At 41.0% G+C, this 72,089-nt stretch overlaps 1 protein-coding gene across 1 annotated transcript; it reads left to right on the top strand.

Moving 5' to 3' along the window:
* The first annotated feature begins 16,407 nt into the window (after positions 1-16,407).
* On the top strand, positions 16,408-54,202 carry MFAP3L (microfibril associated protein 3 like). The gene is made up of 3 exons (XM_090288914.1): positions 16,408-16,598; positions 38,100-38,528; positions 50,608-54,202. Exons 2-3 carry the CDS (start codon positions 38,231-38,233, stop codon positions 51,540-51,542), a joined length of 1,233 nt encoding a protein of 410 aa, XP_090145040.1. The 5' UTR covers positions 16,408-16,598; positions 38,100-38,230; the 3' UTR covers positions 51,543-54,202.
* Positions 54,203-72,089: the final 17,887 nt, after the last annotated feature.

Here is a 72,089-nt window from a genome sequence, read left to right as displayed (position 1 = left end):
AGAGGACGCCACGGGGAGGCCGGAGTGACGCTGCCACAAATCAAGGACCTGCCAGATTCCAGGAGAGGCCCGGGGCGGATCCTGCCAGAGCACCTTCAAAGGGAGAACAGCCCTGCTGATGACCTTGATCTTCAATTTTTAGCCTCCAGAACCATGAGACAAGTTTCCAGTTAAGCCACTTCAGTTTGTTACAACCACCTTAGGAAACTAATAATACGACTCAATCAAAATTCATTGTCTTTATCTAAATAGTTTAGATGTATAAACATAGCATGTGATATCCAAAGTAAGTATTCAAGTGTAGTCCACACATTAGAATTGCAGATTGGGTGGGGGGCGGGGGTTGTTCATGCAGAGGCTATATACATTCAACGAGTGGCTCAATCCTCTTTTATCAATTTAAAATTAAGTGTGGCTGCTGACGGAGGCCAGTGAAGCAGCCAAGAAGGGGCCCAGAGGGGTACTCCCTAGGTTTCGAATCCTCCGGAGGGCTGGTTGCACTGCTGCTCTACCGACCACCCCCTTGTCTGGAACATCAGCTCCGCTCTCAGTAGTCCCAGCTCTCCTGGAGTCACTCTCCGTGTTCTTGGTTACGCAGCGCATCAGCCGGCATACGAAGCCTCTTGTGTGGCAGAGCTGGACTATGCTCTCTGACTGCTAACCTGAGAGGTGATCCAGAATGTTCCTGACCCTGATCTCTGACTCTCCGTCTTCTGTGACGGTACTGTGCTTGTCTGAAAAAACCACCCACATTTTTTTATTTGGTGACTTATTTCAGTGACGCCCCTCTTTCCAAAAAGGACTTGAAATGTCTTAAACCAAAGACACCAATGCAACATGCAGACCGTGTATCATAGAAATGTACACTTGAAACCTATATGATCTTATTAACCAATGTCCCCAAATAAATTGAATTTAAAAACAAACGCCTGGTCAAAATTTACATTATGAACTATGTGGTCTAAAATGGACAGGGTAGTTACTCATTCTAGAAAGTCTGCTTTTTTGGAATTGAAAGATCTTCTCAGATGCCCAGTGGACATGTATACCTGCCTGTGCTACCAGGAGACATGTACTTTCAAACTCTGAGATAATAGGTTTCATCTACCCTGACTTTATCCTGTATACACAGCAGACAACCAGAGGTAAGTTGATCAATATCAATGACAGAGAAAAATAGGGAAAAAAGTCCTCATTTCTTATTGTTACTATGTGCTGACCATACTTCCCTTACAGGCTCAGTAACACAATACGACTCCCATGCGGGAAAGGTCACTTTGTGAAAATGTGGTTTTTTTTGTGTGTGTGTTTCTAATTTGTTCTTATACAAACCCTAAAGATAACAGATCTTATAAAAATATGAGGCAGAAAAAATTGAGATAATAGACATATATAACAGGAAAACAAGAAGTTAAGAACAGGAGAAATTAATTGAGTGAATAAATAATTTTTTTAGAGAAATAACATTTAAGCACTACAACTCCTTATAAGGTATTTACATAGAGAAATGTAATTCAAGAAGAGCTGTAGGGCTGGAGAATGACTTAAATTGTTTTGAACTTTTGATAAATTAAATGTTTAGAAAAATTTAAAAGAAAAAATCAGAGTCCAAGAATTTTGGTGAAAACAAAAATGCTCATAGGCCTTTTCTGTACAAGATTGTCTGTATCATCCTAGTGCCCCAAAACAAACAAACAAAAAAAAACCAAAACTAGTTCTTCAAAAGACATATATATAGTGTAGTTGCATTCTAATCACAATTGCATTTATACCATGTTCAAACTAGTCCATGGCAGCACAGTATGCTGTATTCTGAAAGCTGCCTTACATTGCATCCTTACAAAAAGGAAAACTTCTGTCCTTCCTCACAGCAGCACACTGCACTAACATGATAGTGTGCTGCCATGTGGGGGTGGGGGTGGGGACCAGAAGAGATTAGCTGAAGAACATATATGCATAGCCTATGTACACAGACAACATGTAGTGAAGGCCAGAGGGAGGGGCAGGGGCTGGGTGGAGATGGGCAAAGGGGGCGGGTAATGGAGGACATCTGTAATAGTGTCAGCAATAAAAAAGAAATGTTACTCAGTTGTCCTGATGTAAGCTGATTCCTCTGTACTGGGAAACATGAGTCAGGGCAAGGATGACACTATGTTCTAGACAAATGACCGTCTTACTCAGTTAGGACTCCTATAACAAAATACTAAGTAGGCTAGGTGGCTTAAACAGCAGACATCTGTTTCTCATAGGTTTGGAGGCTAGAAAGTCCAAGATCAAGGAGCCAGCGTGGTTAGGTTCTGGTGAGATCCCTCTTCCTGATTTGCAAAGGACTGCCTTCTCACTGGATCCTCATATGGTGGTGGGGGTGGGGGTGGAGGGAGGTCCTCTCTTAACTCTTCTTATAAGGGCACCAATCCCATGATTAGATCATGAGGGCTCCATTCTTATGACCTCAAAACTTCCCACCCAACCTCCCAATACCATCATGTTTGGGGGTAGAGCTTTAAGATACGAGTTTTTGAGGATACAACTCAGTCCATAGCACAAATACAGAATTTACCCAGCTTTGCCTGCCCCTTCAAGGTCCTCTCCCATGTAAATTACTCCTGTGTGCACGGTTGGCACACCGACCCCATGGGTTTTGAGTCTGCACCTCTGCTAAGATGGTACACACACGTCACCTCAAACATGGCGGTACGTTGTATACATTTGTGTACAGAGCTTTACAGTGAACAATCATACACCATACAGTCCACCTGTTCATACACAGGACCACGAGCACTCGAGGAAAGGACCACCGCACCATTTGTGAATGAAGAGCAACTCAAATGGTGGGAATATGCAAGTGGCCGGAGAGAAGCACCCGTGGCGGGCCAGCCAGAGGGCGCTGGCGGGATACACGGCGCGCAGGTAACACTCAGTCCTGAGTGATTCAGCAGGTGAGGTCCGCTGCTCTGCTACCAGGGAAGGCCGGGCCTGATGGATGAAGCTTCCGTATAGTCCACTCCAGGCTGTAGATATTAAATGTAATTAAATGAGAAGTGCACGAAAGTTTGTGGAGCTCGTGGAGTCCTTGTTCTTCATCCCTGAGTTTAACTCAACAACGTGGCAAGTATCAGGGGTCTTGACCTCCCCTCTCCCCCGCCCCCCAGGAAACCATTCTGCAGCTGAAGCTTTCTACAGTATCCTTAGAAGTACATCTCACTGTTACAACAAGCCAGCATGGCCGCTGATATTTAGAACCGCAACTTACGTCAGCATTCCTAGCATCTAAACCATCAAGCTGTTTCAGGATAAATCTCGGAAGGGCTTTGATCATCCAGGTTCCTTAAGCAGGTTATAAACAGTCCTTGGATAGCACTTACATTAGTAAGGATATCATTAAAAGAGAAGCTGAGAAGTGTACAGTGCGCTCACACAAAGGGAACGGAAATATTACATCTTCTGGACAAAACCATTATTAATGATGAACTTCAGACACATAATCAACTTCAGAGGGCCCACCAGATTTTCATTTTTTCTAATAACGGTGACAAGCTGCACTAACCCACTATGCCTATGCAATCTCCCTTGTGAGGATATCTTAAAACGGTTAGACAGAGTCTTCCTAAAACCAAAACGAAGTGAGATTAAATTCCAAACATTAATACTATCTTGGTTCTACTGTCCCACTGTCATGTGTTGTGGTCTGAGGGCAATGACCAACTGAGCAGGCCTTCATCAAACAAGGCAAGCTGGATCAAAACCCCTGTGTGCCAACCCCACTCCAAAATGGGTACAGCACAGAGCTCAGTAACTCTCAAAACATTTACTTGAATCAAAGAATTGCCATGGACTTCCAGTTTCCCTTCACATCATAAAAAACTCTATAAAACAGAGGCAGTGGAGTTTCTGACTTGAGCATCTTACCCTACCCTACTGTATAAGAGACACAAAATGTGACTCCTTATTAAGTTGAGCCCTCATAATAATACGTATTAAAGTTATAAAGGTTTAATATTAAGACAGAACAAAGTAAATCCTATGGGTAACAGGAACTCTTAGCTGTCTCTCCCTAGCTCAATTCACCTGAAATCTTGATTAGATACCTTCAAACAGAAGGATCTGACTGCCCAGACATTTGTATAGGCTCTCATTCATCCCTTCCTGGAAGTGGATGATATACTCGAACAGGTATATTAAATTATATGGTCAACGTAAGAAATTTTTGTGCTGAATTTTGACTACATACTAATTTTATTTTAAAAAAATTTTTTTAAAGATTTTATGTATTTTTTACAGAGAGATGAAGGGAGGGAGAAAGAGACAGAAAGAGACATCGATATGAGAAAGAAACATTGATTGGTTGCTTGTCGCATGCACCCCAACCGAGGACTGAACCTACAACCTAGGCATGTGCCCTGACCAGGAATCCAACCAGCTGGATAACACACAACCAACTGAGCCACACTGGTCAGGGCTACATACTAATTTTAGAACCTAACCATAACACGAGAAGCCACCTCCCTAAATACCAACTTGCTTTTAGCCAAATCCCATCCTTTTGTTTATTTATTGGTGGGGGGTGGGGGGGGTAAGTAACTATTCAAAATGAAGTCATTGCCTTTCTTTTATATATTTGCTTTCCTAATATAGACTAGTTTATTTGAAAACTTTATAAATCACTATGAAGTTCATGTTTTATTCAACAGACATTTAACAAGTACCTACTATGTATAGGATAATACACTGCATGCAGCGGCTGGACCTGGCCTCTGTCCTCAGGGGTGTTTAACTAGTTTGGTAGTATAGGCAATGTATGTTAGAGGTTGTTTGCATAATAAGACAATTTTAATGTACCAGTTAAAAATAAAATCAATTTGCTGTTTAGTAAAATTCTTTAGGCTGATTTACAATGTAAGTCATTATATTTTTATTGTTGCTGATACTTATTCCTACTATAATCCTGTCACTGAAAATTCATTCATCATGTTCAATATTTTTATTAATCTTCCACCATAAATAACCCATGGGACAAGAGTCAGTCTTCAGTTTGTTTTATAGCTTAAAAAAAAAGGGCATCCTAGTTCTTGTGTAAATGAACTGTCACAATAAATTATGCAATGTTACAGAAATTAACATGTGTATTCTGTTTTCAAAGGGCATAAGCCTATGATCTCATTACCTGAGTGATTGTACGTATAGGCCTCACTTAATCCTGTCTGCATCGCTGCCTCCTGAGACTCAACGGTTTGGCTGAACTAAGTGGCTGGGTTGGTGAAGTATGGGGTGGCCTGCGGGCTTCACTTTACAAAACTGGTTTCTCTTTTCTATCCTAATGGCTTGGACAGAAAGGGCCCAGAGGTCTGAGAGGAGGGAAACCTAAAATATTTCTCTCAGCCCAAACTAAGTATAATGGGCAAAAGGGTTTTGGACAGGTGAGATGTGCCTGGCACACCTTCTTCCAAAGAAGTCCTTTTTTTCCCTAATGTGGGACATTGAAAAATTAATCCCTGCCTTCTGTTATCTAGTGGTCATGAATTGAATGATGTCTTTTAACCCTTTTGCCAAATCTGTTGCCCCCAGAATACAACAAGGATGCCAGCCCATTAAACCAAGCACACCATTGTCCAGGGACAGCCAACTGACCTGGAGTCTGCACGATCCTTCCCCATGTGGGAAGGCCACCCTCCCGTCCACACCCCCACTCTTATTAGGGATTTCTGGAACCAAGGGTAGGTAGGATGACGACCATGTCCAGCCTGAAGCAGCTAGAGGAGCTCGAGACCTTTGCCCATTGTCCTTTATAAGATTATAAAGGGTCTTAAGTCTGAGAGGGAGGGACTGTTATTTTTTATTGTTAAAATAATTAATTAATCATTTATTTATTAAAAAAAAGAAGAAGAAGAATATATGAAAGGGTGAAGCGGGAGACCTTGTATGTACGACCCATGGGCATGGACTTGGGGGTATTGCTGGGGGAGGGGGGGTGCTGGGTGGAGGGGAGCAAAGGGGAAAAAATTGGAACTATTGTAACAATATAATCAATAAAATATACTTAAAAAAAAAAGGGCATCCTAGTTCTTTTGTACATGAACTGTCACAATAAATTATGCAATGTTCCTAAATTGTTATACAAATCTGGCACACTGATTTTATAATAAATTAAAATGTATGCATTAGATTTGATTTTCCCACTTATTTTCAATATTAGTTTCACTGGTTGAAAATACAGCTTCTAATCCATTCTAAAACTCATGAATTACATGTCAAATTTCTTCGATGACATTAAGAGCTAATCGTACTGGCGCTGATATAACATTGCCCAACGAACCACTGATCATAAGAGTGCTGGTGCTCTGTAGTTATCTCAATGCTCAGGATGATACAGGTTGACAGTTAATGCAGCAAATTAAAACAATTCTCACTTTAAAACTACCAATATGCATTTATAGGTATTAAAAGTATCGATTCCATTTAAAAGTTGCACTCAGTTGACAAGAGTATGAAGTGAAGATATACATATCCCCTTCTTATATTCCTGTTTCCTGTCACTCCACAGTCCCACCCCTAGACCTCTTCAGGAACCCAAAGCTCTAACTGCAACTATGGATTGACTCTGACAGGGCTCTTGGCTTTTGAGGGGCACTGAAGAGATTCCCAGGGGTGATCCAGAGGAGGCCAGGAATCTTTGACAGCACTGGGTCAGGTGTAATAGAGCCCCAGCACTAGAAAGTAGCAGGTGCTTGGTGAAGCAGAGATGATAAGAGGCCAGTGGCAGAGTCATTCCAGCCCCAATAGCAGGCTTTAACCTGGTGCCACCATGAGAGGTTGTGTGGTTGGAGGGAAGTTAAGGGCAGTGGAAAATGACCACTACATCCTTCCATCCCCCTCAAGCCTGATGACTGTAGTCAGAGTCCATGAAGCAGCTGGAGCATGAAGCAGGACAGAACACTCTTGAGCCAGGATAACCCTGGGCACAGGAAGTTCCAGCACCCTGCGCCTTTGGTCTTAAGCCTCTTGGCCCTCAGGCACTGACTGCAGAGAGGTCCACTTAGACCATGGCCTTCTCTGATTAAAGTGAGACTCTGGTGGAGCCAGGGGCAGGAGTGTCATTGGGGAAAGCTGGGGAAGTTGAGCAAGGAATTTGATAGCACATCGGCCTCTTAGAAGCTGGCAATACTGAGTTGCTAATGTGGTTTCTACAATTAAATGCATTTGTAAATAGATCTCACAAACATAAAAAAAAGGTGTATTTTCATACAGAATGCTGATGTCAAAAAGCTGACAACCCTTAAGTTATGTAACTTATATGACTTGTCTGTTACATCACATTTTTAATATTAGATTAAATGCCTACTGTTTGAAGAGAAACTATGCCTGAGTCAGACTCTTACAAGAAATGAATCAATTCAACCACTGAAACATGTGGTATTTGGGAACTGTCCCGGAAGTCAGACCAGCAGGAATGATGCCTGAGGGCTACAGCCTGGCTTCCAGCAAGTCTCTCAGGTCCTTCCAGTTAATGGCTTTGGTTCCTCATTTCCCCATTGCTCTTTTCATGGATCTTCCTATTACATTAAAAAAAGAAAGCAAGTAACAATCTCAAGAAAAATAAATAGCATGAGAGTAAATACAACTGAAAATAAGAAACAGATGGAAAACCAAGTAAGACCTTTAAAACCAAAGTGCCTAGTACTGAAAAAGTATACAGGAGTTTCAACCTGCCAATAAGCCAAGCTGAAAAACGAGGGTAAGGCAGGGTCAGGGGGTGGATTTTCCCAGGGATGACTGTTTTGATGGTTTTTTGCAACATTAATACCTTCAGAGCTGTTTTTGGTTCTCCTGCATTCCTGGCGCGGCTCCCTCAGGGGTCCAATGCTAGGTGAATGACAGGTTGATAAATGCCTGAGAGATGACAGGTAGTTCTCTTCCGAGTGAACTCATTATCTACCATGCGTCTTATGGGCAATAAGCAATAGTGTACTTTTAATGTAATTAAATGTAACAGAAGATTCCTAAAGACAGGCTGAGTATTCCTCTTTCAAGTTTAGTCCATTTTCAGTAATTGATACTACACACCAAAGCACACACAAAATTATAAATCACTGCAATCAATCTTATCAAGACATCTGCAGAGTCATTTGTGCCCCACTCTGTTCTCTCCCTGCTGTTGCCGGCCAAGGCCATCATGCTTGTCGGCAGTGCCTAGCTGCACTTCTGGGTCACCTTAGCCTATATTCCATACTTTGAGCAGAAAATTGTAATTTTCATTCACTTTAAGAAAACTGGCCCATTTAGTCCATAAATACTATTACAATATCCCTCAGATTTTAGGGATGGCTAATTTCAAGACACCTTTAAAATTCCTATTAAAGCAAAAAGAAAGGCTCGTTGCAATTGATAGCACAACGTACTCTCCCTCTCGAAAGCATGAGGTGCCACTCCCTCCCCCCTCTCCTTCCCACACAGGCAAGCATCTCCTAAACTCTAAGGGAGCCCACAAGACTTGCAACCAGGGGAGCAGTGGGCAGCAGCACTTCCTCGCTGGCTAACCTCCTGAACTTGTCTCCAAGGCCCACTTTTCTCTGACTTCCCAGTGAACTAAAGCAGCCCAGCCTCAGCTCATTTCTCTCCTACGACATTTTTAGAGAACCAAAGGAGCCCAGCCAGGGCTCTCCGGTTGCTTCTTCTATGTTAAGTCCTTCCTTGTTTCACTGTTTCCAGCTTTAATAAGCATATTGAAAGAAAGAAAGAAAACAAAAAAGAAAGAAAGAAAGAAAGGTGAGCAGAAATACTCTATTACAAGAGAGAATCCAAAAGCCATGATACTGAAAAATAGCCACAAACTATTCCTTAACCTTGTCCTTCAAAATTTTTTACACATTTGGCTGATTCATCCACATTTATTATGAGCTTTGCCTTTTTATCAGCTGACCCAAATCAGGGAAAAACATGCTGGTATCAATCTGAAACACTTCTTCAGAAAGAAAAGCAGAATTAATACCATACAGACTGAAGCCAAAGTCTGAATGGCATTTCGGACCAACCAAGTGACTGACAGTATCTGTAATTTAAAATGCCTGCCCCCAAGATAATTCAATGTGTAGTTCTAACATCAATTTCCAGCACATAATTAAACAAAATTTACTGGTATCCAAATGTGCTAAAATCTGTACTAGATTAAATTGAAAAGACCAATAAAGAGAAGCTGCAGAGTTTATAAATGCCTGCAAAGTAGGTGTGTTCCAGATGAAGGAACCAATTCCTTCAGCCGGATAAGTGCAGTTATACTATAACCACCACATGGTCTGTAAGTGAAGGGAAACTATTCATAAGCGCGCCCATCCATAATAAAGAACAAACGAAGCACAAGCGTTCCTGCAATCACAGGTACAGACAGTATCGGTGATTTGGAGGTGGAAGGCAGGATCATACTAAGGGTGAGCACATTTTGGACTGCGTCTTTTGTGAGGAGGTAAAAGAGTTTCAATTTGTTAAGTAACTTCATTCCTCACGTTGATTCAAGCCACAATCATAGAAGTATCAAAAGTAAACTTTAGTCCCACTTCAGTCCTTTCCCATGATGACAATTCGCTAGTAGATGTCCAAGGCCTTCGTGCTCTGCACTCTGTGGTCTCTCGGCGCAGGGCCTGGGCTTTGGGCAGCAGCCCCCTAACTAGCCAAACCGCACCTCCAGAGGGGAAGGCCGAGGAAGGAAGCTGGATGTCCACGTACATCAGGGCTTCTTAGCCTCTGAGTGTCTCTCAGATGGAAACGCGCTCCTTCCACCTACTGCCAGGACAGCACCTCATTCTCCGCATTCCTGTCAGTCTCCCACTCCCCTGTCACCCACCTCACCCTCTCATCTGCCTGCCTTGGCCACACACCAGGGCTTCTTCCCAGGCTCCGCCCTGGCAAGAGACAGTCTCTCCACACCAAGACTTTTGGTGTCACATGTATCAACAAGATAAAAAGAAAACATATAAAATTTTCTATCCTCTTAATTCTAGTCAACAAATATTCATAAAAGAGAGAAGCCTGAAAATCACGTGCACCGAAAATCACAATTCAACGTTCTGAGTGTACTTTGGACTCTTCTCATCAGGCAGGTTTCTCAGGTTATTCCTGCTGAGGTTGCAGCGAAGATGCAGAAGCTCACCTGGACTTGAGGGGCCCTCAGTTCTGAACAATGTTCCAGAGTGGGTGCTGTGGCCTCCCTGTCAAGGGTTGGGGCAAAGGATTGTCCTTGTGGGCCATGCTCCGGGAGATCATGGAGGCTCTTTGGGGTGTTTGTTTTTCCCACTTGTTGACCAGTGATTTGTTTCCTTGATTACTTTCATCAGCCAACTTTGACCTCCTCTATGTGTGGTGGGAAAGTGGATATTTAGCCTCCTGTCCTGTCCTTCCCAAGGAAATTATAAAGTAAAAAAATAAACAAAACTTCAAGCTATGTATATGATATAACTTTTCCAGAATCCAAGGCAAAGCATCTGTGAAGTCAAATTTACACAAAGAAGTACCCACCTGGGACTTGGTCCATTTTCCCAGTCTGTCTCTCCACACCCCTCTTACAAGGACAGCCCCTCTTCCAACCTTCCAACGCAAATATCCATCAGGAAGTCACTACACATAGGAGGTGATTTCTAGATTCATCCCTTCTACCAATAATTCACATCCTGAAATTTGTGTCACTCTCTGCAATGAGGCCTTGAGGAGAGGGACACTTGGCTGCAATGCCCATTAACGCCCCTGGCTGGGAAACTTTCCAGGAGAGCAGAGCTTTGGTGTGGTCTCAAAGGGAGATCCAGGAAGGGCCTCCTGGGTCTTCTGCCCTATGTGAGCTGCAGGCACACCATTTGTTCTGATTTCTGCAGCTGGCTAACTGGTTAGACCACGCACATGCACACATACACCTCCACAGAACCAACACCAATGCTCAATCTAAAGCCTTAATAAGGAAGGGAATATTTTCCTAATACTGACTCAGACTTTTTAAGAAGCTTTGTTGTCCTCAGCAAGTCACAAGATTATAGAGAAGTGTTTGCTTCCTTTCGTTCCTCCCCCAACCTCTTTCCTAATTGTACCCTTTCAGACTCCCAGGAACAAGGAAAACACCTAATGCAGGGTCACATGCCTGTCTGTGATTGTCCTCCTTCAGGAAGTAGGTGAGGCCAGAACCTCCACTGACCCTCTGTCAAAAGAGGCCGAATTTAGGAAAGAGACGTTGGAGAATAACACCAGGCCTATACGAATCACCAAGTAAAATCCCACTATAGTTCAACAGGTAGAAAAACAAAGTTACCTTACTATGTATGTACTCATCTATATTCTCTGGACTCTCTAATGTAAGCCAAGGCTATTTAATGAGCACAAGCATGAGTAACACTTTTAATAAATGGACTAATATTCTTCCCACCCATATATATCTTTCTGCCAATGAAAATCAATTTAGGGGCTACTTGAAGTTCTAGACTAATACATATTTTTTCCTTTTATGCATATGACTTAGAACTGTGTTTTTCATGTGTATCATGTGAAATCAACTGGAGAGGTTATAAAAATTACTGCCATTGGACCACTCTATTCGGGAGGTCTGGGATGAATTCATCCCTGGTTAACCTAAAGGAAGGAAGCAGTCGGTCTAGCCATAGTTGACTGTAGGTGCTCTCAGCAGACAAAGGGAGCTGGTAGAGCTATAAAAATTATGTTCATTCCTAAATGATTAATCTGTCCTTCCACCCCTGGCTGGTTTGGCTCAGTGGATTGAGCGTCGGCCTGCGAGCTAAGTGTCGCTGGTTCGATCTTCCAGTCAGGGCACATCAGAGAAGGAAAACTCTGATTCCAAAAAACCTCCGCTGCCTTGCGGCATATCTCTTCAGGGGAAAGGCTCAGGGAGTAAACCCCGACAGAAAATCCGGAGCCGGAGTCCCTAAGGCGGTTTGACGTTGTAGTCAACACCGGCAACTCCTGCGGCGCACCTGAAGCCAAGCTGTATTGACTCCGTCTTTCCCTTGGATCCTTCAGCTGCGAAGAGAGGGGGGTCTGCTGCATGGGCAACAGCAGACCCTCCATATCACCCTGCCCAGGCTCTGTAGCTTCAGCTTCACTGGAGAGGACACTCCAGCGTCATCGCAAGATGTCGATTCAACACGGGAGGAGACAGATACCGTGTCACTCCCGAGTCGGACTGCACAGCCATTCTCGGCGGTGCAGATAGACTCTTAAGAAGCTACACCATCGTCTCTCGAGGCTCTGTAGCTTCAGCTTCACTGGAGAGGACACTCCAGCGTCATCGTAAGATGTCGATTCAACACGGGAGGAGACAGATACCGTGTCACTCCCGAGTCGGACTGCACAGCCATTCTCGGCGGTGCAGATAGACTCTTAAGAAGCTACACCATCGTCTCTCGAGGCTCTGTAGCTTCAGCTTCACTGGAGAGGACACTCCAGCGTCATCGCAAGATGTCGATTCAACACGGGAGGAGACAGATACCGTGTCACTCCCGAGTCGGACTGCACAACCGTTCTTGGCGGTGCAGATAGACTCTTAAGAAGCTACACCATCATCTCTCGAGACGGACGGCTGCCGACGAATCTGTCCTTCCAGAATGCCATACTTTCAACAGAAAAAATAAACAAGATCTATTCTAAGAAGTAACCATATAATTAGGAGGTTATAACTACACAGTAGAAAGACAGACAATGAGAGAGAACAGTGGACTTTGTGGATTAATAAGCTTTGTGCAGTTACAGACTGATAAAACAAGCACACCAGACTGGCTCACAGAGAACTTCCTTATTCTGCAGCTGAAGAAAATAAAATCTGACATCTCACTTATTTTACTCAAAGGAACATAACCATCCAGGAGCTTGTATATAATGTAACAGTTCTGATACTTTTGTCTTTTTACTCAATTTACAATTCTCAGGAAAAACTTTAAAAATTAATAAACTATAAATATTAATGGGTATATATGTCTATTATTCATTTATCAAGTAAAATTTTATTGAGGACAAAGATACAGATTGTTGAGAGGAGCCCATGTGGTCACATTGCCCACAATGTAATGGAGGAGATAAAGGAAAATAAATCAAGGTTAGGTGTCAAAATAGAGACAAGGCATATGGTACAGGTGAAGTATTCAAGAGGAAGTCACTTTGGGGAGGTCAGAGGAGATCCAGCCTGAACTGAGTCTTGAAGATAATGTTTGCCAAGGGGTGAACAAGAGGAAAGGACAAAGAAGAACTAAAGTAACACAGATCATGACAAGAAATTCAGATTGCTAGGATATGGGACATTAAGGGACACTGGCTGAAGGCTAATCTAGATGCAGAGATGGGCCAGTTCATATTTGAAACTTAGATTTTATCCTGAAGGCACTATGAATCGATTTGAGGATTTTTAGCAGACATATTGAAATATAAATTGCTTAAAAAGAAAATCTGAGGAGGCTTGGAGGATGGATTGGCAGGAAAACAGAGAGATGATCCTTTTGGAAGGGAAGGTGGAGGTGAGGGTCTGAATTCAGAGCTGTCTAATGGAAAGGTGGACAGTGCCAGTGACTAAGCTAGATGACAGGGGAAAGGCTGATGGATGAATCTCGGAAAACATCCATATTTGTGATGTGCATAGCTGAGTCAGTGGGGGTACCAGTAAACAAGCTAGGATGTAGGCAGAAGAGCAACTACAGCTCCTGAGTTCTCTTTGAAACATATTGGGTTCAAGTTTCCTGAGGGTCAAAGCAATTAATATATTTGGTAGATTACATATAAGGGTCTTAACTCAGGTAAATGCGTAAAAGAAGTAATGTTTCGGAGCAAAGATGACATTCAAAATATTAACAACTGGTATGGACAGTCAGGCACAGACACTGACTAATCAGAACAGGTGTCTGATGGACCAGAAAGGATCCAGCAATAAACAACTAGCATGAACATATCTGCACACACCAGCCGAACACCACCTTGGTACCGACAATTACCAGAGTGAGTGAGAGCCCTCAGAGAGATGAGAAGGGAAGAGGCCACAGGGCAGAACACCTACAATGGCAGGTGGTGAAAAGGAAAAGAACCTGTAGAAGTGAGAAGGAACTGTCAGAGAGGTTTTGATTTCTAATTTCTAATTTTCACATATTTTAATCACACTGCAACACAGGGGACCAGAAAGCTTCAGATGGGGAGGAGTGGTAGTATGGGTAATTGCAGATGTCAATATCCTTAACCAGACTAGACTATTTGTGATGTAGATGTCTACTAAGACACGAGCAAGTTCAAGAACAGTACTCAGAGGCACCAGCAGCAATGAAGTCTGAAAACTCAGGGATGAGGATGACTCCAGCACAAGTTAGGAGGCTAGGGGGAAGTACTTAAATAAACTTACTCTTCCTAGAAGTGACCTTCCACTAACATGGTGTCTCGAGCCATGCTTCAGCTGGATGGGACTGCGCCAGGAGAAGTTGGCATGGAATCAGCCCTCACTGAGGGTATTTCCCACTGTCACTGGGCAGATGTCCTGCCTGCCCATCTTCCTCCTGCCCAGATAAAACAGACAACTATCTCACTCACCTGCCTGGGATCAACTCAAGGCTCTCTGGGTTCTTGAGTTTATTTCAAGCCTAAAATTTTTTCCCTGTAAGCTTTCACCATTTCAGTTTTCTCTTCTGTATCAGAGGATTAAAGCGAGTTTCCCACACCTGCCTCAAGTGTAGCAAAGATAGTCTGAGAACATTTTGCAGCTTCTCTGAGATTTTGAAAGGGAAGCAGATGGAGAGTCTGAGAGTGAATGCAGAATAGCCTGAATTTAAAAAAGCGGGGGGGTAAAGGGGGGGTATAATATTGCAGAATTAACTGAGTGAGGGCAAAGATTTAATCTTTGATAAAACAGGTGAAATATTAGTGTTCCAGTGCAACTGTAAAGAATGCTTATTAAATACTTGAAAAAATGAAAGACGACTTTAGGTTTCCTGGAAGAAAACTAGACTGAAAAGTTCTTAGAGCTAAAATGTGTTGTTATTAGAGATGCCACGAAATGTGAGGTTAAAATATGATTTCTAATTTCAATCTTTTAGGGAAAAATCATGCCAATTCACTTGTAAACCGAATCCCACGCACCCACCCACCCCGAACACGGGTCTTAGCAAGGGGACCTGTCCAGGGGTCCAGGCTATCATCTTGCCCCTCTAGAGTCCCTGCCTCCACCGGCTCCTGACCTTCCATGTCGTGATGAGTGAAGGCAGCTACAACCACCTTGGGCAACCTGATGCAGCCACGTGCGGCACCCTGGCACCGCCCAGAGCATGCTCAGTCAGATCCTGACCCACTTCTGCCGGTCCGAACTCGGGGCAGGGGGTCGGGGCCGCTATTTTGTCTTTTTTGTCAGGGGTTGAGAGAAGAAGAGAGAAACTGGGAGCTGCTTAAAGCCTCCCCTCTAGGTGACAGCAACCCCTGACCTGGTGGCGGAACAGGACCAGTCTGGCTGCAGAAGTCACAAGCGTCCGTGTGGACACTCCACCTTCCCGGGTTTTGGTAGCAGCCGTAGGAGAGGGCGGTACTGGAGCAAAAGGACCGCTGGGGGCGTGGCCAAGGGGTGGGCCTAGAAGAGCCCAGGAAAACTAGCTCGGTCCTGGGTTCTGAAATTGACGGCCCCCGCCAAGTCTGAAATGGAGTGGTTGCGGGGAGCAGGGGTCGGGGTTGGCGCTTACAAAGCGTGATGTTGCTGCCAGACTTCTGCCGGCATTTTAGTCTAACCCATATCTATTATTTAAAAAGCACCATGTTGTGCATTAGAAAGAGAACTTAATACTATAAATAAACAATTAGAAAATGTAAAATCCCTGGAACCACACCAGTGAACATCTTGCGTGTTTTCTTCCAGCCTCTTATGGGTGGGATTTAGAATTGACAGCAGATTCACCCGGGAAGGCCTGCGAAGCTTTTGATCGCAAGGTGGCTTGACAGGTGGCCTTGGAGACAGGGTAGGTTCATGGGTTGCGTGGTTGGTTCTCCCCTGTCCCTAGATGGGATTCTAAGAAAACTATTCCTGAACAGCAGTGAGACGCGACGACCAGAAAAGTTGCGGTGGAAGCCCTGGTTGTGAACTGCTTCTCAGTCATCAGTCCCGCCGCCCCACTGTTCCGTAAGTGCCCGCCTTTCCGGCAGCAACTCCGGCTTGCTGCAGCGGCACCCGGAGGCCACCAAGCCCCGCCCCAGAGGCTACTTGGACCGAATTAGGGGCTCCCTGACCTGCTCACCCCGCCGCCCTCCTTGGCCAGAGGATCCGCGGCGCCCACGTGCTCCTGCCGCACTGTCCCTCGCCCGTGGCTGCTGCGAAAACCCGGCGGAGAGACCGCGCCGGGCTCCGCGCCCCCGCACGGCCGGGCGAGCCGCACTGGGCATGCTCAGCGCCAGCCCGCTCCGGCTCCGGGAGGTGGGAAGCGCTGCGCTCCCGGCCGCCTGCCCGCCCGCGGCGCACTGGCTTCGCTGCAGGGGCTGGCGGAGGCGGCTCGTCCGCAGTCGGTGCTGCCGGGAGTCGGAGCCGAGCGCGGTGCAGCGGCAGCTCTCGGGCTGACCATGGCGAGGAACGCACGGCGGCCGCCTGAGTGGCGCGGAGGCGTCAGGTTAGCTGGGGCGCCCGGCGAGCCGGGGCTGCGGGGTGCGGATAGCAGGGAGCCCCGCACGGGGAGGGCGCTTGCGTCGGGGCTGCGGCTATCTCCTCGGAACTTTATCGGGAGCGTAGGCTGGTGGAGCCCGCGATGCAGCCTGCACGCTTGGGAGGCGGCGAGATCCCGGCAGCAGGTTCCTGGGGGTCGCGGGTTCCTGGGGGTCGCTGGATGCTTCATGATCAGTGTGGGGCGGGACGCGGTGGGAGCGGATGGACTGGGGACTGCAGCCTCTCGGGCGTATGTCATAAGCCGCCTACGGCGTGGAACGCGGAGCCTCCACCCCCACCCCTGTCTCCCGGGGGAAGGGGACGTCAAGGGTTGGCGGGGGCTTTCGCCAGACTCCAGGTCGCTTAGGTCACCGTGCCTCAGTTTCCCCGAACAAAAGGTAGGGCTTACTATCCTGTCCCGGAAGGCCCTGAGTTCGGGTTCCGGGTCCGTGTCTGGGAGAGCACCCTGTCTTGATGCTGCAGGAGTGCGGGGAGCTGTGAGTGCTTCGAGCCGCCGCCTCGCGACTGGAGCACTCAGAGTTTGTCTCATTTGACTCCACAGCAAGTTGACATCGAATTGCTTCATGGCTTGGAAAGGGAAACGTGCTTCCTTGGCTTAAAAAAAAAAACCAAAGTAATTGCAGAGCTGATTTATTTTATGCTCGCGACCACTAACGTGCCTTCCTCTGCAAAAAAACTGGAGCATGCAAGTTGCAAGATTTATAAAGCAAGCTAGCAAAAAAAAAAAAAAGAAAAGAAAAGAAAAGGAATGTTTGCAGGTCTATTATCTGCTCACACTGTAGAAAATAACCTATTGTGGTTGGGTTGCCATTGTTTTTAAGGATACTTGTTACAGAAAAGTTTGGTTACAGTAGCAATATTTATTATGTGTTATCTTGGCTTTAGTTGGAAGCCTATCATTGCAGAAGCTCAATGTTTTTTGTAAAGTTTTCTCACTTCTGTTTCTAGATGAAACACATTTTTTTCAATTGCCTCTATGCTGAACATAAAAATTGTTCAAGATGAAATGCAAGATGAAAGAAGATTTATTTTCAGAAGAGTAAGTTAGAACAATCTAGTTATACTGGCAGTTTACTCTTACTGGGGAAAAAAAAAAGGCAATTTGTAGATCCCACTGCAGTTTCTACTTTGGGTTCTTCCTAAAATACTTAGTACCATTACCATTCTTAGGACTATTGGATCTAGTAAGAACAAGGTTAACAATCCTTGTTTTAGTAGGAGCTAGTTCGATCTCTAACTAAAGCTATATTCTCAAGCCTATTTTATAAGTATCTCTGGTCAATTGTCTTATTTATTAAGCTTATTACAAAATTTCTTGTTTGCTTTCTTGATAGACCTTAATAGACTTTCAAGGTGCATTGACTTTTGATTGGGTTGTGACTAGCCTTTAATGTTCGTTCTTGCCTGCTACGGCTGCAGCTGTAATTCCAGCTACCCTGGATGGTTTCCCCAAGTGGGCTCTATGCTGTGCCTATACATAACTGAGATTTAATAAAAGGAAAGGCTCGAAATGTCCAGACAACAATAGCAATAAATGATTTCTATTTCCACAAGTTAGGCCTGTAATCCTCCATTTTAGCCAAATAATTTGGTGTTCATTGCTCCTAAACGCATTTCTAAGTACATTTATAGAAAAATTTAGACCTTTGAAAAACCCAATACAAATATAGGGAAATTTTACTTCCCCTTTCTATAAAAATGCATCAGGTTAAAATCTACCATAAAGTAATGCATGTATTTACAGCTTATCCTGTACAGCAGGTCTAGTATTCTCAGGCTGCAAAGTTAGTACCATCTCCCCTCACCCTTGGATTTTTCCTGACCTAGAGGAAGCAACTAAACCTTAGTTTTCGCTTTGTGAATGTGAGGTTTAATATGGATCAACAGGCCCTTTCTAGGTCTAAAAATCATATATATATATATATATATATATATGTATATACGGAAAGACAATGAAACAATGCAGTTTAACAAAGACATATTTAAACACCATTCTTGGCTTCAAGAACTCCACATTCTCCTAACTTAAAACTAACAAAACCAACAGGATTTAGATTGAAGTGGGGTTTTATTATTGCTAATGAAGAAAAAAATAGCAAAGTAGATTTTGTATTCAAATTAGGAAGCAAGTAATAATTTCTTTTGTACCTGTTGGGTTCTTTCATCTCAACTGCCAAGAGCATAATTTTCTATTTTATTTCAATGCCTTTAGATTTCTATACAGTATAGTGTTATTAGTGACATAAGGTATTCATAGCGAACTGTTGCCTTTAAAAATAGATCTTTCCCCATTCACGTGAACTTAATTTATTCAGCTCTTTGTTTGGCTTGCAGTTTAAACATTTGAAGCTATTTCAACTTTGCTTAATTTGAACTTTCTGTTCCACTTTTTTTAATGCAAGAACTTCCAGATATTGAAATACCAAATAAATATTGTGGCAAAGTTGCTTTTAGCCTCCAGCACAGTACAGTCAGATTATTTAGATGAGTATTTGTAAAGCATGCAGATAATAAATATCTGCACTAACTCGACATCTAACCAAACACTTGGGGTATGGCCTGCCCTTTTCTAGCCAAGCCCAGGGGGACACTTAAAACTTTGACAACATTTTGTGATCCAGGACAAATTACATTGAAGTTCAAAATGGCCTTAGACGCAAGTGGTTGGTTTTAAGTAAGCTCTAATACCTCCCTGGAATGGTTAAAGGATGAAGGGGTTTGGTTGATTATGTGATGATAACCAGGTAAGAGCTGTCAAAACTAGTTTCTAAATTGTACTCAAAACAGAAATGCTGTGAATTTATTGATCTTGCCTCTGCCTCCTGAGGTCTTTACTCATTAAAATAGCACATTTATTTTCCTTCCCCACAATCTTTTCTAGTAAGGCCCCTGAGGCTGCAAAAATGAGTAAGATATAGTGATTCACAGTCCAGTCAGAGAGACATGCTTTGAGGAGGGATAAACTATAGTGCAGAGTGAGTGCTGCAGGAGAGGTGGCTGTACATGGAACTGGGGAGGCTTAGGAAGGAGCCCCTTGGCTTGGAGGAGGAGAGGCCTCATGAAAATAGTGACGTTTCCATAGGACTAAACAATGTCTAAGGAATTGGGCAGGAGTCTTCTAAGCCAAGAAGTAGACTTCCCGGGCAGAAGGAACACCGTTATGGCAATAGAATGACAATCTCCGTCCTTCAAAATAAATTCACTTTGGGACTTGGCATATGTGACTCAGTTGAGGATCTTGAGATGGAGAGATTTTTCAGGATTATCCAGTAGGCCCAGTATAATCACAAGAGTCCTTATAAGTGAAAGAGGGAGGTAGAAGTCAGCATCAGAGTATTGCTATGTGGGAAAGACTTGACCAGCCATTGCTGGCTCTGAAGATGGGAGGGGTCCACGAACCAAGGAATGAGGGCAGCTTCTAGAAGCTGGCACAAACAAAGAAACAGATGGTCCCCTAGAGCTTCCAAAAGGATCACAGCCCTGCCAACTCCTTGATTAACTCATTATGACCCATGTTAAACTTCTAACCCACAGAACTGAAAGAAATAAATATATTTGTTAAGTCACTGAGGTTGTGATTTACATGCCATTGAAAGCTAATACAGCCACATACAAAGAAGGATTTGGTGTGATGGAATAATGGGAAGGGGCAGGAGAAAGGCAATGAAGTAGTCCTTTCATTGTGAGAAACTCATGCCATGCAAAGGAGTTTGGATTTTATCCTATTATAGGTAAACAATAGGAAACCTGCAAAGGATTTTTAACAGCAAAGTACAATGGCCAGACTGCTGCCAGATTGATCTTCCTAAAAAAGCAATGTACATATAGCTAAATCTCAAGTTTCACAGGGCAGTTTGACAAAGGGTATCTAACCAGAAGTAGTCAGTGATGGATAGAAATCTGGAACCAGCATCATATGTGATTTGGTTTTCTGAACTGCTCTGAAATGTCATTCGTGCAGGCATGTGTGAAATTAATAACTTAAGAAAACATTTGTTCACAATTCCTAATAGAAGAAGGACAAAGTAAAGCAGAAAGACCAAGTCATATTTGACTGCTTTGTTTCTGCCCATTGTCCTCTTAGCAGGCAGCTGCTCTGTGGCTACATACCATGCAGTCATGAGCCGAGAGCTGCAAAAGCTCAAATTTAACACAGTTAACTTGAGCATGTGGTGATGTCATCTGGACCAACTCTGACCAGTTGGTAAAAGCTGCTTGCAAGGCTTTGGGCTTATACAGGCTCAGCTGAGCAATTGCCACGATCAATTAGCAATGCTTGCCTTGGGTTCCATATTCGCTGGGGGATGGGTGACAGCTGTAATATTAGATGACCTAACTTCTGCATTTAAATATAAGGAATTTAGTCATTCTTCTCAAACATATTTATTCAGTCTCATGTTCAAGGGCTTAATATCTGTCCTGTAAAAACACAGTCCAGTTGAATTGACATCTCTGTCTGGAAAATGTAAACTGAAGAAATCTTCTACCTTTGTGTTACAAGAGAGGCTCTGAATTGAAGCTGAACTATATGTTAGAAAAAGTGAGTAAGAGAGAAACAAACTTTTCAGATAGCATGGTAAAGAAAGCCCTAGGCTGGCAAAATCTGATACTGGAAAGAATAGTAAAACTTGATTAAGATTTATATTAATGAGAACAAAATCATGTATCTGTATTGTGTAGCTTCCATTGCATAACTTTATAAGATTTTTACCCAAACTTTCCCTATATAATGATGCAATAATTATTGTTTTCCACTGCAAAGGAGGAGCTCAGTGTAAAGTGTTCCTCTTTTTTTTGAATCTCTTCTGCCTTGGTCTTTGGGTTATGTACCCTAGATGTTTTCTCCTTTTTTTTTTTTTTTTAATTGCTCTTTCTCTGAGTGTTTGTCTTTTCAATTTTCACTGTGTTCTGACCTTTGTCTTCTCCTCTTGTGGCCCATTGTGTTCTTTCTAGGTAATTTAATTTTTCCTCAGGACTGTGTCATCACCCCATACCAAATCTGTATCTTCAGATAAGCCTCTCTCATCTATTCATTACTTAATTCATCGATTCACTCAACAAATATTGATAACCTGAGAGCTTATAATCTAGTGGAGGGGCAGATGGGAAAAAAGACAATTACAGTGAAAATATGAAGGTATGAGTAAAGGTCAGTGAGAAAGACACAGAGGTACAGAGGTTCAGAGAGAGGGGCTACAAGGAGCTCAGGAAAGGGAACATAACGGGGGTGAAGGAGGGGATGCTCCAGGGATGTGGTTAAAGAGGTAGATGGGAGTCAGGCCATGAAGGATCATGTATGTTCTGCCAAGGACTTTAGAGTTTTATGCTACTGACAAAATGAAAACCTGCAATATGTTTTAAATCAGATCTTTTAGTCAGCTGACTTCTGCAATGATATGGTATATGGACCAGAGGCAGGCAAGACTAGAGGCAGGTCAACAAGGAAGGAGCCTATTAAGCGATGTCAGTTGGAGATGATAAGGACGTAGACCAGGGAGTGGCAGCCATGTGGTCAGGAAAGGAAAGGATGCAACTGGGTTGTCTGTGTCAAGTACTGCAGAAGTGTGAAAGGCACACCCTCTCAAGGGATTTCTGGCTTAGAGCAGTTCTCAGGGGCTCTCTTACCAAGTGCAAGACTTTGCTGTACTAAAGAACCTTCCACAGCATTTGCTTAAGCAAAGGGACCTAAAGTAAGGAAAGCTGTTTGTGAGGAAATAAGTTGAAACTTAATCACAGGGCACAGACTTCATAAGAGAGGCACTGAAGAGAGAAGGGATTAATTCCCTGATAGTTCTCCAGCTTCTAGACAGAAGCATTTGGGGTTTGCCAATCAATCTGACAGGAAATTAGTGTGGGGTGGGCTTCCCTAATTCTGAATTACAAAGCAACTATTTTAGAGTCTAGATTGAAGTTGACTCTAATCAGTGGAAAAGGGAAAACTCTCTGAGCATATTTTTAAATTTAATCCCAACTCTTTCCTTCCATTGAGGATTTGCATTGGCTCATGGTACCCGGAAGAATATAAGGAAATGCTTTGCTCTGCAAGGAAATAGATGGGTTGGGGTAAAGTGCTTCTGAATTACCCATTGCAGGGGCTCATCCAGTTCAACTAAGGCCAGAGGGTGCAGCCTGGGGCTAAATCAAATCATTCTGACCTGTTCATGAAAGCAGTACCTCTCCTAGACAAGATGGGATGCTTCTGTTCCTGGGCCGATACTTTCTGTGCCCTCCTGAAACTAGCGAAAGCTCTGTTTTTGTCGCAGTAGAGGCCATCCCAAGTTGGCCAGCAGCTGACTTTTCCTAGAGGCCAAGCTCCCATGTAAAGAGGTAGGTGGATACACAGGGACTGTGCTTTGTTAAAGATAGAAAATCCACTTTTGCTGGTCCTCAGCAGAGGAATGTATTTGAATAAAAACTGTATTAGTGTTTGGCTCCAAGATTCACCCAGACTTCTAGTAACCATGGATGTTTCTTGCTTCTCAACTGCTATTGTTCATTTCATTTTGTAAATTTCTGCTTCCCTAGTGCAGCCAGCAGTGGGCTGCTTTGCCCTGTTACTGGCTGGCCTGCACTTCTGCTCTTGCCCTCTCCCTGCCCATCCCTTTGCCATTCCCGCTGTCAATCCCGAGTAAGAGGGAAGGTCTTTCCCGTCAACGTTCGGACAACCCTAGATTACCTGGTCTCTTGAGTGAGTCTTGCTCTTATTAGACTTCCTAAAGCTTTTTCTCTGTTCTAAAACACTTTTGAGGAACTTGAAATTAATTTCAAGAAAACATTTGAGTATTAACCAACCCTTTGCTTTACTGGAGGCTGAGCATTTCTGTCAAGTACATCTGAACCCAGGACCTAGAGCAGACTTTGGATCCTCTCCTGCCTTCAAAGGGCATCTCCTCCCCTACATCTACGTCATGGCCATCTCCCCTTCTTTACTGGGAGGCAGTTCTTACATCCTAAGTAATGGATCATCTGTCCCAAAGTCCTCTTTATCATTTCTCCTAAGAAGCCCTAGAGGCCTCTTATTAATACAATTTTGGAGGGGTGTCTAATATACAATAGAATTTTTCTGGCTGGGCCTTGCTAAAACCTATTGTAACAGATTTTTATTTTTAATTGACATGCCATGTTTTTTCCACCCCTGCTTGTCAAAAGTAATCCATTACTCCTGCTGGGAAACTGCCCTGCCTTTTATTCATCTTTCAGGACTTGGCAAACCCCAGGGAACATTCTGTGACCTTTCCAGCTGGCCCTCCACTGAATTTCTGTGGTATTTACCCAGTTTGCTGCTTAATTATATATGACTTTGTAAGAAGATATCATCAAAATCCTGAGCACCTTTAGGGTAAAAACCTGGTCTTAAAGGATTTTTTGTTTGTTTTTGTTTTTTAATCCCCACAGGAATTGGTACTAAATTGGTATAGTAGCCTCATAAATACTTCAAGTTCAGTTAATTGATATGGCTGGCTCCTCTCAATTCATTGTGGAAACCATTGAACCCACATTTTCAACTTTCTTCTGGTGTTTAACCCATTTATTTTCCATTGCCACATTGAAAACCACTTAATTTCAGGGACTGATCTTAGGATATGTGCTAAAGTATTGCTTTTATATATAAAATTTAAAAAATTTAAAGTCACAATATTTCTAAATTATTATTTAAAAATAATAATTATGACAGTTTGGACTTCTGTGGCGTTGAGACCACTGCCCAGGCTGTGGTAGTCACTCACTGATCACTGTGTACAGGTCACCAGAGCCATGGTGGGAGTCAGAGAGATGTTTCCAGGAGGGCAGGGGGTGTGGGTCTGCTTCTTTCACAGTCAGTGTGGCCAGAACAACAGCAGCCTGCATGTGGCAGGGACCAGTGCAAGACCCGGATCAGACGGCTTCTGGGGTAGTGTGTCATAAACCAAAAATGTGAGGTGAACGTAAGAGACATTTTGTCATGCTCTTAATAAGAATTAAATTGAGCAAAATTTGGGTCTCTTCTAATGTGTTTTTCACTAAGATCCAGTCCTTAGTGAGAGTCTATTAAAAACGCTTGGCATGAGTGATTCACAGACGTGTTTATTATGCAATTCCACTTTGTGATAATGGACTGGTAAAGGAGGAAGGAAACTAAATATCTCAAGTTTTTTAAACTACCCTCTCTGGTTATAGAGATATTTTTTCCAATAGATGAAATTTTGTTCTGCTAAAAGAAGAAACCCTGGGTGATCCACTTCTGTACTGTGGCTCTGAATGGGCTTAATCAGACAACCAAAGAGACAAGGTGTGAAAGTTGGTCTCAACATTTTGAAATCTAAACTAAGTAGGCAGTTGCTTTTCATTTCAACAGTAGGAAGAATTTCAGGTTTGGGAAAACTTTCCCCTTTCCTTCCATGTTCTTCTGGCTGGGCAAATAATTAAAATGGCATAAGGCAGATTAACAGGAGAAAATCAGGCTTTAAAAGTCGTCGTCGGCAGCCGTCCGTCTCGAGAGACGATGGTGTAGCTTCCCAAGAGTCTATCTGCACCGCCGAGAATGGCTGTGCAGTCCGACTCGGGAGTGACACGGTATCTGTCTCCTCCCGTGTTGAATCGACATCTTGCGATGACGCTGGAGTGTCCTCTCCAGTGAAGCTGAAGCTACAGAGCCTGGGCAGGGTGATATGGAGGGTCTGCTGTTGCCCATGCAGCAGACCCCCCCTCTCTTCGCAGCTGAAGGATCCAAGGGAAAGACGGAGTCAATACAGCTTGGCTTCAGGTGCGCCGCAGGAGTTGCCGGTGTTGACTGCAACGTCAAACCGCCTTAGGGACTCCGGCTCCGAATTTTCTGTCGGGGTTTACTCCCTTAGCCTTTCCCCTGAAGAGGTATGCCGCAAGGCAGCGGAGGTTTTTTGGAGTCAGAGTTTTCCTTCTCTGATGTGCCCTGACTGGAAGATCGAACCAGCGACACTTAGCTCGCAGGCCGACGCTCGATCCACTGAGCCAAACCAGCCAGGGTGTAGGCTTTAAAAGTGCACACAAGGAATTCACATAAGCATCACAATTCCAAAGATAGTGAGGCTGGGTGAGGTATAGATGTCTTTCTGGCCTAAGGAGGGGGAAGTAGGCGTCTAGGACTTTAAAGGGAATTAAGCAATTCACAAGGAGATGAAAAGAGTAAATGTTTAGGAAACACGTGTTTGCTGGGCCCTCTTGAATGAAGGACAGGAGGAGGACCTTCAGGAATTCAGGAACTGGGCTTTGCTAGGTTCCTCCCTGTCTACCACACCTAGATCAGATTAAACAAGTTACCTCCGATGACAGTTCCCTTCCTGGGACAGGTGCTCTGTCTTAAATTCCATTGGGCAGTAAGGGAGGGTGGGCAGAGGTTTCTCCTGAGCCTTCTGGGCCTTGATTGTTTTCAGCTCAAAATAATCTGCCTGATAGCGGCAAGTCTTAGGGCTGCTCATTCTGAACCCCCACACAGGCGTAGAAATGAGTTGCTATAAACGTACCCATCTCAGACCACACCCCCAGCCCTGAGTCCTCCGGCAGCCCAGATACCCACTGCCTCCTCCCAGTCCCCTTCGCACCACAGCCCCTCAGGCCTCTTATTAGGAAAGGATGCATTTCCGAAGACTGACTTTTAATGAAATCTTAGTTGACATTTTAAAGTTAGTTTTGTGGTAAAGAAAAGACATATTTACCTAGAATTTCTAAGAAATGTGTGGAATTTGTCAGAAATGCAGGGCAAATGTAGCCGCCCCGTTAAGTCAGTAATATGTCTAAATGAAAGGGCGTAGAAGTAATATAAATTCACTCAGCAGGTATTCAGGCGCTTGGCTCTGCCTGAAGTGCGTTTCTAGACGTGGGGAAAGACAGTGAATAATGCCTACAACAGAAGCTCAGCCCTCTGGGAACTTAAAACTTAGTAGGGGCAGACACATGCGCACACATGGGGTAGTTAGTGCTATGAAGACAAGGGCAGGGTAAAGGCGGACAGCGGGTGATGGGGGAGGAGCCCACTCTTTATGTAAGATGGCGAGGGAGGGCTGGCTGGTGGGGTGACGTATGAGCAGGGGCCTGAGAGCCAGAAAGGAAAAGTGTGGGAGGGAATGTTGTAAGTAGCCGGGGGCTGCTTCCAGATGGAAGGAATAGCAAGTGCAGGGGTTCCGGTGTCTCTGGCATGTTCCAGGATGAGCAGAGCCCCGTGTAGCTGGCGGGGAGTGAGAAATGCGGGCTGCGAGGCAGCCGCGGTCCAAATATCACTGAGGCCAGAGAAGGCCTTCTCTAGCTTTCACCCTTGAACAGGGAACCCCTGCACTTGCTATTCCTTCATTATAATAATGAAGGAATATTATACATTATAATAACTTAAGAGTCTCGTATTTTATTTTTCCTTGAGGCATTCCCCATGCATAGATTGGTACTAATCATTCAAAAGCAAAGCAAGGAATACCTCGTGCCTAGCACAGTCAAAAACTATTTGAGCACCAACCACATTTTGTTACAGGGGAATTTTCGTGATAAAAATGATATCTCACATTGCAAGAGCAGACACAAGACTATTCTGTAGGCATTAACAAGCGAAATGAAGACTTCAGGGCCCCAGATGAGGGTAGAGATAATCACCAGCCCCTCAGTGGTACAGCAAAGATTTAGACAGCTAGTGGTCCTTGGTCTGAAGAGGAAAGTTTGGGTCAGTGGTGTGGCCAAAGGTGCCAGGGTGATCACCCCTATTAGTGCAGGTAGCAAGGTAAGGCTCAGTCCTTGTACTGAGTGGGGTTGAAGGGCGAGGCCTGCATCTGTAGCCATGAGAAGCATCCCCACCTGGCAGCCTCCTAGCCAGCCCATCCTGCCTGCCTTCAAGAAGCCCTACAGGAATCTGAGCTGATGCACCACTGCAGTGCGCTGAGGACAGCTGGAGGTGATGGATGGGGGTAGGGAGTCCAAAGGCTCTGGGAGCTTGAGTCTCTTTTCCAGGATGTAAGGAACAAACAGGAAGGTGCATTTTCTATGGAGAACAAGTTCCCTTGTACTGCATGGTGTACAAGCTGGCTCCTTGCCTGTCCATCAAGTCAGCAATGGCCTGGGATCACAGTACTTGGCCCCGGTTGAAATCCCTGCAGCGGGATCTTCATCTGTACATGAACAACCTCTTGCTTTTTCCCTCTTCTCTCCTCTCCACTCCATTTCTTTCCTTTGCCAGCCCCAGTCACAGCCCTAGCTGTTGTGGTCACAGAATGATAGATTTGGAAGAGACCCAAGAGATGGGTCTGTGGCTCCGAGGGATCAGCTGACTGCCAGAGGCCACCTACTAGTAAATGGCAAAACCGAGGAAAGGAGTTAGTGTGTCACTCCCAGTCTGTGGGTCTTAATCCAAAAAGGCGAAACTGGTCCTCTCTTCACGCCTCACCTCAAAATTTCTGTTCTTGCTCTTACCTCAGGCCCCAACCCATTTTAAATCCCAAGAGCCTTATTCCACCCTAATTCTGACCTCAGCTCCCCGGCCACAGGGAGACCTGTAGCAAGTTCCTTTTCACAGTGGCTGTCACTTGGCACACTGGATGTATTCCTTCTGTTACTTTCTGTCTTGCTTAGGCACTTATTGATATTATCCTTCACACTCAGTAATAAATTAAATAGCTTTATCATGGACGGTCCCAGCACAAGATAACCAACCTTTACAAGATTGTTCCTATGAAGAACTGCCCTCCCAGTTCCAGACAAGTGCACTATATCTGGGCAGCTGGGAAGCCAGTTGGGAAAAGCACTTTCACTATCAAGGCCTTAAGAGTTTACAAAGTATGCCAGAATCTGCATGAACACGTAAACTCTCAATTCCCTCAGGCCATGAATCATATTTAGGAAAGCGTGCTAAGAATACTGCTCTCTGGTTTACAGACCAGGGCGCTCTCTGGGCTGCACTGGGGAGATGTGTTTGCCTCCTCCAGCTAGGCAGCGTGCTGGCCCAACTGGGCTTGCAGGCAGCAGCTAGGAGCCAGCACCTTAATAAAACAGCTCCCTTTGGCCATCTTTCCAGGCCAGAGGAGAGTTCTGGCTCACTGAGGTGTGCAGCCTTCCAACTATCCATCAGCTCCTGCCTGGTTTCACTTTGGATGCAGATGCTTATATACTAAGTACATCAAGATCTTCTCAGGAAATGGGCTGGAGATGAAATTAAAACAAAAATTGAAAGTTGGCAGGAGTAGTGCAATAGGTTGGTAGGCAACAGAAATTAATTGGATTGTAATAAAAATTGAAATCTCCCTGTATACATACTTCGAATGAGTGGGGAGAATGTTTTGAAAGGACACAGTATTTTTCAAAGGGGCTGGGGTGATGCTGGGAAATTGGTCTGGTGGTAGAGACAGGCAGAGTAAGACAGAAACGGCTCGAGATGCTTCTGAACCGCTTTAAGTTGACTGTAGACTTTGATAACAATGGTGTCAAATTAAGTAAAAATGCCAAGACAGTATGCTAACCCTTTCATCTGCACTGTGCTGTGTTTGGGGATTGGCTTGGTAGCGTAAAGGCTCTGTCCACCAGTGCATAACCCCATTTGTATGCAGTTCCAGATTTGGTTTATTCCCTGCACTGTCAGATTTTTGTGGAAACATCTCTGATCAATTAAGGTTTTATATTAATTGGGTCCAAAAGTGTTTCAGATTACCCACTTAGAATGAGAATTCAAAGAAATAAATACACACTAAAACATCAATAAACTCTTCTAGAAGATATACCTGTGATTAGAATAGCCCTCATTACATGTCTCAACAGCTAGAACAACTTAAAAATTGCCTATACAGCAACAGATTTTGATGTACTATAAGACCCAATTTGGGCACCAGCTCTTCATCCTTGTCCTAAGCCACTAAGTTGTGTGACTCTGGGTAGTTATGTTCTCTCAGCTTCCCTTTCTAATGTCATATAAAGAAAAACTTTTGTGAGAAAACATCCAACTTTTTCCACATCTAAAAGTCTAGTTTTGTAAACAAATATCCATGGTAGACCTTTTTCTATCTTGCTTAATGATAATTATTTTATTTGTAGAGAAAAGCCTTTATATATATATGTGTGTGTGTGTGTGTGTGTGTGTGTGTGTGTATAATTTTAATTCTCACCCAAGGATATATTTATAGATTTTAGAGAGAGAGGAAAGCGGAGAGAGAGAGAAACATCTCTGTTGCCTCCTGTATGTGCCCCAACCAGGGATCAAACCGACAACCCTAGGTATGTCAAGCAAACCCACAGCCTTTCTGTGCATGGGACAGTGCTGTAACCGGCTGAGCCACCTGGCCAGGGCTGTAGAGGAAAGCTTATAATATCTTCTCTTTCTCCTTTTTTAATCATTTTATTTCCGAGAGCTTTATTTTATATCATTCTTACTTTTTAATCAGAAAAACATATTATATGGAAAAAATGTGATGAAGATCGAAGAATGATTTCTTAATATTTTTCACCATCAAAAATTAAGTACTGCAAAGGTAGTATCTGGGCCTATATTTCATTTTTAGGATTGAAAACAGTGACTTTAGATCAGTTTCTGAAAAGTATGTGCCATTTGCATATCAAAAAAATAACAGCATAAAATTCTGTACATGCTTTAATGTCAGTGTAGCTGATAGAAGAGAATGAGACCTTTAGTTCTAGCTCTTTCTAAATTATTCAGTGAGCTTAAAGAACTCATCTGGTGGTCATCCACGATAGTCCATCAAGTCAGGGTATAGCGTATATTTTGTTCTATCCTCTAAAGTAGCTGAAAATCATCCTATCACCACACAGTTAAACAAGGGGTGGACCAGGAATGCCATGAGGTCACCTTCCCTTGCTTAGTCTCTGCCTCCTAGGGAGTGACTACTTTCATAAGACATGCAATAAGGGCTATTCTAATCACAGGTATATCTTTTAGAAGAGTTTACTGATGTTTTAGTGTGTATTTATTTCTTGGAATTCTCATTCTAATTCTTCCTCTCAATTTGTGACAGCTCAAAAATTTAGGAGTCGCTGCTGCTGCTTGTCATCACGGTACCTCCCATCAGGCAGGCGTTGCAGAGAGAGAAGGGCGTGAAGCTAGGAGGACCCCGCAGGAGCCACGACGGGCTCCGCTTGGCCACCACCAGCAGGCAGGCCCTTGTCCAAGTATAGCAGCGAGTGTGCAGAGCTGCCCAAGGGAGTTGTTAGCTGCATTCCCAATTCATGTATTTATGTGCATTCCACTTAGAGTGCCAGGCATTGGTTCTTGAGAAATGAGGCACTCCTTTCCTCAGAGATGTCTGTGTACCCACAGGCCCCACTGCTTGGAGGTCTGGTGTTACTTTAACCTGCTCTAGAATCAAGCAGTCAGCCATTAAATCTCGTACATTCTAATTCCTGTTCCTCTTTTGGATTTGCCTACGCCTTTCCTTCCCCACTGCTTTTAGTTCAGGCCCCTGTTTTCTTTCCTTCCTGGATGTTGTAATAGGCTCCTAGCCAACCCTTCGTCATCACCTCACTTTGCACAAGGTGATCTTTCTAAACACAACACTGGCCACGTTACTGCCCTCTTTCAAAACCTGTGGGCCGCCCCCTCCTTGGTATTCCATACCATCCCTCCATTACCTGGGCCAGCCCACCTTTCCCGTCTGTTCCCCTTTTTTCTTCTACACGCCACTAGCAGTACCTCATGCCAGGTTCTCTCGAATCGCCTCTTCTTTGAACATGCTCTTTCTCTTTTTGGGTCAGCTTCTCTTCCCTGGTCTATTTGGTGAGAACTCCTTGATAGTTAAACTAAATGGTCACTTCTTGTAGAAAGTTTTTCCTGGACCCCAGACCACTTGGGTCTTCTCTCCCATTCCACAGTGGATCCTTGACACCCCTCTGATGGGGCGGTTATCACACTGTCTTATGATTGTTATTGGACTTTTCTCTCTCCCCCTCCTAGGTTCTTGGATGATAGGGGTAAGGACTATGTCTTACCTTTGTATTTATTCCTCACCCCTGGCACTGTGCCTGGCACAGGGAATGTATTGATTTGGATTGAATTCATCTGTCTGGATACTTCTAAAAATAAAAATGATGCTCTTCCATACTTTCGTGTAATGAACACATTTGCCATCTAACTCAGGAATTACCTTTGTGTGATTAGAAGCATCAAGAATCTCTACTCAGATAGATTCTTGAACATGGGTAGGGAAGAAAGACAGACGGTATGAATCTCTTTCTTTAGTATGACTTTGGACACAGATAAAAGTTAGCTGATTTGGCACTTACATGATTTGATTCTAGACTGCAGTAATTGCTATAGGAACATTCTTCTATAAATTTCTTTGCCCTCTGACAGGGGTTTCCTATAGTCCATATTCAGACACCACCTTAACTGCCTCAAAACTCAGTTTATGTTGATCTTGAAAGAAGTTAGGGGAGAAAGAATGGGCTAGTGAGAATTTTGTTGGTAAATGTTTCTTAAAAATTGCAAAAGAAAATCATTTTTAAATGCTGTTTTAAAAGTACTAGTATATATTTTTCATTAATTATGATATATGGGAAAGGAAGTTGCAAAACTATATCCATAACTAAAATGGCCTCAGTCAGCTACCAGCTTTAAGAACTTAGCATTTCTGATATAGGGAGCATTTTAGTGCCTCTCTCCATTTCACATGACATTGGGATTTCCACTCCTTGTTTCATGAGTAGAAACCTAGCAAGAATGTCTGAAACTAAAAGGCAGCCTTTGCGGCATCATTTATGTACAAGTGAAAAGAGTGGTAACTCTCAGTAGATATTGTGAAAAAATCCAGTTGTATAACTATAAAATTATTCATCATAGTTGATGGAAAAATGCCAGCATGAATACTGCCAAGAAAAAACAATAATGTATATTCATTTAGTTCAAAATACCCTTGAACAAGAGGCCCTTTGCCTCCCGACTCCAGAAACACATGTTTATTGCCAGTGGAGAAACAAACATAAAGATTCAACAAAGCATATTATTAGACATTTTTAGAGAAAATACAGTTGTTGGAGGTAAAGAAGGAATCAAATTAAAGAAAGGACATTTGATGTTTGCTAAATATTTTCCCTTTTGTTTTATTTATAAGCAATACTCTGTGAAAGTTTTCCCAAAGGCCATGAACAAACCCATGAAGCTTAACAATTTGTCCATTGTAGCTTCTGTTAAAACCTGGTTTTGGAATCTATGGCCTTTGTTCTTATATTTTGAAGGACTGCATTTTAAGTTGCTGGATTATAGTGCTCGTGGTTTACTCTTCAGTGGCTAAAATGTCTTTCATGATGTTATACAGTATTATTAACTGAACTTGTCGTAATGCGGTCTGTAAACTCTGACAAGCTGAACAAAGTACATTTGTAGAATATTTCCCCAATTCCAAGTGACATGATGTCTTTATGTTCTCCTGGTAACTCTTGTGAGTTTACCCATGAACGTCTGCCATCGGATTCCTCCCGAGTGTGGCTTCTTACAGCAAGTGCTCAACTTTACTTTGGCTGCTCAATTTGAGGAAATTCTAAATCAAGCTCTTCTTGTAATTGAGATGTTTCCTCAAGACAAAACTGAGAAAAGTGCAAGCTTGTGTGCCAGAGAAGAGGGTGCGAAGTTTGGTACAATCCACAAGTGCCACGGGCAGATTAGGAGGCCTCTTGGAGCTATGGGATTCATTATAAAGGGAAGGTGAAATCGGGAATGGATGCTTGGTAGGTGTCACGCAGACAGGCTATACCACTTACAGAATATATTGAAATCTGTCTCTCTCCCACCCTGTTAGACTGCAAGTGGCCATAACCTATGACTGATTGAGCTTTGTAGGACCCCTAACCCACCCGCCAAACCCCTGGCAATGTGCCCAGCATATAGTAAATACTTTAAAAATACACATGAACTGAAAGGGTATGGTGTGAGATATAATGGAGTCTTACTAAAAATGATTAATTTATTAGTGTTAATTTGATGCTTGATTTTCAAAAATAAATGTTCATAGAGAGTTTTAGAATAAAAATGCTTTGATACAGACAACCTATGAATTACACATTATGTTTTCTGTATCTTAGTAACTTTTCAAGATGAGAAAGGGTGAGAGAGAATGAGGGGAGAGAGGAATGAGTTTGCTAACCAAAATTCCCACATTCGGGTGAAAAATCTTTCTTTCTTTATCTGAAGGTCTCTAAGGGAACTAGATGCAGCTTTAGAACAGTTACTATGTTTCTAGCCCAAAGCCTACTGATATTATTAAAGTATACTAGGACAGCAAGCAGTATCCCCTTCTCATTATTCTTGCTAGCGCATTGTGTTTGAAAGTATAACACCAAAGGGGCTGGCCTTTGTTTGAATACAGCCCTTGAGTTATGAGTGTTAAAACAGTTTGATCTTGTCCATGCGTTACATCCGCTGTAATTGTTGGGAAAAAATGCTACAGTATATTTACTACAAAGATTTATTAGAACCTATCTCCCACTTTGTCTCGTCTCTCAGTCTCTTCCAAGGTATTTAGTTGGGCATCTGCTCTGACCTAGGCATCAGGGGGTCCCAGGTGAGTAACCCAGCTACTGCCCTGAAGATGTTCACTGTCTAGCGGGGCTAGACACATTTTCAGACTTGAGTCTTTGCAGAAGGATTCAGTGCTGAAAATCATTTGTAATTATTTCTAGTGGGAGGATGACAGTCAGTAATGTATACAACAAAACGAAAAACAAGGTGGTATGTCTTTTCAATGATACAGTTTGAAGGATAAACTAAAAATCAACTTGAGAAGCATCATTTCAATAAGCGATGCTTCATACATTATGTTAATAATTCTTGTTTATCAAACCAAACAGTATGTAAATGCTTTATTTACATTTGGTAATGAATCATTATAATTGTCCCGTACTTTGTAAGGATGTGGTCAGAAAAGCACAGCCCATAAAGATGGTTAGATCCTGGCTCAAACTATCTAAAACCTGAGGCCATGCTCTTAACTATTCTGTACTGAAAAGATCACATTTACAACTTCCTTGTTAAAAGGAAACCACACATTTGGCCATGTAGAGAGAAACATTTACAAAGTCATGGCAGGGTTATCTGTCATGCCCTTGTAGCCTGTGCTATCTCCCTCAGCCACACGATTCCTGCGGGTGGAGTAATGAGTTGGTCTTCCTGGCACAGGAAGGCACTCTAGTCTTGGGAGGAGGATGTGGAAGTCTACGGCTCTAAGAGGACTCTTCTTTCTCAGTGAATTAATCTATGGTCTGAAGCTACTTTATCACCCCCTCCTCAGTACCTCTTCAGTTTTATCATCTACAAAACTGGAACAATAATTTCAGCCTTTGGAGAGAGATTCGTTCATTCAGCAATTCATTGAGCATCGAAAGTGTCGGAGACAACTTCAGACACTGCAGATACCAAGATAAGTGAGGCAGACAGTATGGTCAGTGTGTGGTGCTGGCATAAGGATAGACCCAAATATCAGTGGAACAGAATAAAGAATTTAGAAATAGACTCATTTTTTTTTTTTTTAATAAGAAGGAAAATAATCCATTGTAGAAAGGGCAGTCTTTTTACAAATGGTGTTGAAACAACTGAATATCCATTTGGGAAAAAAAAAAAAAAGAACCTCAGTCCATACCTCATACATGAAAATAACTGGAATGGATCAATGTAAAAATTCAACCGGGAAGGGGCACAGGGGAACTTCCCGTAGTGATGGGAGTGTTCTATATCTTGTTTATTATGGTAGCTACGTGGGTGTATACATTTGTCAAAATCCATTAAAATGTATGCCCCAAATTAGTATACATTTATCGTTTGTAAATTATACCACAGTAAAGTTGATTTTCAAAAAGAAATCATATTCTTTGGAATCATATACATTGGAAGATTCCAGTGAATGTTAGATAAAATCCAAACTCCTTACTCTGTCCTGCAAAGTCCTAAGTGATCTGGGCCTGTCTGCTTCTCTGACCCATCTTGTCGCCTCCATTTGCTTTTGATGTTCCCTCTTCCTGGAATGTTGTCCTCGCAGACTTGAATGTGGCTGATTCCTAAAGCAGTTCAGCGCAAGGACTGCCTCCTCAGTGAAGTTCTCCCAGGTTGCCTGACTCATCCCTCAAGTGCGTTAGAGTGTGTTTTTCAAAGCATGCATCATTAGTTGAAATTCTTATTTATATGGTATTTATTTATTGTGTGCTTTCCCCCATGAGAATATAATCTCCACATAACAGGAAAGATCTGTCTTCTCTACTCTTCTAACTCTGGGACTAAAATAGTGTCTGCCTAATAGTAAGTCTTCAATAATTATTTTTGAGTGAATAAAAAGAGTAAGGAATTCAGATTCTATAATGTAGACAGTGCAGAAACATTAAAGGTTGCTCAGTAAAGAAATGGCACCATATAATTTGTACTGTAGAATGGTTATAGGGAATGGATTGGAAACTGGGGAAAGAGTGGAGGCAGATCCTGTAGAAGGCTACCATACTGTTTCTGGTAAGAAGACAGAGAGGCCTGAAATAAGGCTCTCTTAGAGGAGATGGAAAGGATGGAACAATCTAGCAACATTCAAGAGGTACAACCAACAACATGTAATTACTGATGTTCTGAGGGTGTGGGGGCAATAGTCAAGTTGAGGATTAATACCCATGCACACCTGTGTATTTGGTTCTGCCCTGAACTGATATAAGGACTGCAGGAAATGTAGCATGTTTAGCCAATGAATGTGGTTTGGCAGTGTTGAGTTACCTTGAGAACATTCTGGCAGACATGTCCAGTGGACAGTTAGTAATACCAGGCTGAAATCTAGAAAAGAGTCAGGACTGAAAACGTCGATTTGATAGTTACAAGGTTGGAGGTGGTAACAGAGGTATGGGGATGGAACCCTAGGAAGAGCTGAGGGTAAACAGAGAAGAGGACCAGTGATGAAACTCCAGGGGTTGCCTAACTTTCAAGGACTTAGAAGAAGAGGAACTAGTAAAGAATAATGAGAGCGGTCAGGGGAGCAGAGTGTGGAAGCCAGAGGGAGAGTTTGAGAAAGAACAGTTATTAGTGGCAATCACCACAGAGATTTGGCAAGAGAGACTGAAAACTTGGCAACTAGGAGTGACTGGTAACTTGAGCAAGAGCTGTTTCAATAAAGAGCAGGCAAAATACAGAATTGAGTAGTTTGAAGTAATTGACAGGGGAGGAATTTAGGATAAAACAGAGGATTCTTTTTAAAAGAAAGTAGGAATTCATGGCTACAAGCCTTAGTAGGAGAAAGGTGCCTTTAGAGAATGGTAGGAACAGCACCGGGCTAAGGCGCTTGATTTGAAAGCTGATGCTGTCTATAGCATCGTGAAAAGCAGATGCTGAACCAACCAAGCCCTGATAACCAGACTGCCAGTTGTCACCAATGACCTGGCTAGGGTTGGAGATAGTTTCTTTAATTTGGCAATAACATAATTGTATGTTTCACTCCAGTAGTGCTTCAGCCTCCTGGGTGTAGGAGCCAAGACAAATGATTAGTTTGATCACAACTATATACTGGCAGAGTCATGGTGGCAGAGAAGGGGTAAGGATATTGGGAACTGGGTCTAGACTGGGGCTGAATTGTAGCATGAAGGTGGGGGTGGGGAGGACGATAGACAGAAAAATAGAAGGTCTAGAAAGTCCAGTGAGAGGAGTAAGAGATCTGGCAGAGTGGCAGGGTATAGTTAAAGATAGTTATTTTAGAACTTCAGAATTACTTGGAACTTCAGAATTCAGAATTTGGACAGATGAAAGGTCTAGAGTGTGGTATGATGAGTGGATGAAACAGAGGATAGAGATGTAGGTGACAGTTAGATCTTTGGACATGGACGTGCAGCCTCCTATAATGTCGCTGTATACATACTGATGGTCACCCCAGCATCCGGGAGAAAGATGAAGAAACAAAGGAATTCAGTGAGTGATCAGGAGTCAGTAGACTACATTTGCATGAAACAGAATTAGATGGTGTGAAGCTCAAAAGAGATGGACAGTTGCATGAAAAGGAAGGAGTATCTTAGAAGTTGTAATGGGGAATTAGGAGAATGCCAGCCTGATTCTGGTCAAGCCCTGCCCCATGCTGGCAGAGCTGTGACCCCTGAGATGGACAGGAAGTTGTGTTCACTGATAGAAAATTGGTTAGGAACACCCCAGTGAACAGTCAGGGCATCCACAATTAAGTCAGGTGATGGGTGGAAAGAGACCTTGCCATGCTGGACAAAAGAAGCCCAAATCAGTTTTTGAACTTTCTGAAGTAGTAGGACAAATTTAACATAAGAAATATATATTTGCTCCTACTAATAGCTTTATATTTCAGTAACAAAAAATGCAATTATTTGTTATGATTCCTGTGAAAAGGGTAACAACATTTGAAACATCTGACTTTTGAGTGTTGTCTAAAAATTGTGTAGGTTTGTATTTTAGCTGAGTTTCTAACATTTTATAAATAATATTTTAAAGTATGAATACTGTTACTTGTGTATGTATGATTTGTTTGTTTGTTGTTTTTAACAGGTTCTTAATGAAGAACCAACTGCATGGATCCAGCACAGGTTTGTCCCACGGCCTGCTCTGAACCCCGTGCTGTCTGATAGAAGATTCCATTGGCAAACCATCTCTGTTGCCTTACAGAGCAAGCAAAGAAGATGGATCGATTGAAGAGCCATCTGCCCGTGTGCTTTCTACCTTCTGTGCCCTTTTTAATCCTAGTATCCACTCTAGCAACTGCAAAGAGTGTGACTAATAGCACTTTAAATGGCACTGACATGGTCTTGGGCTTCATGCCCGTAATCATTGCCAGAACTGACCATATCATAGTCAAGGAAGGGAATAGTGCCTTGATTAATTGTAGTGTTAATGGCATCCCTGATCCACAGTTCAAGTGGTATAATTCCAATGGCAAGCTGCTGAAAGAAGAAGAGGATGAGAAGGAGAGAGGAGGAGGTAGGCTTTAAAGTTGGGTCAAATGTCATAAAATTTAAATGGACTAGGGAGCCAGGACCTGAAATGTGAGTTCTTATTCAGGTCATTTAAAGATCTCATTTTGTCTTTTTTCTGGAGCGAGAGAGTGAAATATATATCCTTCAGGATTCAAAGCAGTAATTAATTCATTTTTTTCACTCTTGACTCAGAAAACAAAGGGCAAACATTAGTCTTTTAAAAGGCCTCTTGGCATTTTGTAATTTATGCATACAAAATGTTATGGGGAGGAATGTAAAATGGATTTTCCCTTAAGTATATGTTCCCTTTATAGCAGGGGGTTTTATTTTGTTTCATGCAACTGGCTCAAATAAACAATGTAGCAGTTGTTTATCTTTAGATGTCAATTTAATCCATGGACTGTGGATTTAAAGACCACACTTCTTAAAAGAAGTCTCTGTTCAAGTTCTCAGCCACTAACTAGAGATCGTTGTGTGCTCCTGGAGACCTGGCTAAAGTTTCCAGACTGTTGCAGCTGAAGCCAAGAGGGAGGAAGAACACAATAGCAAGAAATACCATGCTAATAGGAGAATGCTTGGTTTTTAATAAATGAGTTTCTGACCAAAAAGTGTGAATCACCTACCTACGCACTGAGCTTACTTCAGGGAAATGTCCAGCCAGAGAAGGGATTGGTTGGGTCATTGGGAATCAGTACATTTTTTGTTTTAGGTGTGAGAATTGTCTGAAAAGCCAAGCCTGTCCCATTGACCTGAAGCAGTTAATGTACTTTCCCAAGCATTTAGTGTGAGATCAAGTAGGGAATTGGGGACCAGGGAGTAAAAAGGCCATTGTTGTAAAGTAGCAGCTTATTAGTTTCTGCCACCCTTTCATTCACATTTTCCTTCCCATCCCAAAGCCCCTTAATCAATGAACAATCCCCAGAAGAGTTTCTGCTCCAAGAAAACCCACATTTTCAATCTCTTCCTCTCGCTTTATCTTAATTGCTCTGAAAAAAGAAGAGAGGCTAATGCCTGATGTCTTCTTAGGAGCCAAGTGGAGGGAGTTTTCCTGCAGTTAGATACTACTCGTGAACAGCTGTGCTTGGGCAGCTCAGAGTCTAACTGCAAGGACTGGGTTTCTCTGTGATGCTCCAACTTCCTTTGCTTTTGGTCAGCCATGCAAGGATGCACAGCATGAAAAAGCTTCTTCCCTTTAATGATAATACTATATACTGGGGGTCATATATATGTTTGTTTAAACTGGAAGCGTGGAATGCTTTCACTACCAAGTAAACCTAGGGGAGCACAGAATTTTTAAATTAGAAGGGACCGTGGAACAATGTACTATAAATCCCTCTTTTACTCAGATTTTCCCAAGGCCCTGCTGTTACTAAGTGGCTGTGACTAGACCCCTCACTACTGGTGGTGGAAAGGCGAGATGCCGCCACCCCGGCCCGCATTTGATTTCCATTCCTACAGTGCCTTCCTCCCAGACTACAAAGTGACATTACACTTGGGAAGACAGACAGTAACCATGGTGACATAAACAATACTGAGGTCCCTATAATGCATCAGGTCTTTCTGCAGGGCTGGGCCACTTCCAGGAACATCCAGGTGACTAAATTGAGGGGAGCAAGGACTCAGACCTAAATCTACCTTTCACATGGACCTTGGAGCAGATGTTATCCCTGGTATTAAAGAGGTGGGGCTGAGGCACTGCACCCTAGTCCTAGAGAGAAAGAAAACTGTGAACAGCGTGGTATGGGGGACCTGAGTGTCAGTCGCAACATCTTGAGTGCTGTCTTGAAGTAGTACCTTATTGCTTCAGGGATCTTGTGATGTCTTCATTGAAAAAGTCTTTATTGACTCATTCCTGGCAAGCGGAGTCTGTACCTTGCGTTCATTATCTGCATACTGGGAACTTGAACTAGTTGGAAGTTACATTTAGCTCAATATTCTTTTGTTTGTGGGTGCTCGGGAGGTCTATGGTGGCAGCTGTCAGTGACCCCCGAACCGTGGTAGCCAGTGGGGAGTCCTGGCACAGAGAACTAACGACCCTGTCAGAACTCAGTGTTGCCATCATGTTGGTAGCTGGCAGCTGTGCTCACAAATGAGCTGTTTCAAAATCTCATAAGGAAGATGCACCGTAGACTTTTAGAAAGAACTCATAATACTAGTACTTGATGTTCTAGCTCAACTTATGCATAATAATAGTAATTTCAGAACATAAGTTACATGGGGCAGTATAAAAACACTGTATCTAACAACCAAGCAAGACACAGGAAACAACAGAAATGACATTCTTCATCATAAAGTATCAGAGTTTTAGTTCTAGAATGACCTATTAGAGGACCCATAGTCCTTAACCCTTCCTTTCTAAGGGAGAAAATGCCCATATTATAATATGGACATAGATTTTAATTTTCAGGCCAGTAGGCCAGAAGTTTAAATAGTGCAGTGTTTCATGTATAACTCAATAAAGAGGTGACTGAATATAGAGTGAAAAATGACGCTAATATCCTGGAACATTGCCTAGACACGGTAGAGTGCTGTTAAAACCAAACTAACAAAATGAATGTAATTTCCATTAACAACCACTACCATTCATTAAGCCCCTGTACCAACGTACATGCATTATTTCTAATCTTTACAATAAGCATGATGGTTAGGTATTATTAATCCTCATGTTTACAGATGAGACAGCAGTTGAATGGAAAGGAAATTACACAACCAGAGTGCGGCCAAGCACGTATTTACTCTCCCTCTGTGCCCAACTAGCATCTGCTTATCCTTCAGGTCTCAGTAGGTGAAAAATGCTGAAGATCGTCTAGCCCAGAGTGAGTGAAGGAGAGAAGCCCGCCTGGATGGAAAAGGCACTGCAACCACCACCATCACAGTGTGACAGGGTTAGGGCGCACACTCTAAAGTGTATGTACAGGAATGTATTCAGATCATCTGGTGAGCTGCTCCAGGAGCACACTACCGTCTGCTTTGTGACTAGCCAGGGAAGGAACAATTTCATTTCTTGTTTATGCTGAAAAAGTGAGAGTTATCATTCATGCTAGCCCTGCCAGTCCTAGAGAGAAGGGGGCTATTTCCTGCCATTGGCAGGTGCAACAGCTGCTTTGCCTTCCTTCCGGGGTGTGTCATTTTAGTCCCGCAGGGTTAGGAGAGGCCAATGTGTAATCTATTTCTGAAGGAAGACTTTTCTTTTTTTCTTTTTTTTTTTGGTCATTCACCAAAAGACATGTTTAGGGTGGTGCACCAACTACATTGCAAAAATAACTCAGAATTCAAATGACATGAGTAACCACAAACAGCCACACAGCATACTGGGTTCAACTTTTCTTTTGCTAGAGGTTGAGTAGAAATATATAGTTTTTAGAGTATTGTGAAAAAGTCCCAGTTATTTCAGGTACAAATTATCCAGTGCATTTTTGCTGTGACTTCTTACCCTAACTTTAAACTATTTAAATGCACACTACCACCTTTATCAGATGATAAATAACAAGCATTTCAAGAAAGTCAGCTGGTAAACTTGTCTGGCTTGTTAGCAATTAAGTTTAAAACATCCTTAAAGTTAGGTTTTAAGACTTTTCTGTGGATTTGTTTTCCATACTCTTATAGCATTCTGTCACAAAAACTAATTAAGAATTATCTTTGAAAATAAACATGCACAGAGTAAACTGAGTTGAATTACACCAAGTCCATAATTGCTATTCTAGCTTTGTGAAATTCATCATCATATATTTTGCACTTAGCTTATATCACTGTATTATTTTTATCTCTCTGCTTTTCAGATTTTTTGAATAGACTATGAATTGCCTTTTAAGTACTTCTGCAAAAGAATCAACAAGATGTCCCAGCCAAGCTGTAAGACTGTAGTGTATCACTTCCCTAGTTAACATATATGGAAGGAGGTCAGTTTTCACAGTATTAAATGTAAATTGTCCTTAACCTGCAAAATCAGCATGAAGTAGTGTATTAACTTATGAAAATATCTTAGTGAATTCCTCTTTTAGTACATTAAATATTTCAGAATTAAAAAATCAATTTATCAAAAGGCATTAATCAAAAAACATATAATTATGAATATATTATTGGAAATTCCAAAGAAGCACATGATAAATTTTCTTTGAAACAAGTTCCCTAACTTTTCTGAGCCACAGTTTTCCTATATTTAAAGAGAGAATTCTTTTTACTACCACATGAGATTGTCCGTCTTAAATAAACTATTGCGTATTAAATGCTTAGTATAGTACCTGGAACATACCAAACTATCGCTAAATGACTACTGCTGTTATTGGCAATATTGTCCTATATCATCACAGTCATAGATGATAAGCACTTAAATCTGTTTCATAATAGAATGTGTTCTGTAAAGAAAGGAAATCTTTTTCTGGGTAATTTCTTATTCTCTACCTCAATTTCTCAACCTTTTCAATAAAATTTGATTAACACACATACAAAATTTATATCCCTTAAATGTTATTTAAAATTTCAGAATAACGTGACTTGCCACGATAGCAAGTTTGGAATCCTCTCCACCATCAGAAGCTTCCTCTTTCCCAGCGCTTCACTTTTGTGTATGCAGGGCCCGCTGCTATCCAATATTCTGTCTGTGAAAAAGAGGTGTATGTGGAAATTGTAGAGAATATTATGCACAGGATGAATTTTACATTTGCCTATCCCTGTGTTTCCAGGGATGCTATTAAACTTCCTACAGTGCACAGGACAGACCCCTACAGAGAATTAGCAAGTGCAAAATGTCAGTAGTGCTCAAGTTGAGAAAGCCTGATCTAATCCAAAGCAGCACTCCTCAGCTAACTAAAGAGTCATTGCAGAGTAGATCTTGACCCTTAATGTATTTTTCCATAAAAGTGGTTTATCTTATGGAACTGACTCACTTCCAAATTGAGTCATATTAAGGGCCAACTTGATAACAACGCACTATTTATAGTGTTTCTTTAAATGAGTTGTGCTGCATTTGGGATGTGAGCCCAGAATACTTTAGTCTTAGCCATGCAAAGACACTTCAGCTCCATCTCATATGACAGCTGAGATCCCCAAAATGTAATCTTTGTATATGAACCCAGTGTAGGGTGCTCCTGTCTTAGAAGACCACCTACAGCTACTGTCAGAAAAGACTTGCGACTCTGCATGGAATTACATGCTTGGCACCTTTTAAAAAATGAAGATGACCAGATCAAATGAGCCAGAGTGTCAGATATTCCCTTTTCCAGGAAATGAAAATATAGGTTTTTTTCAGCTATTACTCTACCTTTAGGCAGAGCAGAAGTGCAGGCTCTGAGCAGCAGTCCTTCCAAACCCCACTTTCTTGAGCCGAAAGCTGAGCTAAGCCTGTGTTGTCCTGGGCTGCGTGGCTCCGCATGATGGAGGAACTAGCTTGTTAGAGCTTCCCTAGTAGTACTCTTTGAAGAGACCGCTTGGGAGGTCTGGGGAGCGAGGGCACAAGAGCCCTTGCGGCTTGCGGTGTTCATACCCTGACTCCGCAGTGGCTTTAAGCAGCCGTCACGTACTGCAGAAGCCCTGTAACAGGTGCGGCCACACAGTGCTAAACTTGTTCTCAATTGTGTTGTAAAAAGGAGTGGATCCTTTCTTTTCAGAATCCTATATTTCACATAGTAGAAAATGAGGGCCACATTTATAGCCACAAACCCACAGTGCATTTTGTTCTTACTTGACAAGTGTCAATTCAATGCCATACTCATTCAAGGGAATGTTGTATTTCATTTATGTTTACATAAACATTCTCTGAAAATTTTTGTTTGTTTGTTTCAGGAAAATAGCCTACTTGTTTTGGCAGATTGAGCTCTCCTTAAAAAGCATGGGTGTGAGGACCGTCAGGGCTTAAGTATCTAAATGGGGTTGTGAACAGAGTTTTAATCTTCTTATACCACTCATTGGGGATACAGACAAACCATGCATCAGTTTGTTTACACATTCACAGAACTCTCTAAGGAAAAAGAAATCCTTTTCTTTTATAAATAAGTTGATGGAAATTCTAAGAGCTTAGCATTTGGATATAATGTTAATTTTTAATGCTCAGTGATCCTCAGGAAAAGCTGGTAAACTTAGGATTTCTTAGACATGGTATTTGGAGAAAAGTTGTAATTACAATGTCTTTATAGATTGTGCCTTCATGTTCCTTATGGTTCTTCAGTTCCAGAAAGTGTTGGTGTAGCTCATTTCTATACAGCAATACTTGAGCCAGGAGTTGTCTGCAAAAGTAGGGTTGATCTGGTGCCCTATATCAGTTTCATGTGGAGTCACAGTAACCCCTATACCATAGAATTTTTTGATGTTTACAGGTTTAACTGTAGCCATACAATGCTGTTGATCCCTTTCTCTAATTGCTAGACAGTCTTCTGACACTGTCCTATTGACATGACATTGTGTTCTCTTGTGTGCATGCGGGACCCCTGGGAAGCACAGTGGTACCAGGTCACCCTCCTTTCTGGATGAGACTGAGGTTATGGCTTCTCCCAGAGAATGCTGGCAGGGGAGGAAAGCTCTAGAATTATGTCGCTGGAGAGAAAAACTATTCTAGAAAAATATTTTTCATTACGTTGATTTTCTTACATTCATTAATATTCTTCCAGGCAATCCAGGCTTGTTTGATTTGAAGAATTTCAAGAAGTTTAAATGTGGATCATAGGTTACATTCATTTTATATGTTGAGGGATTCCTCCAAACCAGCCTTCCAAAGGTTGTACCCTGCTGCAGTGTGTGGGCGTGTCCCTTTCTCCAGCATCCTGTATACTCAAAGCCTCCCCACCTTTATTTGGCACTCTGAAAGGTGAAAAAGTTGTGTTTTTTAAAAATTAATCCCTTCAGATTTTAATTATAATTTAATCATTGGTTATTTTCTACACTTAGATACCATTTGCATTTTTTTCTGTGACTTATCCATTTTTATTTTTCCCCATTTTCTTTTGGGTTGTCTCGATTTATAGGATTTTTTAATGTTTTATAATTATTGAGCATTTGTCAAATATTCTAGAATTTTCTCCCACTTTGTCATTTGCTTTTACCTTTAGTATGACATTTTTTATAGTAAAAAAAAATTTTAATTCGGGAGAAATTTAATCTGTCAGGGTTTTTTCTTTATGGTTTCTACGATTCTTGAAATGCTTAAAAAAGCCTTCCTATTCTAAGGTTACAAAAATGTTTTAGTATATTCTGTTAATTTTATACTTTTAAGTTTACATTTAGATCTTCAGAGTACTTGGAATTTATTTTTACATATCACATAAAGTAGGAATTTTTTCCTCACTGATTTGAAATGACATTGTCCTTAGATTTTAAATTTCACATACTTCCTGGCATCTGTTCCTGGACTTTGAGGTTTTCTCCACTGATTTAATCAGGGATCAGAGAAGGCTTTCGAGGTGAACAAGGGGAGATGCTAAGGTGGTATCTCAACTGCGCTAAGAATGTGTGAGGTGGGGGCTTGGAGTGGGGAAGGAGGAGAGCTTTCCAGGCAGAGAGGGAGCATGTGGGAAGGTCCTGAGGCCCCTAAAGATAAGATATCAAGGGAAAGCCCCATAAAATGAGAGGCTCCTGTTCTCCAGCATAAATATATTAAGCTCTGGAATATTCTGGCCTTGCAGCCCTCTCAAGCCTCGTCTCTACCCCAGCCCTCCTTTATTTTAAAAATGGTTTGTCAACTACAGGAGTGTACAGTGGGTCTCCTCTCTGGCTCAATGCTCCCCTATTCCACCAACCATCCCCCTCTGGTCTTAAAAGCCCTTTCTCTTTACCCTCGTTTTCCTGCCTGCCAGCACTCCTCCCTGTCCTGACCCTGGCAAGTACCTCATGTCTCTAGGAAGCCTATCCTCACTGTTCCCTTCTTCACCCCACTGCCCTGCACCAGTGATCCCCCAGTTATTTGATGGAGTCTGGATCCCTCTTTGGCCGGGGTGGTTTTTGCAGTCAGGCATCGTCTTTGTATTTGCACAGTCTAGCATGGAACTTGGCATATAGACAGTTTATTCAATAATTGTTAACTGAAGGCGTGAACAAGATAAAAAAAAGATTACTGCCTTTCTAAAAATGTCAGCTTTGTTGCGCAGCATAGCACATACTGCAGTACAGCTAAGAAATAACATCTGTTAGCTTTTCTCTTTGCAAAGGAGACACTGTCACCACAACACTTCTGTTCACATGTGGGTGATCTTCACGTGTGATTGTTGTGCCTGGGGTTTCTTGGGGAAGACTGACAGATTCCTGGGCAAACTCTAGTCTCCAGCAGGGATGCAGCAGCCCTTCCCTTGCTGCGTGTGGCAGTGTTTTAGCCTGAATCTTTCAGGTGTGTGTCACCTTCCAGGACCAGAGTGGGAAGAGGGGATGGAGGAAGGACATTCCCAAGTGGGGAACTACAGTCTGAGCAAGGCAAAGGTGGAAGTGAACTACTGTCAAGAGCGTTTGGAAAATATTTTACGTTTTATCTCTTGTATTATATTCAGAAAGTAATGGCTAAACAGCTACCTCTTTATTTCCTCCAAAGTCATTGCACATAGAACTGACTTAGCATCAGCTGCTGACATTGTAGGTTTTTGTTGGTGTTGAAGTGATGCAACTTAATGAAAATTCAACACATAATTTTGACATTCCCACTCAATTACCATTTAAAATATGTGGGAACAACACTGGGTATACCTGATCTGTGTGTATAACGCTGTGGGTGTTTTTATTTCTTTAACTTTCTGACAGCTGAAGTTGGGACTTCCAGAATGAATCTTGGAACATGATATTTGACTGAGGTGAATAGTTACATGTGGCACAGAAAATGTTCTCAAGATTATCTCAGCTGTGCAGGTGTCCTGTGGAGATTCTGCATGAAACTAGGCTCAAAGCTGGTGTGGGAGGACCCCAAAGTAGAACCTGTGCCATCTTCATAATTTTTAGGGATTCATATGATAGCCGAACATTCAGAAATCTTTGTCACTAGTCAAAGGTCAATCTGAGGCTGAGAGGCATTATTTAGAGTCTTAGTTCCTAGGAAGGAAGGAATGTTTCAGCCTTTTAAGAAGAAGCCATACAGATGTACATCACCTTTGAGGTCAAAGTTTGAGCTCTTCTGACATTATAACCCTTAGGAGTGTATGTGTGTTGGCTTCCAAAGACTTGCTTTGTGATCTGATAATAGAATATTTAATCCAGGTCACACATTCTTTTACCATATCATATATGAGAGGAAGCCTAAACATCATTAATATTACCGTGATCCATAAAATAAATATGATGGTTGTTTCAAGGGGAATCTAGTAAAGGACCAAAACTAAAGAGATGTCTTTGTGTCTTAGATTGGAAAAAGGAAATTGCTAGCAGAGAGAGATGTGGTCTCAGTCGTTTAACTAGGGTGTTGCAGCTCAGATTACAGGTAGTAACCCAAGTGTTTTAAGATCATAACATGGATTAAGAAAATATAGTCACAGATACATAGCTGGGCTTCAGAATTCAAGAACAAACTAAGTTAATGATTGAATCAAGTATATGAAAGATACTAGTCTAAGGACCCACTGTCCTGGGCTAAGAAGCAAATGTGCTCCTAAGTAATTATCTGTTGAAAATCTCTGTTTTCCCCCAAACAAGCCACAAGTGTCACTTCATAAGGTAGTGTTTGATTCCAAATTATGCCTCTCCTCACAATGTGATAAGAAACTTTCTGAAATGTCTTAAGTTCTAATGTGCACTGAATCACTTGGGTCTAGAATAAATACATGTCAGTACCCAATGACCCATATGCCTGAAAATAATTATGAAATTTAAGTTCAGTAACATTTTCAAATAGAGGAAAGTATTGGTATGTTGTAACTAAAATGTATTGTGTTTCATTTGCCTATAACAGAATACAATGATCACTTAAGATTATTGTGTGGGTTTGAGGAGGAAGCTGTTTCTGTTCCCGTCAGATGCTAGCCTTCTCAGTTTAGTGTTCTTTTCTGCTTTTGTTCTTCTGCACTGTGGTTCAGACTACCATGTCTTTGAATTTACAGATTAATCCCTCCATAAAAGGAACAGCAATGGGGAGGTTAGGAGATGAATAAATTGATCCTAATCATTCCCCATACAAATAACCTCACCTTCTCACCCTCTTCGACCCTATTTTCTGTTACACGTTTTTACAAATGAAGGAAGGTAAACCTGAGAAACTACTGTAAGTATAGTCTGTGATTCTCTGATGCCCAATACCTTGCATATCTATCTATAGTAAGCTTTTAATTAACTAGAGTTTTTTTCCCCTGTCCTGCTGTAGTCTACTTTTATGAAACATACAGATGTTAAAAAAATAAATTCATAATTTCTCTTGCCTCATATTATTACACATTTGGATAAATCTGCAGCAGAAGTATCAAAATTTAGGATCAGGAAATGAAAGAGGGGGTGGAAGGCTTGCTCCCACCCCATCTGAATGCAAGAAAATTTCACAGACTGGGTGCGAGGTTTGTTTATTCATACACATTCACAGAGCTGAAAATTCACTAGATTTTTCAAACCAGTGTTTTCTACTCCTAGGGAAAATACACTGGGTGAATTGTTGGGAAAGGGTTACTCAGGGACACCAGGAACCACTCTTCACAGATGTTCTTTTAGAAAGCAAAGTAATGTGACATCATCTACTAAAGGCATCCTGCCAGATTCTCCCTGGCCAGCAGGTCAGAGGGACTGTCCGCCCCCCGGAGGCACTTCACTCCTGCGGCCAGCTTTCTTAAAAACATCAACCGGACTATAGTCACTACGCTGTAGCAGAACAACGGCTGGAATAAAGAAGCCCTCTGTTGCCTCGTTCCTCAGTCCCTTGAGACTTTGGTAACATTTGTGCTCACAAGTTTGAAAAGGGAACACTTTGCTTATTGCTTTGGGGAAATATCACACTTATAATTAGAATTAAAAGTAACTCCCAGGAGGAAAGAAACAAGTAAAAATACAATGTAGTAATAGATACTTGAAACTACATGTTAAATTGTCCCGTCTCCCCAGAAAGGTCCCTCTTGTTGGCTTAGGGACCTGGAGTACTTTTATGGAGAAATAGCTGCCTGCTCTGTTTCTTAGAACTCCCAACAGGCCTGACCTGGACCTTGCATTCTATAGGACAGTGTACGGATGTAGGTGGTAGGGCTGCAGATAAGGCTCGGACCCAAGATCCACAAGCCAACATTGCTTGTATGTTGTCCAGAGGTCCTCTGACTGCAGGTGCACAGACCAAGAACCCCAACTCCAGAGTGTTGCCTGGGTCAGAACCTCATTCGCAGGGCAATACTAGGTCCTTTCCAGGCCAGAAGGGAAGGAAGAATTGCTGTTATCGACATGCGTTCTCTCTCTTGTGTGAGGCTTATTTTCAATTCGATGGGTCTATAATTTTATTTTCAAGGCTAAAACAAATCGATACTAATTCATACCCAGCCTCTGACTTGTAACTTTAAGTTGCATAGACAATTCATTGTAGATTATCAAAGTTAATGACATAATTATGTTTTAATTAACTGAGGTCATACAAGGATAGCTTCAATATCAAATATGAGGAACCCAGGTAAACAATGATAATTTAATTGATTTACTCCAGATTTTATATTGGTCCTAAACTATTTTAAATTCTGAGAAGCATTAAACTCCCCAGTGAACATATATTCAGTAGAGTCATGCTTGCTGGCAGGTTAGAAAATCAGATGCTAAAGTTACGGAATTCTGTAATTAGAGTACAGTATTTTCCAGATTGCTTATTTTTCATATTTTTCACTAGGATGTGAAATTACATGGTATAGTTTGGTGGTTAAGAGTACAGCCTCTTGAGCTCTGAATTCACCTTCTAAGTCTACCGCTTCCAAACTGCTGACCTTGAGAAGGTTTAATCTAATTGTGCCTCAGTTTCCTCACCCTATAAAATGGGGCTAGTATTAGTACCTACCTATCCCACAGAGCTGTTGTGAAGATTAAAGGAGTTCACACCTGTCAATGTCTGGCACATAGTGAATGTTCACTGTCATTAATAGTAGATGTTTTCAGCAATGTGCAAGTCTGTAGTCACATCAGGGGGCACAGTATGTCCTTTTTTAAAAATATTCTCTCCCTTCCAACAGGAAAATGGCAGATGCTCGAGAGTGGCCTCCTGAACATCACCAAGGTGTCTTTTTCAGACCGAGGTAAATACACGTGTGTTGCTTCTAATGTCTATGGCACTGTGAACAACACGGTGACCCTGCGAGTCATCTTCACCTCTGGGGACATGGGTGTCTACTACATGGTCGTCTGCCTTGTGGCCTTCACCATCGTCATGGTCCTCAACATCACTCGCCTGTGTATGATGAGCAGCCACCTGAAGAAGACTGAGAAAGCCATCAACGAGTTCTTTAGGACAGAAGGTGCAGAGAAGCTGCAAAAGGCGTTCGAGATCGCCAAGCGGATTCCCATCATCACCTCAGCCAAAACTCTAGAGCTTGCCAAAGTCACCCAGTTCAAAACCATGGAGTTTGCCCGTTATATTGAAGAGCTTGCCCGGAGTGTGCCCCTGCCTCCTCTCATCATGAACTGCAGGACCATCATGGAGGAGATCATGGAAGTGGTCGGGCTGGAGGAACAGGGGCAGAATTTTGTGCGGCACACTCCAGAAGGCCAGGAGGCCACAGACAGGGATGAGGTGTACACAATCCCAAACTCCCTGAAGCGAAGTGACTCCCCTACTGCCGACTCGGACGCCTCATCGCTGCATGAACAACCTCAGCAGATTGCCATCAAGGTGTCTGTTCATCCACAGTCCAAAAAAGATCACGTGGATGACCAAGAAGGGGAACAGTTTGAAGTCAAAGATGAAGAGGAGACTGAACCATCAGCCGAACAGTCCCCAGAAACTGCAGAGCCTTCCACAGATGTAACATCCACGGAGCTCACGTCTGAAGAGCCCACGCCTGTGGAGGTAGCTATAGATAGAGTCCTGCCACCGGCTCCACTGGAAACTACAGAGCCAGCAGTGGCACACGACAGAAACACCTGCATTATTTATGAAAGCCATGTCTAATACCAACTCTGAAAAGCTATGCATATCAAGAAAATCAGGGGCTGCTCCTCGTAGTCCAGATGTAGTACGCACTTGCCGCTAAGCCTTACCAGGAGACTCTCATCCCTTAGGTACGAGTGATGCCATTTTAAAGGGGGAAACACCTGTGTGCAGTTCATGTGACTGGACCTTCCCCAGTAGAAAAGGATGTGGGAAACATCAGGGTGCAGAATTGTTAATAGTGGACAGAAGGTGTCTGTCCAAGTGATACGGATTTTAGAGACGATTCTCTGCCAAGTACCTTAATTGGTGATGCCCTTTTGGCAAAGAGTCCACTACTGTAAGATACATTCTGAGTTCAAGAGCCCTGTCCAATGCACACTGCATTGCTTTTCTTTTACAAAATTATAGGTCTGCTACTATAGCAAATGCACGTATATGGGTTTGTTGCACTTTCTTCTCAGTTTTCATTCCTTTCACTGTTCCTTTATAATGGAGTAATTGTTGTTATATTAATACTAATTGCTCTTTCTGGTTTAGTCCAAGTTGTCCTTATTTTCCCCTAGAACATTTACCTCAGAGGCTTTGGTATCAGTCACCAGTACCAGGGCTGATAGCTATAAGTCATTTGTAATGTTCCAAAGTAGTTATAAGGCTCCTTAATTTTGTTATTTCCCAGGCTTATTTTTATACCTTGATTTTTGTTTGTTTCCAGTGAAGCTGCTGCTGTGAAACTGAGAAAAAACTTTGCCCAGGAATAGCACTTTAATAGCCAAATAAAATTGTGTTTACCTGTTGAATTCAGAGAGCCTTTTGGTGAGCGCAACTGAGGTATGGGTTGGGGGAGATTATATCCGTAATACCCATGGCATTTGGTGAATTCCTGTATATTATAGAATATTGGCTACCCAGAGGACCTTGCAGCAAAGGATATAAATATTATGATAATAGCAAAGGCAACTGTACCATCAAATTTCTTGCCAAAATGATTGAATTATTGAGTCTCACAAGAAAGCAGTTATATGCAAGGCAGAATGATGTTACTGACAAAAGACAAAACTAGTCATTCAAAGGCCAACACCTTACTGACTGTGCCAGTAACCAGCTGCCTGGCTTTGGGCAAGTCTGGGTTTCAGTTTTCTTATCTGTCTGAGTGCCATTTAGATGGTCTCATTCTCTCACAGAACCAAATCCATGTTTTCATCCTCGTTTTTTTTCACAGTTACTTTAAAGAATTTTACTCATACCTCTTGGTTCACCTAACATTGTTTATGCTGCATTACTTACTCAGATAAATGCGATGACTTTCAAAAATCATAGCATTTTAAGCAAGTTGTGGATCTTCTCCCCTCACCAAATTAATCATTTAGACCACTTCTACAGTTTAGATTTAATCATGATGAGAACGAGTGGTGTTACTTCATTTTCTCTTAGGAACAGGGAGACACTAACCTTGAAGTAGTTACAAGGGTCATGTCCACATCAAGTGATGGGCTCATGACATAGGAGGTTATATGGACCACACTGGTAGCAAGAGAGAAAATACAGATGCAGATATTTAGTCCTCATTGTGTCACTATCTGGATAAGTGACCTTGGACAGGTCCCTTTCTCGTTCTGGAATTTAATTTTTTTCACCTGCAAAATATAGGGGTTGCATTGTACCTGATGGATCACAAGATCCCTTCTAGCTCAGACATTCATAGTTTTATGGAAAGTTTGTAATCTCTCATGGTGGCCCCCATTGCAAGAGACAGGCAATATTAGGAGCAAAAATGGGTACATGAGGTTGGATGCTTTTGCTGTCTAAACTTTACAGCAAATATATCTAGCTCTATACCTGAGACCAGAGGGTCTGGCTTTAGGGATGGCCTTGACCGCGTTATTTTTGTTCATAGATAACTGATATGGAAGGCAATCTGACAAGAAATGGATTTTGATCAGACATCTCTTGGAAAGGAATGAACTGTTGGCATCTTGGGTAGTCACATAAATTCGTAGTGAGCAATTAAGAAACCATCATTCCCGATTGGGCTCTTTTGACTGGGATTTTATGTATTTGAGTTACAGAAAAAATTTATCTCCAATTCAGAGTATAACTGTTTTTCACTTGTTATGGAAGCCAACAAATTCTTATCATGGATCTGTACACTCAAAACAACACAGATTGAAGCTCATTCTGTGGTATTGTGTGAACTTTTCCTCAATGTATTCAGTTTTCATCCCACCCAAATCCATGTACACATTTCCACATGAAAACTACAGGAGAAGGCATCTATTTCATCTAGACATTGAGTTAGAATAAAAAGTTTAAAATGGGCGAACTTTTTATGAATCAGGAGCAGAAACGTGTGACCAAAGAATGTTTGCATTTTGCTTTTAGCTTCTTTAGACTGGGGAGATTATATAGATTTTCAAAACTTCCTCCTCTTTAAAGTATCAAAAAGCTCTTGATATAATAATAGCCAAACTAAAAGAAGATTGGCTTACAATGGAGATTTCTCCTTCCAGAGATCCTATATTCTTCCTATCCATCCTCTGGCTTCTTTACAAAATAAGAAAGGTTCTCCTGCTAGAATATGAAATGTAGAAGACTCTGTGACTTTTGGCTGATTTTCAAAGATATTAAACTGTTTCGCTTCATAGAATTCATAAATGTATGACTTTGTGTGTGTGTGTGTGTGTGTGTGTGTAGTTTTAAAAGCTTAACACTAAATCCCAAGCCATGTTCTTTGGATTCATATGTAATCATTGTCAAAATCAAACAATTTCTGGTTTCTGAGTCATCTGGTTAAATCTCTAGCAATTCTTTTTCTAGAAATTCTGAAAATGATTCAGATATGTGTGCATATTTAATTCGCTTAGATGATCTGCAAATTTGGATGGTATTTATTCTAAATGGAAAAAAACAATTTTATACTGAAAAATCTATGTAATTTATAGTGGTTTTGTTTAATATATTATATTTTCATATTTTTAGGACACATCTACTTTTATCACCTTTTTGTATATCATACTTGGCAAAAAGAAATACTAATACTTGACTAAAATCTCTAGGAACTAAATGAGCTACCTAATGTATAGGAATCACTCTAAAAAATGTGAATGTTCTCACCTATCCCGAGCATTATCATGCTGTATGTCCTTACATCAAGAATGATTTGTCTCAGATGCTTAAGAGCATTCCTTTGTTCAAAACTAAGACTAAGAGGCCTGCCATCCCAAACAATGGATTCTGGAATCTCTTTTCTTTTTCTTTTTTATTGTTTGCTTCATTTTTAATTGTCTGTGTTGTTCAAGCTTCCCTTTAAAAAGCAAGTGTGAGATAAGAAAGCAACTTGGTGGAAAGACTGAATTGAACTATGGCTCTGTAAATTATTTAATGGACTGATAACCTGTTTTAAGTCTAATGCTTGGATTGTTATTTATTAGTAATCTAAGATCTACTCACTTCTTTAGCACTTGAAGAAAATGTGAGGCACAATGAATATTTGCATGTTTTGTACAGGCACACTCTCAGTGTAGTGCAGCCAACACAAATCGAGTTAACTATAGAAACACTAATTTCAACCATTGGAGGAACTGTTTACAGAGGCAAATCAGACACCTTTTATTCGCAGATGGAAATACAGTGTTGTATCAGTGCTGAACCTCTGAAATGGCAACCTCTATGGTTCTGCTTATGGGGGATTTCCTCTGAGTGTTTCATTTGGTAAGAAAACGGAGCATTTCATTTCTCTTTCAGATACTCTATTTTATACTCAGCACAGTTCAACTACTATCCTGTACCTATCGTCACATATCCTTTTGTCAGTCCCTTAAGATTATTGTTCTGTATCTATTTCACTTTCTAAACTAATTTATTATATTCTTTAAATACCTACCATATTTCATTGTGTATTCCCATACATATTTTGAGCACCTGATATCTTCAAGATATTAGTCATTTTTACATTCACCTATTCATTTAAAAATTCTTCAGTAGATAACAAAGTTCATTTTCCTAAAAACTTTCTTAAGGTTTCTACAGGGATTAATCAGGTTTGGATTAAATGAATCAGTTGCGGGGGGGGGGGGGGGGTAAATAAAACAAAATTGCTTATTATGTTTTCCAGAGGACTGTTTGTTATGAAAGAAAATATATGAGGCTGGTAATGATCTTTGAAATTCTATAGAGAGATCATTTTAAGGAGGCTTATACTTAGAATACTGCAATCAAAACTGAAGCTTTTAGAGAATGTAAAAATAGAAAACAAATAGTTCTGAGAATATTTTGACATAAATTATTTTTATTTAACCAATAACAAAAGCCTTCAAATGTATCTCTCAGACACTGGAGAGCTGCCTACAGTGATTTAGGGTCAAAGAAGATGCTTGTATTTATGTTTGGTTTGCTGTATATCTATTTCTGGATATCCTTTGTTAAAATTGGAAAACAAGATAAAAAAATATAACTGGGCATAAATGTCAAACTGGTAATTTTGTGAACTTTAAATGTTCACTTTTTAAAAATAAATATGGAAACAAATGACTAATGTTTAAGTTAATGTTATAGTAGAAAAATATGTGATTCATCTTGTATTTTGATTGTTGCATTAATAAAGGGTTTGCACAGGTGAGCGGTATGTGTGTCGTGTCCCACCCAAGGGGAATGTCATTGTGGCCTGATTTACTCTTTCCAGTGATATGAAATCTGTAGTCAATTCTTTTCCCTGTCTTTTGCATTTGAAGCATATCTTGGGGGAAAAAAGGAAAAATAAAATAATTTTTATCTAAAACTACAAACTTTCTCCAAATTCAGAAAGATCAACTCCGTTCTGACAAACTTTATAGCAATTTACTTTTATCTATATCAAGAAATAATTTTCGACATGTAATATCGAGCTTACTGAAGAGAATTCACAAATATCAGGAAACTCACATACCCAGAACCTTCCACAGGAGTAGGCATGACTAATGAATGTGCCACAAAACATCCAGACAACACCAAATCCAGGCCAAACCTAAGATCAAGCTAAGAACATAGGTTCCTTTGACAATCAGTAAACTTCGAAAGCTGAATTCCTCTCAGGTAAGATGAGATATGGAGCATGTAAGCAAAACAAGAAAGGAGACTACCAAGTGGGAAAAGTAAAGCACATAAAAAATATAGAAAGTCAGTATTCTACTGTAGATTAAAGAGGAAAAAAGAAACAGGATTACTGAGTAAATTATCCAATAAACCATGCATATAACCAATCATTCATAGGCTCTCTGAAAAAAAAAAAAGTTTAAGAGAATAATGCTGGCATTCATGGAAAAATTAATGATTGTGTCCTCATAAAAGAGAAAATAGGAAAGTTTTGTCCTGACCAGGTAATTTTGACAGGTGCGTATTTTCAGACCCAGAACAAACAGTTGTTAATTTATTTTTGCAGGGTTTGGAATGCCATGTTCTTCATGGGTTTTAATCAAAAGAGCTAGGTAAGGCTTAATGTTAATCAGTGGTTTTTAAAGGACACAGTCACAGAGAAAGTAAGTAGGAGTTTATCAGATTATCCTATCTTTTCTACAGGTGCCTAACATGTAGTAGTAGTTCAGCAGTGTTGAAAATCACTGATAAATAGGGACCTAACTACCTCATGCAGTAGCATATTCCATTGTTGACAGGCTTTAAATTCTGAGTCAGAAAATCTCAAAAGTAGTACCACACTGGTCCTTGAGCTATCTGGAGCTGAAATCATGAGTTCAAATTGCCTTTATACTGTCAGCAAAACTAAAATTATGAATATATTCATATAAAAGAGGGGATTGCAAAAATTGGCATTGTCCTGATAATGCTACATTAATTACATGCCATGTGACACTCACTCTTTTACATGAATGGTTTCTGCCAACTGGTGTTAGAGGCAGAAGTCAGGTGCTTCCCCTCCCCCACTCTCAGCTCCTGAGATGCCCTAAGGCTACAGCTCATTAATTGAAGGATAGTTCAACAGGCCAGAACAAAAAACAAGAGAACCAGCAGGTTAGTTGCCTCAATAGATTATGGTTTTGAAGAACCATTAGAATTAACCTACTGAAAGAAGTGTGTATAGGCGTTAGGTGGAATACTGAGATTTTTAAAATAGCGATTGAATGAGAGCCAGCACCAATTGCATTTACACTACTAGGGAAAAGAAAGACTCCAAGTGTAAAATAAGAATTTTCCTAAGATACTAAATAACTAATAAATACTAAATAAGCTAAAAAATATGAATGAAGATTGATAATAGCAATATGAATTTTCCAAAAAAAAAAAATTTCTCACTACTAATGGAGTGGATCTTCTTTTAATTGCCTCATGCTTTAAAGTTCATTATAGAATAGGAATACCAGTGAATCAAATGCATAGAAGTCTAACAAAATGAGAGGACTTTTTGTTGTTTAGAGTAAATGCTGTACAGCATCTATTTCCTGAAAATGTTCATGAGTCAATGAAGCTGGTGCATCTTGAAGACCCCTAAAGTCACCAGTGCCTCTGGTTTTACATCTGATTGATTATTATGTTTTCAGGTGCTGCACACTTCTCCCACGTGGGCATTTAGTGGGTTGCATAAACTTGTCATAAAGCCTTACGAAAATTCCTAATTCTAACCATCAAGCTTTTCACATGTAGTGGAGAGAAAATGACAGGTTTCAAGAAAAATAAAATTCTCTACCAGCCATGCGGCTTGCCCTCATTGTCCAGATGCTTCCTCTTCTCTTCCCTGCTGGTATTCCCTCAGTTGTTTGGCCAGTGGACCAAGTTATCATGCATGAACTAAAATGCTAGATTACAGAATAGATTCTATGAGAAAATGGATCTACCATGTAGTAGACACTTTATCAGTTTAACATTAAAGAGGTAAATTTCAATGTTGGTGACAGTTAAAATTATTTCAAAACTGAAACATTAGCCCTGGATGGTGTGGCTCAGTGGATTGAGCACCAGCCTGCAAAGCCAAAGGTCACTGGTTTGGTTCCCAGTCAGGGCACAAACCTGGGTTGCAGGCCAGGTCCCCAGTTGGGGGCATGCTATTTGATGTTTCTCTCTCACAGTGATGTTTCTCTCCCTCTCTCCCTCCCTTCCCCTCACTCTAAATAGTAAATTTTTTAAAAGTGAACTAAATTGATTACTTCTAAAAGAAGAAAAATTATAAAAATTATGACCTGGGATCATATTTGTAGAAATGTCTTCATCTAAAGAAGAAGAAATTTGAAAGTGTTAAGACCTCAGAAATTACAGAAAATTTAAATGCATCCTATTTGCAAAGGAAAAATAAATGATAGTGGAAATAGGAAATCTGTGATCATTAAATTTTTTAATGTGCAGAATATAACTCCTATTTTTTCTCATTGCAGTAATTTTTGAGATACATTATTTTCAAAACCCTGCTAGATCCTGAAAAATAACAAATTTAACCCCAAATTTAAATTTTTTTAAATTATTCTTATGTTACCTACTTTATATTAACTTCTTCATAATGATTGAGGTGATTGGGTTAAATTATATTTTACTTTCTGTGAATCCTTTGAAATTGATAATTGTTAATTTATTCAAGTTCACTATTAACCAAACATTTTACTCATTTTGAGTAAATGTGAGATTTATAGTATGATAAACAGTTGGATGATCTATAAATGTTTTTATCTGTAGCTAAAAATGGAAGCCTTGTGCTCTAACACAAGAAAAAGACATTGCTCACAAATAGACTGAAATCCAAATCCCCAATGTGATTATATTAGGAGGTGGGCCTTTGGTAGTTAATTAGGTCATGAAGAAGGAGCCCTTTTTAAAAAGGTCCCACAGAGCACCCTGGCCCCTTGTGCTATATGAGGACACAAGGAGAAGACAGCTCTATGAACCAGGAAGCCAGCTCTCACCAAACACCAAATCTTTCAACATCTTGATTTTGGACTTCCCAGCCTCCAAAACAGTAAGAAATAAATCTTTGCTGTTTAAGCCAACTCAGTCTATGGTATTTTTGTCATAGCAATCCAAATGGACTAAGAGAGGCTGTATCATGGAAAATGGCACAAGAACATGTCAAACATGCAACATGTTTCCTCCAAGTCCTTACATATGGATTTGGATTGCCTTTAAAACATTTTCCTTAGGAGGTTTTTAAACACCTCAATATAAAAATCAATACAAATACAGAATTATAAATCTTCAGATTATTTTTCTTTTTCAATAAACATTTACATTCACCAGGATAGAAAAATTATAAAATAGTCATGATTGTCCTATTTATGTGAGATCGCAAGAAAATGACACCAGATTAGACTCAATCCATTACCTAAACATAAAACTGGCTCACTCCAATTAGTACTCAGAATATATACGGTGGGCTGGACCTTAATTACTTATTTGTGAATATGTATGTTTGCTAATATGCATGTGTGGATTTTATCTTTCTAAATACTCTAACCCTAGAACATATAACACATTTTTATATAGACTTTTTTTTAATTTTGAGATAATTGTAGAGTCTCATGCAGTTGTCAGAAATAGTACGGAGAGTTCCCCTGTACCCTCTACCCAATCTCCCTCGGTGGGAATATCGTGCAAATCTATAGTCCACTATCACAATCGATATATATCACAATTACATCACAATTGATATAATTTCCCAACCTGTATCAGATTTCCCCGGTTTTATATATATTCATTTGTGTGTGTCTATTTCATTCTATACAGTTTTATCCCAGGTAGGTTTGTATACCTACCACCCTGGTCAAGATACAGAATAGTTCTATCATCGCACATCTCCCTTGAGTTCCTCCTTTATAAGCACACCTACCCACTCCTATCCCAGAACACTTTTGCTTTTAAATCAGTAAACTCTCCTTAGATAAGTGAATTTTATCTGGAACCAATTGTAATAAACCTGTTTTCCATAGAAATATGCTCAAATTTATCAGTTTCTTGATGTTTGATTTCCTGTCACTTTGGAAGGACTTACACAATGAAGACAGACAGATGATTTCTGAAACATAAAGGAGGGACAGTCACACTTTTGAAATTATAGAAAACCCTTGAGAAGTAAGGGATTGGAGGCAGCAAGAGGTCATAGTGTTTTGGTGGAGGAAATCTTGGACATTTAATTCACACTTGTAGCCAAAAGATGCAGAGCATAGAACAAAGGTGTGGTTTCTACGAGCCTTTAGAAGTCTCAAGGAAAGAGAAGGCACTCCCTCCAGCATCTCACCACCCCTCCAGAAGTTCCAAAACTAAGGGCACAGAGTGGGAGGCAGAAAATCATGAGTAAAGGCTCCAACAACCTCTGTGATGCTGATGATCCTGTTAACGGTGCATTCTTCTCCCTTCATAAGACAGGCCTTGGAATTAAGTACCCAGCACCTAGGCCATAATAAGATGTCTATCATTTTTGATATATTACAAAAGCATGAAAGCCCTAGTAAAACTCTAACGCCAGTTAGCATCTCAAGTATTAAAATTAGGACAATTGGCCCACAGTCTTGAGGGAAAAGAGCCTCTACTAAACTCAAGGGGTGGCGCAGGAGGCAGATTCCTGAGCGGGGTCACTTGAGGAGTCCGTCTTGAAAAGCCCTCATTCAAAATGAGGGCAGTGCCACCAAGAACGGTTCATTCTTTCAGTGTAACAACTTTCTTTTATTATGCGAATGCCCTAGACTTGTAATCATAATTAGTCTTTGTCAGGCAGAATTGGTTTAATCCTATGACTACCTAACAACCAGCCGAAATCTGATCACCTAGGGGGAGGAAAGTGTTAGGGGGGAGAGGAGAGTGATGTTGACTCCAAGGAGACTTGCAGCAGGGCAGGCCTGGATGGAGGTCCTGAGCAGCCAGAAAGCATCATGCATGCTGACTTCTTGGAAGCGTAAGAGGAGTGGCCTAAGGAAAGTATTAGAAAACTAAAAAATAACTTCTACTTCATACTGTCACCCAAGACCAGCCATGTTCAGGTATCAGTGAATTTTTAAAATATGGCATATAGAAGAAAAAAAAAAAGGCAAATAGTATATGTGTTAGCTTATGTGAATCAATCATTAAAATTATAAAAATCAATCCTCATTATCTAATATCTAGTCAAGAAACTCCTTCAGTTTTAGTCCTTGTTGTCTCTCAATGACATGAACCTCAATGTCAAAAGCTTTTTGGTCTAAGCTAATCAACAGTGTCCTGTTATAAAAATCAAATTATTAAATCATTTCTAAGAAATTATCCCCAGTGATAGTGGAGAACAAACTTTCAAAGCATCTTTCAAATACCTATTTATTTTTAGCATGATACACTAATTAGGATACTTGCTCTCCATCAAGTTCAAAAATATTCTTCATAATTGTCACATCAGTATCGCTGTTCCAAATTTTCATTCAAAACTCAGGACTGAAGGCAAGATCTACACCATTTCTAACTCTGATGTTCAATTTTATTCAATACTAACTAAGCTTTGTTCTCTTTTCTCTGTATATGCTGTACTTCAGTTTTACAAAACCCTTATAATTGTTTATCAACAGTGGGATGTAACATTTCCTGTCATTTTTAAAAAAATCAGAGTATTTAGACAAATCCAGGTACACCCTTAAGTGTTTTATTTGGTTTCCCCTCCTTAACAATACACACCCTTCTTCCCTGACTTACAAGGAGTTTAGCCTAATAAATGACCTCCATGTTCTAAAGAACAAAAGAGTTAAGGAGTTTTCCCAAGACTGTAATAGAGTCTTCAGCCCCTAGATTGGTGAGCTCTACACACATAGGAATCAAATGGGCAGCACCAGAGTGCTTCCCATGAAACATTAAAGATTACTGGCCTTTGGTAAATGTTAACTGAATGAAAACAAATATGTCCTCTAGCTAATTAGGATTTATTGGAATTGGATTAAATGCCTTCATTCATTTATGCAGTGAAGGGTAAAAAGTACATTTTGAAGGGTCTCTTTGAACCTGAAACCACACTTGTACAGTGTCCCCCATACCCAGGATGATTTTTTCTGGGTAAATTTCTTTATTCAAGAATAAAATATAGATTTCTTCTCATTTTATTTTCTTTTGCACTTTAACCTAATGTTTCAAAGGGCTTTTTAAAAGTCTTTTTTCCACTCTAGCTGGGTCACAGTGAGACAGTTTTCTGTGATTAGAAATCTGCAATAAATTCAAGAGACAGGAATCGTGACAGTGAAATTACTTCTGTGTCATTATGTGTCATGTTCTCTGCAGGCACTCAAAAGTCTCTGGAAGATGGAGCTGAATAAAACCACATCCTGCAGTACAGATATTGGCAGGGACAGTCAATGCACTCATATTAAAGGTTAATACACTAATTGTCCAGATTATCCTTCTTTTAATCTAGGTTTCTTTTACCGCAAAAGAAACAACAAAATTCTAGTGAAAAATAGGGAATGGAAAATCCAGTTTCTGGAGCCGGTGCTATCTTCTCCTTAAATCTTTACCTAAGCAGACTGGCTCCAATCAAAAATTAATCCACAAACAGCTGATCACTTCAAATTTTCCTTTCCTAAATGATCAAGTGTCTATCTCCCTGACTTGCCTTCCTGGCAAAAACAGGGCAATACTGCACGTGGATCTCATAGTAGGAACAGGAAAATGTGACTCAGTGAGGGAATTATCTCAAGACTGAGAAGCGTTTGGGTATAACTGGCACAGTATGCCAACTTAAACATGTATTGACTTCTGACGTCCCAAGCCTGTGCATTCTGTGTCGCCCACATGCATTTTTCTTTACATAGCCAGTGCCTACGTTTGTGAAGGGCTACCTACTGTTCAGGTCATTCATGGGGAGATGGACTTCCACAGCTAACAGGGACATCGTTTTCTCAAGGAGTCACCATTTCCTCCCTACCTCCTCAGAGAAATCCAGTGTGGTCTTGCTTTTTTTTTTTTTTTTTTTTTTTTTTTAATTCCCCTCCATCTTGGTCTTGTTATGGGGCAAACTGGACTGGTTATCTGGCTCTGGCCTCAGCCCCTAGTGGGTAATGAACACCTTTGTTTTCCTCTTCCCTTGAAGTTAGCCGGATGCTTCACAAATAGGCTAGTGCTCAAACCTACACAGGCAACTACGGAATATACCCCAGGAGACACTGGCTTTTCTTGGTTCTCATATTTCTGCTGTAATTATATCTGGTCCCCTCCGGCCATTCTTAGCCACCATATGCATCCACTAAGACATAAAAATGTCCGAACATTAATTGCTTTTAATGCTGTGGGCTAGTTTTTTTCCTCATACCTTCCAAGGGCCTTTGAGAGAGAAGCTCGCATACCTCCTTAATTCTACCTCTCTTTCCAAACTGCACAACTGATCAGGCCTAATTTATCTCCACTAGCCTGACTCTTCCTTACTGCTCTGATCCCTGGGCCTCACAAACTCATTCTCATCCTTCCCTTCTGGAGCCTACCCTCCACTGACCTGCATGTGGACACTGTCACCACCGTCAGAACGTTACCATCATTGTTCACCCTTGTTCTTCCGGACATTGAGCAAACTCGTCTTAGAGGCCTCAAGCTACTGGCCCAGAACTGCTTCCTCATGTAATAAACTGCTTATTGCCCATGTTCCCTGCTTCCCGCACCATACCTGCATGTGTGCTCATGTGTGCACATGCACACACTCACACATACACACAATGCAGCTCTCCAAGGCAACCAGAGCCAGGTAAGGAAAAGGAAGAATGCTAACAAGATTGTGAGCCATTCTGATGATTCTCAGAAACAGTAACTGGATTAAGAGGATGGTCTTATAATGGCAGAACCATACCACCATATGATATACATGTGGCCTTACAACCCTGGGACTGATATCTGCAACCATGAAAATCAACCTATCCCCTCTCACGTCCTCCATGACACTCTGTGCAAACAGAAACAGGATCAACCAAATCAGCTGGTTCTTTGTCTTGGTTCTAATACTATCTTCCCATTCTATATAGAGGCAGTGATGAGGGTGAAATTTATAGCCAGATTTTAAACATTTCTCCTAAAGTCCCTTTGCAGCCCCTTGGTCACACGCTCATGCATGGCCTAGTGCAATAACTGCTGCTACCTGAATCTGAGAAGAGTCTTGGATCCCAGAGCTCTCCTCTAACCTGGCATCAGACCATGTGGCTCGGCTGCTGCTTTCTTATGTAACATCGGCCCTACCCAACCTCACTGTAAATCCTCTTTTCTAGCATTTGCAGAGTCACGAGAGGCTGGACTCTAGGTATTATTTAACTACATGGTAGAAATCCTTTTCAACCCTTTTCGTAAATCACTTCTCTCTTTTTATTTGCTGTGTTTCTCTGAGCTCCACTTGACCTCTTTATCACCACCTGGTAAAGGAACTGTTAGATTGGATCAAAAGTGGGAGCAGTTGTTTTTTCTTTTATGAGAATATTTTGCAATAAAATCTTAATTGTTATTGCTAAACACTCTGGAATTTAATTTTACCAATTATCAAATGCTTAATTTGTACTGTCTTTATACTGAGTTAGAACTAATCCTACTGAAGTATAGTTACATTATTTTCTTCCCTAATAAGTAATAAGTTCATGGAAATGAATAGGGTATATTTACTATATAGTTTCCCTAATTTAATAACTTCTGGGTCTAATTCTATTTTGCACTATGTACTAACTTGAAACTAAACAACAAGGAAAAAATTAAGGGCAAGAAAATGTGGAGAATAATCTTTGGTATTTCTCAGAATTCCCCCATGCATGGGCACACATTGCATTGTGTTTCTGCAGACCAGATGATTAGAGATTCCTGAAGTTCAACAGGATTTCCTTTGTGCTAATTGGTAACTAGAACTAGGTAATTGTACATCTCATCATGATACCTGCAAGTGAACCGCACTGCACTAACCTTGATAAGTAGGGGAGTCTGTAAACTCATCATTCTTTTGTACTGTTCAAATAATAATCTTCTTATGAAATACCAAAAGTTACTTATAAATTTGGAGAATAATCCAGAAGTATCTATGTTACAGTAAGTCCTCACTTAACATCGTCAATAGACTTCTGTGGCTTTAAGCAAAATGTCATATAACAAAACCAATTTTACCATAGGCTACGGCATCATGTCAATGTTACAGTAAACCAACAGTGAATGAAGCAACATTATTCAAGGACCTTCTGTATTCGAACTCTATCAAATTAAGAATATCTCTGATACAAAACTAAAGAATCTATACTGTCTTGTCGTTAATGCAATTCTGAATTCATCACCCCTTACAATTTAATTAAAATGTAATAAATTTTTGAAAAAAAAGGGAAATTATTTGGCTCTGCCAGTCAATAACTGATCGCATGAGGAATTCCTTAAGGGATAATGAATTCAGAATCATATTTACTATAAGACAGTATAGATACCTTGGTTTTGTATTTCAGAAATATTCTTAATTTGAAAGAATTTGAATATAGCTGGTCCTTGAATGATAAGCTTTGGACACACAAAACAGGATTCAGTAGAAAGCCTGTCACACTTTAGTAATTCAGCTTTATTTACTGGATGTTTCTAACAGTCAAGGAAACATTAGGCTTCAAAAAGAACACAAAATGAACAATACCTGGTTGCTGTCCTCAAGAACTTTACCTTTAGAAAGTGTGTAAAATATCTACTAATTAACTATAATATTAACAGATGGTTAGAAAGTAATAAATGCCTTCATTGGTAGATGAAAGGGAGAAATAGAACACTTGTTGACTTGGAGAAATCAGAACTTTGTAAAGAAAAAGATAATTTCAGATAATCTGTGGAAAGTAGTATTTGAACAGATGTGACTCAATGTAAGATGAGAGGTCGAGGCAATAAAGAGAACAAAGGACCTTCCCGTAGACCACGGAGAATATAAGGCAGCAATAGGGAGCAGGTGAGGAGGTTGGCGGGAAGCACCTCTTGGGACTTTGAAGGCCAGTGTGCACAGCTCAGGCTTTATCCTAGGGCAACGTGGACTCACCAAGCAGAGAGTGAGCATGACAGCTCTGTGCTTTAGAAAGATGAATGGAGAGAAAGTGGAGGTTCTCTGTACAGCAGTCAGAAGGCTTTTGATGATGGCCTGTACTAGGTTAGAGGCAGTAAAGGTAGAGCATATGGAAGGGGTGTAGGAGGTATTTCTAAGATGGCATCATCAGGGGCTTAGCAACACACAGTTTCTGGAGGAAGTGAGTAGGAGGAACCAAAAATAAAATGGAGATTTTAAGCCTGGATGACTAAGAGAATTATAGTGTCATTAGCATAAATAGAAAGAAGAACATAAAGAAAACAGAAAACTCAGAACAATTTTCATTATTAATGTAATTTTTCAAAGATCTTTTTATTTTTAGCTCCTTAAGATGGACGTATCTGTATATAATCATGTAATTTGAAAGAAATGTTTTCTTTCAGTATTTTTGGAATTATTAACTATCTTCTTGTCCTTGGACTCCCTCACATAGAAGGACTTGAAAAGCTTGCTATGATATCAGACTATCAAATGACATTTTGTACACTGAAAATAAAATGCAGATAACACTGAATTTTCTAGCACTTAAAGTATAGCCAATAATTTTTCCTCTATTGGAAATAGAGACTAATCTATTTGATATCTTGGCTTATTCATTACTAGAAAGTCTTACTGTTATTCATAAGTTCCCAAACTAATGAAGAAAGGGTAATTATAAAGACATACAGGACAAACAGCTAGAAATGGATGCTCTAGCTAGGATGCTTTTGGCTGTCAGTAGAAGAAAAGCCAACTCAAAATGAGTTAAATAATATTAGAATTTTTTTTTTCTCATGTAACAGGAACGCTACAGGTAGTGAATTTCCCAGATTGATTAAATAATTAGCATAATTAAGTACTAGGGTTTTCTGCAGTCCTTCAACTGTGTTCCTTCACAATCTCCAGGCAGCAAAAGCAACAGCAGGCATATCTCTTCATGCTTGCCGGTTGGAAAAAGAAAACACGAAAGGGCTTATTTCTTCTTATTTTTGTTTGTTTATTCCCTTTGTTTTATTTTAAGGATAGGGAGATCTTTCTCATAAGTACAGTCAGCAGACTTCCTCTCAGGACCAAGTGAAAATGCCCAGTACCTAAATCAGTCACCAGTTTATATCAATGTTGATAGGGCCAATCTCCTCTGAAATCTACAGCTATTAAAAGGGGTAAGCAAAATTAGGGTTACAATAGGAAGAAGGAAGATAAATGGTCGTTGGAGGGCCAGCAGTGGTATCTGCTATAATCCCAATGGTAGAAGAGAGAGAGAAGGGGTAGGAGAGAGAATGGGAATAATCAACTTCAGAGTAGATTCAGAAATTGGATTTTTAAAAGCATTTTATATCAATGAATTCAGAAATTGAGACCAATCTGCCCTTATTTTCTGTTGCTCTTTCAGAGGACTTTCGTAGCCATAGAAACCAGAGCTGATTGGAATAAACTTCTTGGCCCCTCGAGCCACAGACATCGTTTGGAAGGGAATTCTAAGTCACCAAAGAGCTACTGCTTATTCTTGGGAGAATGTGAGAGCGAACCCTTCTCCCACTGCCAAACTGGCACGGGATACTGCAGCCACTCTGCAAATGAACACAATAAACAACAAGCTGAGGGAAAGAGCTTCAAGTTCTAAATGCCCTCTCGAGAAACGAGAATGCAGTTACTGGGAACAGCGAACAAACGCTGTCAGAGAAGTGGAATCATTGATTTCTGTCATGAATGATTAATGATCATTATGGTATGGTTTAGAATAGAAATGCAAGTTCTGCAGCCTAAAGAGTGATTGGCCCTATCTCCTGTGATGTCTCATTTACACTCACTTGATAAAAGCATCCCGACAAATTAGACTGTCTCAGGTTTGTTTAAACCCATTCACCTCAGATTCATGAAGGTATTTACCTATGAATCCAATTTTCATTTCCATTCGTCATGCCTCCATGACTTTTTTTTTTTTTTTTTTTGTATTTGATTAGGAATGGCTGATACATGTCTAAGGCTCTGAGTAAGACAGATGTTGCATACATAGCTAAGCTCTTGGTATCTTCACATCAATGTACATGGTCCTTTTAGCATGTCAATTTGATAGATTTGTGCATTTGCCACCACCTCGGCCTTGAAAAATTCATGGCAAAGTGTCCAAATCCAACTGACTGGACACTTATTCTTACTAGAAAATTTATAGACCACCCTGTCTCAATTCACTGGGTCATATACAAACACCACCACAGCCAGGTGATCAAGGACAGCTGGCCTGTTTGTTGGATGTACTGTTCTCTATTCTCCTCTATTCATCTTCTTATAAATCAATATGAAAGTATATATATGTATATATATCAACATACTGAAATCAAAATGATACCACAACAAAAAATGATGATGATAACAATTATCATTCATTCATGTTACTAATGGCCAACTAATGTATATGTTAGGTACTATTATTGGTGCTGGAAACACAGCAGTGAATAATGCAAAGTCCCTGCCCTTACAGAGCTTACAACCTAGGCAGCACAGAGTTAACATGTAACCAATTGAATAAGATAATTATCAAAAGTTATTTGTACTATGAAGAAAATAAATTAGTATAATATTTAGAAAGATATACCAACATAACCTGTTTTATATGTGCATGCATCTTTCTCTTTTTCTCACACACATGCACACACACAAACTTGTTCAGAAATTATTATTAAGACCCTTGTTATAGGCGTGCCTGCATCCACACAGAGACCTCTTCTTATTTGGTCAAAGTCCAGGACTTATTTTGCAATAATAACAAGTGGCATAAGGCATCAAACCTAATGATTCTTTAACTTATCCAACAAGTATTTACTGAGTGCCTGCTATGTATTGGGCAGACACTGTTCTGGGCACTGGAGATACAGCCTCTAACAAAATCAATATTCTTCTCTTGTGTGGCTAATATTCTAGGGGAAGAAAACAGACAGTAAGCAAACGAATATGTAGGCTGAAGCAAAAATAATAATAATAACGCAGAGTAAAGAGAAAAGGAAGTATGGTAGGTGGAGACAGTTCCTTATTCCATATGTAGTGGTCTTTATATGGAGACCTCACTAATATGGTAATATTTGTGCAGAATCCTGAGGGAAATGAAGGAGCAAGCCAAAGTGGTATCTGAAGGAGGAACTTTCTAGGCAGAGGGAATAAGTATAAAATCCCTGGAGAGGAGAGTGCTTAGGGTGTTTCAGGAACAGGAAGGATCCAGTGTGAGTAGGTGATGGGGAAGCAGCAGGAGGGAAGAGAGGAGAGGCATACCTCATAGTCCCTAGTCAGCAGCTTTAAGAACTGTGACTCCCATTTCAGATGTCATGCCATTGGAGGACTTCAGTCATGGGAATGAAAGGAAAAAACTTCCACAAGTCCCAGGCAGATTTACACCTCCATCCATTTTCAGCACGTCAGGCTACATAAGCAAGCCACCGCATTGAAGCTGCCAAAGGACAGTTCTTTTTCAGACTACTCTGGGTCTCCCGTCGTCGTCGGCAGCCGTCCGTCTCGAGAGACGATGGTGTAGCTTCTTAAGAGTCTATCTGCACCGCCGAGAATGGCTGTGCAGTCCGACTCGGGAGTGACACGGTATCTGTCTCCTCCCGTGTTGAATCGACATCTTGCGATGACGCTGGAGTGTCCTCTCCAGTGAAGCTGAAGCTACAGAGCCTGGGCAGGGTGATATGGAGGGTCTGCTGTTGCCCATGCAGCAGACACCCCCTCTCTTCGCAGCTGAAGGATCCAAGGGAAAGACGGAGTCAATACAGCTTGGCTTCAGGTGCGCCGCAGGAGTTGCCGGTGTTGACTACAACGTCAAACCGCCTTAGGGACTCCGGCTCCGGATTTTCTGTCGGGGTTTACTCCCTTAGCCTTTCCCCTGAAGAGGTATGCCGCAAGGCAGCGGAGGTTTTTTGGAATCAGAGTTTTCCTTCTCTTATGTGCCCTGACTGGAAGATCGAACCAGCGACACTTAGCTCGCAGGCCGACGCTCAATCCACTGAGCCAAGGGCACTGAAATTGGCCATCAGGTGAAACGACAGGAAAAAAAAAAAAAGGAAACTAAGAGTACATGCTGTGCATTTTGACTATTCAGGAAATACAAAAGCTGAGAGTTACTTGCAAAGAGTAACATTTTACAGGGAGGTTCTGGTCTTTAAATCCCACCTACCTACATATTTATTATTTATGAATAGCTTTTCACTTAGATAGCCCAAGTTTTGTCTGGAAATAGCATCTTGCCATTGTTTCATACTTTTCAGCTATCTTAAGGATCAGTGAGCAAATATAATTACCAAATATCATGAGCTCCCAGAATATCAGAAGTATATAGTATCATCAACCATAATCATGGCCATTAATGTAAAATGCTAGAAAACTTGCTTTTGTTGTTGTTGCTGTTAGTTTTTGTTTCTTTCTGTATTTGTTTGCCAATGAAGTATAAATCCCAAGTATCGGGGGGGAAAGTGTACTGACTCACCAGGCTGAAATCTCTGAGGTTGAGACACATTTCCATTGGTTTCCCACATAACTATTTTAGACCACAGTATTTCTACAGATTGGACTTGTGCCTAATCATACAATCAGATTGCTTCAACCCCTCTGATGCACATGGGCAAAAATAGTAATTCCACACCAAGATATTATTAGCTTTTGCTGTCTAAATCATGGTGAAGATCTATTTGTTTTTAGAAGTGATATTGACATAATTAAATTACAACTAATTTAAGTATTTTCTTCCTAGCCTATGCCCCTATTAGCAGCTCTCAGTTAGAAATCCTCTCAGAAATAAAAAAGGTATTCTTGCTTAATTATTGTCAGTTTACCCATAAAACATGAACCTTTAAGGAAGTCTGACCTCCTGTTATAGTAACAAGCTTTTTCGTTGTAAAACACTGGTATTAGATATAGCTATTGACTATTATTTTAGGTATAGAGCTCTAAAGTTGAAACCAATCACCCAGCATGATAAGAGATTCTGAAACTTTGAGAACTGCATTTACACAAAGTATTACAATCAGAACAATCAAGGCCATGATATAAGGTGACAATGCCCTTTATCTAACGAGGAGCATGAAGTACAGGAATCACTATATAAATTGAAGAAGTGTCTGTGTATATAATTGGAGTGATTATTTGGGAAGTCTTATGGTTTTAAATAAGTTTTAAGCCTTAAGGTAACAATTTTAAACCATCCAAAATCTTTTCCTACCAGTGGACAGAATATAAATATACTAATTTGAAATGTAGCTATAACAACAAATAATATTTCATTATTCAGAAAGCATGAGTTTGGTGTTACTTTTAAAGATAGTATTGGGTGTTAACATTTTTTCTATTATAGACAGAATATAAATATACTAATTTGAAATATAACTATAATAACAAGTGGTGTTTCATTATTCAGAAGGTATAAGTTGGGTGTGACTTTTAACAACAGTATTAAGTGTTTTTCCACACTAGCAGTTCAGGTTTAACATGAATTACTGGCCCAATTAATCCTCTTATGAAGTTGCTTTTCGAGGAAATCAGGCTAAATTAAGCATAGGGCTGGGGGAAGGGGGTGGCATTTAATCTTTAACAAAAAAAATTTTTTTTTCTTTTTCAAT

This window comes from Furipterus horrens, unplaced genomic scaffold (assembly GCF_987537825.1).
Source record: "Furipterus horrens unplaced genomic scaffold, mFurHor1.1.pri manual_scaffold_10, whole genome shotgun sequence".
Lineage (NCBI taxonomy): Eukaryota > Metazoa > Chordata > Mammalia > Chiroptera > Furipteridae > Furipterus > Furipterus horrens.
The sequence above is the reverse complement of the archived record's forward strand: the minus strand, read 5'-3'. Positions and strand labels throughout refer to the sequence as shown.

What these genes read in the sequence shown, in the direction of transcription:
- MFAP3L (XM_090288914.1), top strand. Translation starts at nt 38,231, where the DNA reads ATGGATCGATTGAAGAGCCATCTGCCCGTGTGCTTTCTACCTTCTGTG. An exon ending in TGAGAAGGAGAGAGGAGGAG is followed by an intron (nt 38,529 to 50,607) that starts GTAGGCTTTAAA and finishes CCCTTCCAACAG; the next exon opens with GAAAATGGCAGATGCTCGAG.